Source organism: Lotus japonicus, chromosome 4 (genome assembly GCF_012489685.1).
Source record: "Lotus japonicus ecotype B-129 chromosome 4, LjGifu_v1.2".
Taxonomy (NCBI): Eukaryota; Viridiplantae; Streptophyta; class Magnoliopsida; order Fabales; family Fabaceae; genus Lotus; species Lotus japonicus.
In genome coordinates, this window is record NC_080044.1 from 53,876,212 (window position 1) to 53,946,313 (window position 70,102).

At 37.8% G+C, this 70,102-nt stretch overlaps 9 protein-coding genes across 10 annotated transcripts; 6 read left to right on the forward strand and 3 right to left on the reverse strand.

Moving 5' to 3' along the window:
• Positions 1 to 4,264: 4,264 nt before the first annotated feature.
• Positions 4,265 to 6,685, forward strand: LOC130710373 (fe(2+) transport protein 1-like). The gene is made up of 3 exons (XM_057559606.1): positions 4,265 to 4,904; positions 5,721 to 5,870; positions 6,162 to 6,685. Exons 1-3 carry the CDS (start codon positions 4,320 to 4,322, stop codon positions 6,468 to 6,470), a joined length of 1,044 nt encoding a protein of 347 aa, XP_057415589.1. The 5' UTR covers positions 4,265 to 4,319; the 3' UTR covers positions 6,471 to 6,685.
• Positions 6,686 to 18,770: 12,085 nt separating this feature from the next.
• LOC130710471 (L-type lectin-domain containing receptor kinase S.1) lies at positions 18,771 to 21,142 on the forward strand. Its single transcript, XM_057559752.1, has one exon. It carries the CDS (start codon positions 18,833 to 18,835, stop codon positions 20,831 to 20,833), a length of 2,001 nt encoding a protein of 666 aa, XP_057415735.1. The 5' UTR covers positions 18,771 to 18,832; the 3' UTR covers positions 20,834 to 21,142.
• A 407-nt stretch (positions 21,143 to 21,549) lies between these two features.
• On the reverse strand, positions 21,550 to 24,946 carry LOC130710470 (ferric reduction oxidase 8, mitochondrial). Its single transcript, XM_057559751.1, has 8 exons — positions 24,662 to 24,946; positions 24,419 to 24,512; positions 24,150 to 24,335; positions 23,731 to 23,968; positions 23,172 to 23,499; positions 22,813 to 23,071; positions 22,004 to 22,677; positions 21,550 to 21,920 (listed from the first exon to the last, which is right to left on the reverse strand). Exons 1-8 carry the CDS (start codon positions 24,822 to 24,824, stop codon positions 21,739 to 21,741), a joined length of 2,124 nt encoding a protein of 707 aa, XP_057415734.1. The 5' UTR covers positions 24,825 to 24,946; the 3' UTR covers positions 21,550 to 21,738.
• Positions 24,947 to 29,209: 4,263 nt separating this feature from the next.
• On the reverse strand, positions 29,210 to 30,686 carry LOC130712956 (uncharacterized mitochondrial protein AtMg00810-like). The gene is made up of 2 exons (XM_057562766.1): positions 30,233 to 30,686; positions 29,210 to 29,376 (listed from the first exon to the last, which is right to left on the reverse strand). The coding sequence occupies exons 1-2, from the start codon at positions 30,684 to 30,686 to the stop codon at positions 29,210 to 29,212; spliced, it is 621 nt and encodes a 206-aa protein (XP_057418749.1).
• A 7,789-nt stretch (positions 30,687 to 38,475) lies between these two features.
• On the forward strand, positions 38,476 to 40,894 carry LOC130714134 (U-box domain-containing protein 52-like). The gene is made up of 4 exons (XM_057564027.1): positions 38,476 to 39,079; positions 39,576 to 39,694; positions 39,818 to 39,936; positions 40,096 to 40,894. Exons 1-4 carry the CDS (start codon positions 38,581 to 38,583, stop codon positions 40,307 to 40,309), a joined length of 951 nt encoding a protein of 316 aa, XP_057420010.1. The 5' UTR covers positions 38,476 to 38,580; the 3' UTR covers positions 40,310 to 40,894.
• Positions 40,895 to 42,048: 1,154 nt separating this feature from the next.
• LOC130710819 (DEAD-box ATP-dependent RNA helicase 20) lies at positions 42,049 to 47,109 on the forward strand. Of its 2 annotated transcripts, XM_057560190.1 has the most exons (10): positions 42,050 to 42,295; positions 42,402 to 42,928; positions 43,014 to 43,193; positions 43,301 to 43,462; positions 43,567 to 43,721; positions 45,009 to 45,101; positions 45,257 to 45,342; positions 45,420 to 45,646; positions 46,386 to 46,619; positions 46,696 to 47,109. In XM_057560190.1, the coding sequence occupies exons 1-10, from the start codon at positions 42,240 to 42,242 to the stop codon at positions 46,803 to 46,805; spliced, it is 1,830 nt and encodes a 609-aa protein (XP_057416173.1). In that variant the 5' UTR covers positions 42,050 to 42,239; the 3' UTR covers positions 46,806 to 47,109. The 2 variants fall into 2 exon arrangements, 1 of the variants encoding a protein (XP_057416173.1); XR_009010485.1 differs by lacking the exon at positions 46,696 to 47,109 and having other exon boundaries at positions 42,049 to 42,295; positions 45,420 to 46,239; positions 46,386 to 46,524.
• A 3,082-nt stretch (positions 47,110 to 50,191) lies between these two features.
• On the forward strand, positions 50,192 to 50,828 carry LOC130715419 (60S ribosomal protein L27a-3-like). The gene has a single exon (XM_057565516.1). It carries the CDS (start codon positions 50,239 to 50,241, stop codon positions 50,683 to 50,685), a length of 447 nt encoding a protein of 148 aa, XP_057421499.1. The 5' UTR covers positions 50,192 to 50,238; the 3' UTR covers positions 50,686 to 50,828.
• Positions 50,829 to 54,281: 3,453 nt separating this feature from the next.
• LOC130713628 (uncharacterized) lies at positions 54,282 to 56,465 on the forward strand. Its single transcript, XM_057563408.1, has one exon. The coding sequence runs from the start codon at positions 54,540 to 54,542 to the stop codon at positions 56,331 to 56,333; it is 1,794 nt and encodes a 597-aa protein (XP_057419391.1). The 5' UTR covers positions 54,282 to 54,539; the 3' UTR covers positions 56,334 to 56,465.
• A 10,535-nt stretch (positions 56,466 to 67,000) lies between these two features.
• Positions 67,001 to 68,889, reverse strand: LOC130715473 (transcription factor MYB4-like). The gene is made up of 3 exons (XM_057565578.1): positions 68,411 to 68,889; positions 68,177 to 68,306; positions 67,001 to 68,075 (listed from the first exon to the last, which is right to left on the reverse strand). The coding sequence occupies exons 1-3, from the start codon at positions 68,541 to 68,543 to the stop codon at positions 67,247 to 67,249; spliced, it is 1,092 nt and encodes a 363-aa protein (XP_057421561.1). The 5' UTR covers positions 68,544 to 68,889; the 3' UTR covers positions 67,001 to 67,246.
• Between the last annotated feature and the right edge of the window lie 1,213 nt (positions 68,890 to 70,102).

The window sequence follows — 70,102 nt, forward strand, 5'->3', positions numbered from 1 at the left end:
AATATCGGTGTGAAGAAAGCCTCAGTCCAAGACTGAGCAAAAGTCCTAGTTTCCGCTGGCACACATGCAAAATCGCTACACAAGCACAAAATACAAAGCTTAAAGGCACAAGGGCAAACACGAGGAGAAAAATGGACAAGCGAAATCGTGACAAACTTTCATTAAATAAACACGTAGCAATGTTAATTACAAAAAGGTAAAGGAAAATCAATAAAAAATACTCAAACTGCATTAACGTTTTTTGCTTCCCTTGCGTTTTCAGCAGCCGCAAAATATTCAGCGTTGAAGCCTGAGGGGTCATCAGGGCCGACCAATCCGTGGGGGGTAACCCTCTTGAAGGCTCCCATTCTGCCGAGGTTGATTCCTTCGTAAAGATACTGGACTTGGACTTTGGCGAGGAAACAACCACGGCCACACTTTTCCACAGCCTCAGCAGCAGCCCCGACCACTAACCTCGCCCGGAGAGTTCTGATCTCGGAGTTCGTACGGGTTTCCGCATCCACAACACATTTGGCTTTTGTTTCTAGTTGAGACCTCACCTCGGTGAGAGACTCGTTCGTCGACCCCAACTCACTACGCAGGAACGCGATTTCCTTGTCCTTAACAATACAGGCGGCCCTACTTACGGCGATTGCCTCGTTCTTCGCCTCCAACTCCTTCTGCAAATCATCCCGCTCGTCATTCAAGTCCTCCATTCTCTTTTCACAGGCGGATAAGTCGGTCTCGCGACTGTTCATCTCGATTACCAAATTGGTCAGCTTTGTTGTTTGGGCCACCACCTGAGTCAGGAACCTGTCACGCTCTCTGTACACCTCAAGTGTGGCGAGACGATAACTCTCAGCATTCTGGCGGAGCTCTTCAACTTCAACGGTTGTAGCTGAATCCTATGATAACTTGGCGAAGAGACACCTCGCGCGCAAAAGGCTCGAGATGGCTTCTTGCGCCACACCATCAAGGTCAGGATTCTCGGTTCCTCTCATGCTGCCAAGGAAAGGGTCAGGCAGCATAAAGTCGACAGGGGAAGGTTGCTGGTCTGAAGCATAACTCTTCTGTCCATCAACAATCGGATGGTTGGCAGATGGGGAAGAATGGCGAGGAGAAAGTGAGACGACGGGAGTTTGATCCTCACCACTATGACTCGTTGTGTGGACGGGGGAGGCTCTGGGTGAGCTTATCTGAGTTTGATGGCATGAATAGTCAGGAGAAAGGATTGTTTGGGGAACATCGGGGGAAGCGCCTTCAAGAGCGTGTTGACCAGCGATGACTTCCTCAGGGAAGGGCGAGGATCCCGCCTCGCCCTTGGGGTTTGGTTCATCCCCGCCCACCAGGTCTTGACGGGGAGCATATGTTTCACCGGCCTTGGCTCTCTTGACCCCAGACCTTCCATTTGTGCCAGGGTCGCCCCCTTTGGATTTTTGGGATTTTCTTGTGGGGGAAGGTTGAGCAGCGTCATCGGTAGGCCTCGGTGCCAGCTCGTCAATCTCCAGCGGAAGGGCGGTGTCTGGTACTGACTCACCAGGCCCAGGAGCAGCGGCATTTGGGGCTGTCCCGGCAATTTCGGAAGGGGCAGCATCGATCGAAGATCCAAGCGTAGGATCAGCCGAGGTGGATCCTCTGTTCCGCTTCTTTGAAGGAGAAACGGCGGTCTCGACATCAGCGTCTGCGGCAGCGTGTTTCCTCTTAATCCCGTTAGTGTTAAAAACGGGAGGGAACTCAAACGCTTTAGCAGCGAGGGCGCGCTTCAGCGCGGCTTCAGTAAAGTTCATTCCTCCTAGGAATGAGTGGAGGGTGTTTTTGCGAGCGGCTTCAAGCAACTGTGAGCACTCGAGGATGGGGAGCCCAGTGAAAAAGCCAAGGATGATTTTATCTTCATCACTCAGCGACGCATCTGACGGCAATAGAACGTCACGAGGGCTCTTGGTCCAATAGAAAGGAAACAGAGCAGTGTCGTCCCGAAGGGTGAAGGCTTCAGGGTAAGTAGGATGCACGATAAAGCGGAAGTACCGGCGCCCGGGTCCCTTCTTGACGTTGCTCTTGTAGGGTAAGAGGCGCTGCCGGCCCGTACGAGACTTCAAAGAGATCCACCCTGGGGTCGGGGTCTTCAAAGATTTTGGCTCTACGGCGTAGAAATAGAAGAAGTGGGCGGTCTTCGCTTCAAGACCGACCGCGTTGCAATGAATCTCGAAACACCGAATGAATGCCCAGGCGTTCAGATGGAGCTGGCTTGGGGCCACGTTAATTTCCCTCATCAATAAGGGGAAATCCTCCGGAGGGAGGAGGGTTAACCAAGGGAGGAGATGCGGGAGCGGCGCTGCGGGATCGGGAGGATCCTTTGGTGCGGCGTTGGGAAGTCATTTCTGCTAAAAGGAAGAATAAGGTTGAAAAAGGGAAAGGGCGCAAGGTTGTCAACTTCAGCAGATTGTAAGGATTGCAGAAGTGGTGAATGAGAGGGTGAGGGAGAATTTAAAAGTTGGGATGAGCAGCGGTTGGGAAATCGTGCCCCATCATGACAAAGGTGGAATGATTACTCAAGGGAGTGTGGCGCAGATTTCGGGAAACAGGGGCAACACATTAAATGAAAGGTTACAACGGCTAAAGCTTATTGGTTCGAATTCAAATTGACAGGCTTTACTACTATTTGAAGAGACGTTTCAAAGATAGCAGTTGAGATTTCGTGGATTCGCTGACCTTTGCACCACTCTGGGGCGCTACGCGTGGCGCAGGCTCAACACATGTCAAAATATCACGATTCAGGGCACGTGCGTAACTGTGACAAGGCAAGCAAACCAAGCGCCATCGCCACAAGCCCACTTGTGGACTCGAGCCGCCAGGGGAACGTAGCAAGAAGTTCAAAATGTTAATTTTCAAGCTTTAATTACCAAGTCATGTTGGCAGTTGTTCTCTGTTGTTAGACCTTAAATTTTAGCATTAATTAGCTTCTCATGGCCGTCGCCTTAGTTTTTCTACTTAAAGACACACTTAGCTCTCATGCTTCGAGCTCGGTGTCTTGTGGTTTTGTGGACTGAGCGAGACCCTAGGGTCCCTCGCCCAGAGCGCCAGCTTAGGGCGACGAGCAGACGAAAGACTTGGGCCTCCTCCCAGAGGCCCAATCGGCCCATTAGGAAGGGATAGAGGCGCCAAGCCCAACTCCACATCTATAAATAGGGGATAATACCAATTGTAAAGGACTCTTGGCTCATTTGTGAAATAACAAGATTGAAATTCAGTTACTTTCTCTCTCTAAAGCGGTTACGCTCTCATTCTCTCTAGGAATCTCGCATCACGTTCCTTACACTCTAGGTACTATATCTCATCTCAATGTTTATGGATAGAACAATCTTTAAATTTAACTTATTTACGATTAGAATAATAAGAGTAATAATAATCAAACCCTGGACTGCTTCGTCATAAGTCTAATCTCATGTTATGAAAAATTTAATATATTAGGTTGTAGACACACGGATTGTTTTAATAATTTATTGAGGTTCATTCCACTCATACCTCTATATATCTTTTTGCTTCCTCGGAAAATCTCACACCTCTATATGTGAGAGATATAAATAGAAGAGAAAAATGAGAGATGATAACTGGCGTGATAGAATAAAAAGAAATAAATAAATAAAATGAACATAATTGAGATGAAACAAAATATATGTGAATATAAAAAAATTGATTGTTAAAGCATATTCTAGATTTTAAAATGGGAAACGTCCAAAGACAGATCCAGGTTAAGTAGGTGGGGGCAATTTCCCCCACAAGATTTTATTGTTCAATTGTAATATTTATTGTGTCATCATGTCAATTTTTTTTACTTTTGGGTTGGTTAAATAACCGATGAGGGTTACTTAACCTCACCCTAATGGACCAATAAAATTATTTATAAATAAATTAATAAATAAAATATGAAAATTATATTACACTTATCTTTAAATGTGATTGATCCACTTAGTATTATAACTTATTTAATTAACCCAAATCTTTGCATAGTCACTTATACAACCCTAGGCCTTTTACTTTTCTTAACCTTTGTTGTTATCCATATTTCTCTTTTCTTTTTTCCATATAGGACTATCAACATTTACCATCCTGTTAATTTATTTTTCTAAACAAAAAGGTCTCTAATAAAACAAAAAACAAACCAAAAGTTCTGATCCGTCACTTAAAACATCTATATAAAGAAGTTGAATGCCTCCACCTAAAGCACGACAAAATAGCGAGATCAACAGTTTGACCATTATAGCCCACTAGAATGACCATCTTCATCATCATCCTCACCCTTTAGTAACTCTTGTTTTTAATGCTATGAGTATTTTGTCAAGATGATGTCTGTCACCTTCATCCTCATCCTCACTCTTTTCACTTCCCAAGCAGTGGCTGATTGTGCAATACAAAAAGTAGACAAATGCCACAACAAGGAAAAAGCTCTGCCTCTCAAAATCATAGCTATCTTCGCTATCTTTGTTGCTAGCATCCTTGGTGTGTGCCTGCCCTTGGCGACGCATTCAATCCCTGCTCTTGGCCCTGAAAGCAATTTCTTCATAATCGTCAAGAGTTTCACAGCTGGAATTATTCTCGGGACCGGGTTCCTTCATGTTCTTCCTGAAGCATATGACCAGCTCTGGTCTGAATGCTTGCCAGAGAAACCATGGCATGAGTATCCATTTCCTGGGCTCGTGGCTATGTTTTCTGCAATAATTACCATGATGGTGGATTCTTTGGCTACTAGCTTTTGTTTCAAAAAGCATAGAAGACCTGAAGATATTCCACATCAGGACCATCATGAAGGTGGAGATCAAGAGATGGGTAGTGTTGTTAATTTTGGGCATCCCCGTCATCGACCCCATCAAGAGATCAATGCATCAAACAAGGAGTCCCAACTTATGCATTTTCGTGTAGTCGCCTCGGTAAGATTGCGTGTTTAACTCGTTTAAAGTTAATCACATGCATGTAAGTGTGTCTTTGTATACGAGTTATCTCTCTTCGTTTCATGTCACATCATATACTACATTTAACATATCTTTTTCACCTGATTCCTCCTCTCTGAAGGTGTAGGTGGAATTAATTGCGAGAAATTTATTTTTGATAAGTTTAATATCTCTAAAGAGCCTTTAACCTTGAAATGTGTGAATGTTTCAGTTGAAGCTCTTGAATGATCTTGGGTATGTTCTATACATAGTAAAAAAAATTTAGTGAATACTAAAATTGTAATAAACAGAAGTGTATAATTTTCCGTAACTTTTACGACTAATTACCAAATTTATTAATATTACTCTGATTTTTCATCATCAATCCAAACATACACATATATCAAAGTCTTAAGATATGTTGGTAATGTCATATCTAATTATTAGAAAAGTTTAAACCTTCGGGCAAAATACACGTATGTATATATATATATATATATATATACACACACAGTATGCTCACTCACCTAAGTCATGGTCCAAGCTTTGTCACTTGATGCCCAATTGGCTCTGGCTCTTGGGTGGAAACTCCACAAAAACAAATTTTATGTAGAAATTCACATTTTTATTAGAATAAACAAAGATCAAGTTCCAAACTACTTGTGTGCAGACGTTTTAATATCATAAATTAACTATTCTAAAAGTTTAAGTTGTTCTAATGAAAAACAAAGTGATCATGAATGGATTTTGACTGCAACGTCAGCATGAACTTGTGCTCCCTTTAATATTCTAAGCAAACACATGTTTCAAATGCAGGTTTTAGAACTTGGAATTGTTGTTCATGCAGTGGTGGTAGGACTTTCCATGGGAGCCTCAGACAATACATGCACAATAAAAAGTCTCGTGGCCGCCATGTGCTTCCATCAACTGTTTGAAGGCATGGGGCTTGGTGGATGCATTCTCCGGGTAACACCTCATCATAATAATGCGGGTTTCAAAACTATTCTAGAATTTCTTGTGAAGTCCGAATCAATTTATACTCAATTAGAAGTTTTTATTCATGAAACAAAAGTTGATCCAAGCATACCAATAGTTCATTTCATTTTATATTGAACATGTTTGGATATACACGTAAATTGGCGCATATTTACTTGAAAATGCACTACAAAAAGCTTCAATAACTTGCATCCAAACTGGTACATTGTGATAAATATACAGCCCTTCAATGCCTCATAAATTAGTTTTTCTCTGAAACAGGCTGAGTACAGTATGATGAAGGTAGCAATCTATGTGTCCTTCTTCTCAGTGATAACCCCACTTGGAATTGCCGTAGGAATGGCAATAACCACAATCTACAATGAGAACAGTCGAGGTGCACTCATTACTGTGGGATTGCTTAATTCAGCATCTGCTGGTATTTTAGTCTACATGTCTTTGGTTGTCCTGCTTGCTACCGATTTTATGAGTCCAAGGTTGCAGGGGTGCATTAGGCTTCAATTAAAATCTTACGTGGCAGTCTATTTGGGTGCAGGTGCCATGTCTCTCGTGGCAAAATGGGCTGCCTAATTTTCCCATACCTACTTTTTTAATGTTAATTAATGAACCTCTTCTAAGTTGGCACTGCCAAGCTTTGATAAGGAGTTTACCATGTGAAATAGGAAGTTTGATAGTGATGTGATTCGCGATCAAGTTAAAATGATTTTCTCTAGATTTGTTACTTTATACATCAATGAATTCGAATTCATGTTAATGTGTTGTTAGCACTCACTCTATTAAGAGAAAGTCTTCATGGACACAAACCCACCCACATTATTCTTAGACACATTCAATCACAAAATTACACCGCACTAAAATATAAAAATATAAGAAAAACTTACAAAATTTATTAGAAAACAAAAAAGCCACCAAAAAGTTTTTTAAAAGTTTTCTCATGATGTCTTGTTTTATTTATAGCACAATCTTAGTTCTATCTTCATTTGTGAATTTGGATAAGCAATCTACTAGAGGTGTATCTAATACAGGGGATTAGCAGAGGCCAATTTTTTTATTAATTATAATTATTCTTATGTAGAATCTTTTTTATTCTTAGTTCGAGATTTTTCATAATCTTATTTGACCCCCAACGAAAAAAATCCAGGATACATTGATTTTCTGTTTTAGTTTTATGGTTGAATTTATATATGTTTTTTTCTTTATCAACCTCTTTCTTTTTCTTTAGTCCATGTTCTTTACCTTCTCATATAAGGAGGTTAGAAGAGAAAACAAAGCAGACCCAGAAAGCGTTGGTTGCAATATTATTGGAACACCTCATCTCTTTTCTCACATATCACATTTTATGTTAGTTAACCACCGCAACTCTTCTCTATCCAATACATTTTTCTTTATCCAAAGTTGTATTTATTATTTTTATTTCTTGTTACTAAAAGAGTATAAATTAAAGCATTTTAGTTAAATAGTATTATCAATAAATGTCACATTACTCTTTGTTAGAAATTTGGGTATGATAATCCTGGATAACTTCAAAGAATCGTGTTCGTACACTTTTCGAACAAAGTATTTCGACCCTATTCTTGTCTGGGTTCACGAAATCCTTGTTAGGATAATTCTTGAAAAACAATCTGTTTCTGGCAATAGAGAACATATCAGGAAAGTAGAGAAAATGTATAGTTTCTGTTTTCTGTATCTAAAACTGAGGCCAAATGACTCATTATATTGGAGTGTGTTTGGGGCTCCGCCCCTTGGAACCCCGCAATCTAATCGCGGTCAATTATGTGTTGGCTCAACAAGCGTGCACTCCGCATAGGGGTGGAAATAGGCCAGGCGGCTCGTCAGGGGCCTATGGCTCGGCCCGGCTTGACTCGTTTACTAAAAAGGCCAGGCTTAGGCTTTTTAAAAGGCTTGTTTAACTAAAAAAGGTCAGGCCCAAACAATTTAAAAAGCCTATATGGCCAGATAGGCCGGCCTACTTATATATTATCCTAGGAATTTAGCCCGGCTCCGTGCAGTGCACGGACGAGCAATTCTTCAATTTATCATATTTATTCAATAATTTTATTTAAGTCCATCATCTAATTAAATCACATACCAATTATTGTAACATTTACTGTACTTAGAAACCATAGCCAACATTGATGCTAACACTTTAAAAATATTCAAGGAAAATGTAAGCTAACAGAAAGTACAACAATTAAAGAAAAAGTCTTTAACATAGCAAAAAAGGATAGATAAAAGTAACAACATCTCCATAGAACTACACAGTAAAAACATACACCTTAAATCTATTTGACTGCACCATCCTCCACATCTGCATCTCGTGCTTTGTAACATAATTTCCAAGCCTCTCAAACTTACTCTTGTAGAACTGATACCACGATGCACGGACGGGCAGTTCTTCTATTTATCATATTTATTCAATTAATTTATTTAACTCCATCTATCTAAATCACATACCAATTATTATAACCTTTACTAATCACAACACTAAATATGACTTAACCGAAACATAGATATCAATGACTAATTATAAATATTAATATGTATAACAAAAGTTGTATTTTCATTTATCTTTGTCAAAATAACTTGAACACAATTACAATGTTAAGGTTTATGTTATAAATATACGAAGTCTTAGACTGAAAATGATGAAAATCTTTTCACAACAGGGTATGGTCAACAATATACATATATTCAGAAAGATATTTCAGTGTCAAATACACATCAAAAAAACACAGAAAGTACTAATTTCCTTATTGTACAAACTAACTCAAGCAATTGACCTATTTACACAAGAAAATTGCTCCACGCTAGTCATGTAAACAAATGATGATCAAGTTAAAAAATTATTTTAATCTACTTCCAAGTATGATTACCTTTGAGAGCAGTTGGGGGTTGGTACATGAAAATCATGATCACTGTTACTTGTGTACTACTAATTAGTACATTATATGTACTGTGCTGATAAGTTAAATAAGTAAATATCTTACTTGGATGCACAAAGAAGAAGAGATTAAAAAATAAAATCTGTCAAATACCTACTTATCACATGATAGAAGATATACAAAGAGATAGAGCTGAACGTCTCTTCTTCATGTTCGGCAATTAGCGGCAACAACGACGCTAACGCGAAGCCTAACTGTTGCACAAAGTAGGACGAACACAAGTTTGTCCATTGTTGAACAGGAAACGAAACAAATCTCAGATCACAAACAATGGAAGGCTGAAAAGGGAAGGAGAGAAAGTGAATCCAAACTAAAAGGGAGAGAATAAGAAAATTAATTTTATGACGAAAAATTCACGTCTCTAGAAAAAAAAAAACAAGACATGCCCTAGCATTTAACAAAAAATTAAATTTCCTCACTCAACAAAAAATATTGGGCCGCCCAGAGTTTTAGAAAATTAATTGACCCACAAAGCTAATTTCTAGTTAACAAAAAAAATAATAAAATAAGATAAGTTTCATAAAAAAACTCTACACAATTAGGACAAATGAAAAAAAGCATGCCTCACTCAATCCACATGAAATAAGTGGACCATCAAAACATTCAAGTAAAACAACTATCTTACTTTTTTTTAAGAAATATCATAGTTATCAAATAATGTTAATACATAATTCATCCACAAGCTTTGAACCTTGTATCATTCACACTTAACCCTTCTCATCCCCTACGTCAAATTAGTCCTATCACTTCGGCTAACATTCGAAGAAAAACCTAACTTTCACTTCATATTGAATTCCAAAGCTAAATAATATCAACTCTAAAAATACTATGACATATAATAAGAAATATATTCCAATCTTAAAAGTGAATCAAAAATATACTTTTAATAAATCTATTTGTAACAGTGTTTCATCCACAAGCTTCGAACCCTGTACCATTCACACTTAACCCTTCTGATCCCCTACGCCAAATTAGTCATATCACTTTGGCTAACATTCGAAGAAAAACCTAACTTTCACTTCATATTGAATTCCAAAGCTAAATAATATCAACTCTAAAATACTATGACATATAATAAGAAATATATTCCAATCTTCAAAGTGATTCAAAAATATACTCTTAATAAATCTATTTGTAACAGTGTTTCATCCACAAGCTTCGAACCCTGTACCATTCACACTTAACCATTTTGATCCGCTACGTCAAATTAGTCCTACCACTTCGGCTAACATTCGAAGAAAAAACTAACTTTCACTTCATTAAATTTCAAAGCTAAATAATATCAACTCTAAAATACCATGACATGTAGAAAATACCATGACCAAAAGTATGTAAAAACATACATATAGAAAAATCAATGAAGCTAACCTTCTCCTTCTCTAGAGTTACATATAGACAAAGTCATAAGCAGACTTTAAGAAGGAAAGTTGTGTTATCAGTTCTGATTTTGATGGCGATATTTAGTTTTAGCTTTTTTCTACTTCACCTTTTGTGTCTTGCTTGCCGCAATGACAGTTAGTTGTCATTCTAGAAGATTATGTTGCTTTTACTTAAAACTCTGTAGATTTATATTTCATCAGTTAGATTTCATTACTTCGGTTCTGGTAATGTACATTTCAAGTTTCTCTCAGTTTTTCTACAATTGATACATTTTATACTTGGAGCTTCCTAATTTATCCATGTGTTTAAGTATACCGCTATGGAAAGAAATCTTATTCGAAAAGGACTTATATTTTGTATGCAAAAATCAACTTGTTGACCATGAGATTTTGGGGTTTCAAAGATAGTAGTCACCCACTTGAATTTGTAACCTTGTTATAGCAGATAGATCAAGTAGGGTTGGAGTATTCATGCCATAGGGCACATGAAAATAATTGGTAGTTATATTTCAAAATAATAGAAGATCGAGGAATAAGGGCTGGTTGTATGTATGAAGGTTATAGACACTCAGTTCAATTAGGTGGAAAATATCTAACTTCTTCTAAAGATATGCCTTGTGTGGTTTAATCTGATTCAGCCATAGTTTATAACTTTCACTATCCAGAAACTAAATGATAAAGTGTGACACATATAGGGGCTTCCCTTCTTAGAAACTAAATGATAAAGTCTTGTTAATAAAAAAAGATGTATGAAAGAGGAGGATCATAAAATCCATGGAATGCAGAAAAAATATAGAAAAGGAATCAATAATTCATATAGAATGTAACCTAACCACTTCTAAAATTGCCAGCTAAAGTACATGTGGTTGGTGAATAGAACTATCTAACCAGAAACAAACATAAGTAAATGATAAGTACATAAAACCGGTAGGAACTGCTCCAAGGGGAACCTTTATTGAAATATCCCAAATCTCCCTCTGATGCAGTACTGGCACCAATTTTTCTCAGCAAAATGGTGACACACTCACAAACCCACAAAAAAGAGTTGGCCCTTTTCAGACAAAGCATAAACAGTTCAACACCTGAAATTTTAACTGTGTAAGCAAGGTAGTTGTAACCAAGAAAAACTTTAAATGTTCCAACGTGGACAACAAAAGGAATAGAAATATAAAAAACAAATCATGTTTACACAAGTAGAAACTTGCATTTTTCTCAGTAGGTTCATTCAATTCAAGCAAAATCTCCTACTTTTTTCAATCATGTCATTCCATGGCAAAGCAAAAAGGCCTTCATCCAACCACTTCTCTTTGTTTCCAGCGTTCTGCACAACCCATGATATTCCTTTACCTCTTGAATGCACTGGTAATATAGCATGACCAAGAGAAAGTGAAAAAAATAAGACTTGCACATTTAAGCAACAAAATGATTCGTCCATTGCTCACTATAACATTCATCAGTTCCCATTCATAGTTAGCTTCACATCATCCATTTTCATTAAAAAAGCACAGCTTCTGCCAATAAACAAATAACTGACACTCCAATTAAGGCTTAACCACACATAAGAGAAAAGTCTTAAAGATAAAATCCAAATCAAAGCTGGAAGAAAACTGAAAAATTGAAAGCTACTGTTTGAACACAGAAAATTAATACAACTATCACTCTTGAAGAGCACATCCTAGTCCCACACACAATAGAGTTCCAAGCTGATATCATGGAAAGAATGAGGTTATCACACATGAATAAAATGAGCATTTGAAAATCAAAACAATGACTTGATTAGCAGTATAAAAATTTGAAAACTTCAGCAAAAAAATTCAATTCACATGCGATGTCTCGTCGTGCCCTTATCTCCTACATGTTTTTCAAAGAGAAAAGTTGAAGAAGTGGATTTACCATTTTTTTAAATTTGTAACCTTACATAATTTGCTTCTTGCGCCAATGCCTAATTAACACATCAAGAAGAGTAAACGTCCCTGTTAGAAAATTTAGAGTAATCTAGTCACTAAAGCTCAAACACTTGAATGTATAAGAATTATATATGAATTTCATCTTAATTTCAACATATTCTTATTGACAGAAAAAAATATCTATTATTTCTCTTGCAAAGTTTAACAAATGCTAACATAATTTAAAAGAAAAAAAAAACATCTTTCCAATTTTATTTGCTTCATTACATAAACGTAAATCCCCATGACCACTACATTGTGTAAATGTTAGTCATTGACTATGAAGCACGGAATCGGATACGGACACGGACATGATACGGACACTGCGACACGGCTAACATTCAAAAAGTAGGATACGAGGACACGGCGTATATATATTATATATATATATATTATTTATTAATATATATATATATATAATATACACACATTCTCAAATCAAGACAAATTAGGGTCTATTTATAAAGAAAACATAAAACAACATCCTATGCTCTATACTAATGAACTTATTACAAAAAACTAAGACTTATTTTACAAAGTAAGCACTATGTGTAAATGTAAAATGTATTTTATAATAGTAATATGAGTGTCCCATAGGTGTCTAGCCAACAAGAGGTGTCGGCTTGAAGTGTCCGAGTCGAAGAAAAAAAAAACGTTTTGCTCGGACACCGCGAAAAAGTGTCTGATACGTGTCGTATGGGTATCGTACGAGTGTCGGTGTCCGACACGGGAACACACCTTCTATGAGAAGTATCCGTGCTTCATAGGTCATTGAAAAAACATTCTTGTCAATCAAACATATAGCAAAACAAATTTCTAAACTAAAAATAATAGTTATGTTTATCTACAGGTATGATGCATACAACCATGCACAATTAAATAATAACTTCCCCAAGAGGTCCTTTGGTGGCATTCAAACAAATGGCTTCAAGAGGTTCTTCTTGCATTTAATATTTGATGGAATCCTTACCATAGAAGTTAAGAACCATACCTACTATGATGAAGGGAGAGAAAGATCAAAGAAGAAGATTGACCAATGTGCACAGGTGAGGGGGAAAATGGAAAAAAAAAATATAATAAGTTAATAAGAACAATAAAAAAATATAAAGCAAAGAAGGACAATAATCCTTTCTCAGTATTTTAGTCCCTCTTTCTCAGACTAAGCATATACAGTGAACTGCACTCAAGAACCAAAAAATAACTCAAGATATCTCTAAAATCATAAAAGGAAACAAACTAAATAATGACTATATAAAAGAAGGAAAATAAATCCACAACAGGGATTAAAGTAAGAGTTTGGACTTTGGAGCATTCATCTTGAGAAGATAGCATAAATGGTTTCTTTTAGCCAACTAATGGACCTGAAGGCAGCAAGCAAAACTACATGAAGAGGGGTATAGTGTATCAACAGTAAAGAAAATTGATCTCCCTTTGCAGTGGGTTGTTAATAGATGTTTCCATGCCTCTGGCCAATAAGGATTCTACCTTAGCTCTGAAAAACTACATGATAAACAAAAAGATAGAGAACAATTTAAAGCCATTTAGTATTATATGTCTTCTACTTAGGTCCTAAACTGACCTCTATAGTTCTATTAACTTAAAAGGATCAAGAAGATCATGCAAATCATCAAGAGCTTTGTTGTTGCTCCACCAAAAGTATAGGAATCAACTTTTCAGATTTCAGCTTTTTCTTTATCAATCACAATTTTGATAATTTGATCAGGACAATAATATATGAAAGAATCAATTACATGGATAATGAAACCAAATGTAAACCAAGACAACATCAAACATACTAACTGCAAAGTATATAGAACATTATAACTCATGAAAAAAGAGACAAATATGTCAACACGTATTAATTTCTCAATCTAAATGTGATGAAATTATACAACACCAACAATTTCACTTCTCTTGGTTGCACACCATTGGATATTATCAAAAGTAAACACATTGACTCTTAAATTTATAAGTCACATTTTTTTTAGATAAGCATAAGTCACATGAATCAAGTGAATAAACTAACCTTGGATAATTTGAATTGATGTTTTGGTCACCAAAACTAACCATCAACTTTACCTGCAGTAAGGAGAGAATAAATCTATGATAAATAAAGCATGGAGATGTTACATTATGTGTTAAGCAGAATGCTAAATTAAAGAGAGAAAATGTAGCCATAATTGAATGACATACAACCTTTGGAGGAGAAGCCTTGTGAAGGGAGAGCACCACAAAGATTGAGAGTTGTGGGAATATTTATAGGCAACTTGATCTGAAGAGAAGATCTTCTGTAAATCCTTCCTAGTTTTAATAATCAAAAGAATTATTGAAATCAAATCACCCAGACTTTACATTGTAAATCCTTGTAGTATTAATATATTACTATAGTAGAGATTAGAGAACTACTAAGTACTATCAAGTTTCAACTATGGTATCAATCAGCAAACTGCTAGTCATTATCCATTATGCATCACCTAGCACTGATAGAGCACTGCTAGGTGATGCATATGCATAATGGCTGATGATTTAAAACAAAAGGGGATGTTATGTGAATGGATGTTAGTGATAAGTTATGCTGTGTTTATTAGTATAGAAATTATAACAGTTACTCATGAGTTAAGCTGTGTTTTTATTAGCTTCTATAGGGGCTTTTAGATATTATTTTTCGATTGTAACATTTTCTATAAATCACTCATTACTTATGCAAATTTTAGGTGGGAAACAATATTTGCATCTTATCATCTAGTGGAAGAGTGGCATCTTGTGATGGAACAATTCATATTTGGAATAGTCAAACAGGGAAGCAAATATCAATTTTTGCTGAATCCCAAGCAGAACCTGACCATCCTACAAACCATTAACCCTCTTTGCCAAAAATTAACAGTGACCAGGCAAATGTCCTTAATTTGAATACACTATCAAGTGAAATATTGTTTAGTGCTTTTGACTCAAGCCTTTATACTTGTATACATCTATTAGACTCTAGTGAAACTCTTGTAGTGGGCACTGGTCATAATATATTTTCCTGTATTGTACAGGTTTATTTACGTTGCTTCATATTTGGAGGGGGAATCTAATGAAATAAGATGCTAGCGATTTTTTCATCTACCAGTTATCTTGACATACTCCTAAGAATCACTCACAGGTCACTCATAAAAAAAATTCTGAAACAGAGAAATTTTTTTTCACATTTTTAGTGGTTATACATACAAATCAAAAGGCAGATAAACCAGCAGCAGAAAAACATGGAACAACAAGAAGGAAAGTGTCTTCCCCGAATACAGAAAGACAGACCGCATTGTGCTCATGAAAACTGCCAACTGCATCAAACGTAGCAGCCAAAGGAAATCAAGCAAACTACAATCACTAATATATGACAAAGGGGGGAATCAAGCAAACTACAATCACATATTGAAAGAACCAAAATCCATGGAAAGAAGAACCAAAATCCATTCAATCAAACAAAGAATCAAACGCAGTTGAGGGAAATCAGGAATTGAGAAACTAACGCAGTTGAGGGATGGGAAGAAACACCAAAGAATGGCAGTATTTATAGAGCAATTGAAAAGCAGTACAATATATGAATAGTGAGATTTATCGGGAAAGTGATGAATTGCGTAAAGGGAATGAACCTGCTGCACTTGTACTGAACTGACATGATCTCTCATCATCTTGGCTTCTGATTCTGGTCCTTCTTCGTCAGCTTATGATCATCCCCAAATGTAAACAGTGAAATTTTGTCCTTCTACTTCCACCATCTTCTCTTCTCCTTCTGAATCTAACCTAAACCCTATCTAGGGTGATGATGATTTTCGGTCATCTTCTCTGAACTTCAATCTCCTCTCTTCTCCACCTAATTCTAACCTAATCCTATCTACAGTGAGGGAACCCTCCCACGATGACGACAATTTCGGACAAAAACACTCTTCTCCTTCAACACACCTTCTTCGACAAGATGAATCAGAGCAGAGAAAACGTGAAAGAAAGAACTGCTGACCTCTCTTTGGGTCAGCCCAATGCTAGCTGTAGAAAAAAGATGAATGGCCAAGATTGATTAACAAATTGGGACAAAAAATTTGAAATGAATGGCCCAGATTAAAAGTTCTCTTATGAATAGTAATTTCTTGTCTCTCTTTTAAGATGTAGTAGATAGATTATTAATAATATAAATATAATATAATTATATATAACTTTTTTTAAACTGATGTATACTTTAGTATAAAAGAAAACCCTAAGTCTATGCCCTAACCTAGACTAGAAACGTTCCGGACATATTTAGCATAGCACATCATCAGCCGCACAGGACGCAAGCTGCAGCCAGTCGCCACTGTTGATCTGCCGCTGCCAAGTCCACCTCTCTTGCAATGATATAGGTTTAGTTTTTGAAATGCAATGATACAAGTTTTTTTATTTGAAAAGAAAGTGCAATGACATATAAAATGTATATTAGCCCGCCAGGCTAATGACCTTCTTTTGATAAAATTATCTGTTAAGTTAGGCTTTTAAGAAGGCATATAGGCCAGGTCAGACCTTAGAAAAGGCCAGACCAAGCCATAAAATTTGGCCTATTGATAGACCACAGGCCAGACTTGGGCCACCAAAAGAGAATGCAGCTCAGGCCTAGGCCACGCAAAGCTTGGCTCGACTCGGCCTATTTCCACCCCTAACTCCGCACTACCCTAACTCGTTTCTGAGTTTAACGCGTAATCGCATCGGCCTACAATAAATCACATTACTACTAAAATCCATTGATGATACTAAAATCACCAACACTCTTTGTGTTATAACTTAAAAAAAAAAACATTTTAAAATGGATGAGGTAGTAATGAGACATTATTGTTTTACTTTTTCACTACTATGGCTAGGTATTTCCATAACTGTGCCACAAGAAGGTAATATACATTTCTTGCAAAGCTTGGGAATCTGCTCTGTGGGAGGGATAAAAAACATGGGCTAGGATTCATTTGGATGGCTGCTATGTAGTTTATTTGGAATACCAGAAACGGATTTAGATCTTCTCCTTCCAGTTGTGTCTCTAGCCTCTCTCCTGCAGCTATTTCAACCATAGAGATAGAAACAGAGAAGACAAGATTCCCACGACTTTTAGTGAATGACGGGAGAAATTGGGGAGGGGAATCAGTTAATTTTTTACTAATTTAGGAGAAAACCAATTAAGTTCAAACCATAAACATCATTCAGTAATACAGCCATGATAAATTTCATTCAAAATGATAAATAATTCAATCTGATTTGAGTATTTGACATACCTGTTTCTCTAATTTCGTTGAATTCGTTCAAAACTTTCTCCCCATGTTTCTGAGACAATTTTCCCCTCAAATGTTAAATAATCAATTTCTCTCATACTCAATCAATTTCAAGGGCTCTGTAAAAGGATGAAGAAGGGTGTGTGGGAAGACTTTGACAGCACATACAGAGGAGATGATGAAGCGCCAGGTGGAAGACAGCGCAGACGACACAAATAGCGGACATGGCGGTGGTATTAATGGTGGGCGAGATAGAAGAGGCAGTGACGTTGGGGCGGTGTCGCGCTGTGTAGTCGTGTAACAAGTGAGAAGAAACTCATTTGCTAATTTTTAATTATTTAATGTTTGATAAATCTGAACCGTTGGATAAATCTAATGGTAAAAAACACTGCAGGTGAGAGGATGGAGAGACAAATGGCTGGAGAGGATTTGACCCTTGTAATCATGCAGCTGCCTTATGTGTAGGCTCGTTGGATCCTACTCTTTTTTTCATTGGTGTTGTGTGTATCTTGGGCTGTTGTAACGTGTTGGCCTGTTGGGTGTCTTTGTTAGGTCTGATTTTTCCCTTCTGTTGCTTCCGTTTGACTAGTCTCTTAGTCTTAGTCCTTGTAGTTTCATGTGAATTATCTTTGTACTGAGTTTCGAGTACTCCCTTTACTCCTTATTTATACATTCTTTATTTATACATTCTTTGGTTTATCAAGAAAAATATCACTATGGTTGGCAAACTCTCTCTACCAAGTATTCAAAGTAACTGCGTATACAAGAACTCGAAATCTGCTTAAGTTATAGATAACAACTCCATGCGTACCAGTTTATCTGCTTAAGCTATGATTTGTTTCAATTCTATAAAGTTTTCATTTCATATATTTTCCTATCAATTAAACTAAGATCATGGCAGGTGACTAGGATAAGATGTAAGCTCTTCTACTCTTATCTCTCTCTAAATATGGAGGTGAAATTCGTATGAACAAAATCAATCAAAAATCAATATCACATTATAAATGTTGAACATGGTTATCTATCCCTAAGTAAATATACAACAAAATCACTTAGTCCGGTCCTATAATATTTCAACACTTATCAATATATCTATTTTACTCACAAGAGTGGTAATAATTCCGCAAACTTCTTCATCCAAACGCTTCAACCTTTATCGATTTTGTTTGCCTAGAAGAAATTCTGATGAGTCTCCTTCTCTATGTTCATTCTAACTTTTTGGCCTCTACCTTTGATTATTGAATGATTCCTTAAATTTTTTTTAGAGAAGTCAATGTTAAAATAAGAGTCGTTTGTTAGTCTAGTAGTTTTGTTTTCTATCTCATGTTTTCAACGGTCAACGAACTCTTGAACCAAACCATTTATGGGCTTACCCCACACTTTTTCAACTACCCATTCCAAATGGACCAACCGTCGCCGATTAACTCATTTTCCGACATGGCCACCTCACGGTTCCGATTCCGGTTCCTCTTTCTCCTCCAGCTCCAACTCCTCCTCTCTCCGACGCTCTCCCTTGATTTCATCTTCAACTCCTTCACCGGCGCCGCCACCAACCTCACCCTCATCAACGACGCCCGCGTCGACGCCACCGTGATCCGCATGACCAACGACTCCAACCAATACTCCTTCGGCCGCGCTTTCTACCCGACCAAAATCCCCATGAAACCGCCGCGAAAACCCATTTCTTCATTCTCCACTTCCTTCATCTTCTCCATCTTGCCACAGATCGCTACCAGTCCTGGCTTCGGCCTCGCCTTCCTCCTCTGCAACACCACCTCCCCTCCCGGCGCACTCGCTAGCCAGTACTTCGGACTTTTTAACAACGCCACCACGCCCACCCAGTTCCCTCTCTTCGCCGTCGAGTTTGACACCGGCCAGAACCCTGAGTTCAACGACATCAACGACAACCACATCGGAATCGACCTCAACAACGTCGAGTCCGTAAACTCAACCTCCGCCGGGTACTTCAATTCCACCGGCGGCTTCGTCTCTGTCCGTATGCGCACTGGCCAGAACGTTCGCGCCTGGATCGAGTTCGACGGCGGAAATCTGGAGGTGAACGTCACGGTGGCGCCGATCGGTGTTTCGCGCCCTTCAAGGCCCACGTTTTCGTACAGAAACCCAGAGATAGCTAACTACTTGTCTTCCGATATGTACGTCGGGTTTTCCGCTTCGAAGACCAATTGGATCGAGGCACAGAGGGTTCTGGCATGGAGCTTCAGTGATTCAGGGGTTGCTAGAGAGCTCAACACGACCAATTTGCCGGTGTTTCTGCCTGCATCATCGTCGTCTTCCTCGCTTTCCGACGGGGCTGTTGGAGGAATTGTGGTGGGTTGTTTTGTGTTTCTGGCGGTTTTGGCAACTGGGGTTTACTTGTGGTGGTGGAAGAGCAGAGGGAAAGGGTATGGAGAAGATGAAGTGGAAGATTGGGAGCTTGAGTACTGGCCCCACAGGTTCACCTATGAGGAACTGAGTGTGGCAACAGGGGAGTTCCGGAAGGACCATCTTCTGGGTTCTGGAGGGTTTGGAAGAGTGTACAAAGGGACACTGTTGAACCAGACGGAGGTGGCGGTGAAGTGCGTCAGCCACGATTCCAAGCAGGGGCTAAGGGAGTTTATGGCGGAGATTGCGAGTATGGGGAGGCTGCAGCACAAGAATTTGGTCCAAATGCGAGGGTGGTGCAGAAAGGGGAATGAACTCATGCTGGTTTATGATTACATGCCTAATGGAAGCCTCAACAAGTGGATCTTCGACCAGCCTGAGAAGCTTCTAAGGTGGGAGTACCGCCGTCGTGTCCTCGTTGATGTGGCGGAGGGGCTGAACTACCTTCACCATGGTTGGGACCAGGTTGTGATTCATAGGGATATCAAATCCAGTAACATATTGTTGGATGCTGACATGAGAGGAAGGCTAGGTGACTTTGGTTTGGCCAAGCTTTACCAGCACGGGGAGGTTCCGAACACGACGCGTGTGGTGGGGACGTTAGGGTATTTGGCGCCGGAGATAGCAAATGTAGCTGCACCAACCTCTGCCAGCGACGTGTACAGTTTTGGGGTGGTGTTGCTGGAGGTGGCGTGTGGGCGGAGGCCGTTGGAGACATCGGTGCCGGAGGAGGAGGTGGTGCTGGTTGATATGGTGAGGGAGTTGTATGCTAGAGGGAGTGTCATTGAGGCTGCGGATTCTAGGATTCAGGGGGAGTATGATGTGGGGGACATGGAGATGGTATTGAAGCTTGGGTTAGCTTGTTGCCACCCTGAGCCACACAGAAGGCCAACCATGAAGGAAGTGGTGGCGCTGCTTCTCGGGGAGGATTTAGCAGAGGCGCCGGGAAAGGTGTTGTCTGAATTGGCTCGCAGCGAGGAACCGGAAGAGGAGGCGGCCCCTTTGCAACCTTCCACTTAGCTTTGACTGCACATAGTTTGATCAGTCCCCCCGATTCATGTACACCATAATAATAATAACACTCATGTACACCTATTTTTTTCTCTCTATCTATTTCTTCTTGTTAAAATTGTATTACTTTTCTCTCTTATCTTCATATCTTTAGGTGTCTACACCAAATGAAAGTGGCACACGAAACATTATTGTAGTTTGATTTTTCTTCCTTTTACACACTCTCCTTTTTCAATGTAGTTTCCATGATTGGATTTGGCTAAATTGTGTTTTGATTTGATCTCATAATGGAAAATGTTCTGTGCATTTGTATTTTTAGTTTCCAATTGTTGGATTATTTTAGTCCTCTGTTAATCTGCATCTCTAGTGTGCATTGTATTTGTACCTGATCATGGCAAAATAGGAAAGGCCTTACAGTTATATTTAGTCAACAAGTCTCTTTCAAATTATTAGATACACTGACTATGTTGGGAACTTTCGCCACTTGGGTCTGGAAACTTGAATGTACTTGCTTTCCACTATGGTAACATCATCCTTCTTCAAATGAGCTAATTTGTCTTCTGCATATATGGCAGCACCTTAAAATAGTATACATGAATGATGATACTTGTATCCACATAAAATAGGTGTGAGCATTTGTCAGAGACATAAATGTCAAGCAACTACATTCTTGGAAAAGCTTAAGTGCTTGTTTGGTTTACCGTGTGCGTTTGCATTGACGCAAATGGAGAAAAATACACATCCCAATGCATTGACGGAAAAGTAAAATTTTTACACGTCGACTCAAAGGTGGATTGACGTTTAGTTCAACGGATATATAAAGTTACACAAACTTGAATGGAAAGCATACAGGTACTAAATCATTGAACAACAGTAGACTTGTATTAGTATTTTCTGGTGTCAAACTTGGACTGCTAAAGTGTGAAGTTGAGAGAGTGGAAAGTGAAGCTGGGTTCTGTTGTCTTCACACATAACTTGAAACACTGAGACTTTTGCTGGCATGCAGATGCCACAGATTCCTTCATGGTCTCAGGTCCACAAACCAAAACTCCAATATTAGATCCACTGGTTTCCCTCCGGAACTTGCTGCATATATCTGTTCAATTGAAAGCCACTAAGCTGTCAACTATTTTATCAATACAATTAGAAACAGAAGGGAAGAAACAATGGGATCACTACCTTTAAAGTCAGGCCTTTTCCCAAAATGGACTTCATGTTCTTCAAGAGCATTGCTAGTTTCAGCTGAACGATGAAGGGGTTCAATTTCCTTCTGGGATATTGGTTGAATCCCTTTTTTCAGCCTTCTACATCTCAAGATAACTGCTACCAAGGTGCTACAAGCCAAAGCTAGGACAAAAGCAGCTATCAGAACTAGATCCACAACCCAAGAGGCAGTCTTGACTTTGGACAATTTGGAGGGCTTTTCAGATGGAATTATAATATGGTTGAACATGATAAGGAAAATAAGGAAAGTGATGGAGCAAAATCCAGCAATGGCAGCCATCCAAGCTGGACTTTCAGGTCCATGTGCTGCATAACTTGAACAAAAACTGTTCAATTCCAGGGTTCTTACTTTAAACAGCTCATGAAATAGCTCCCTAATACCCATCCCTTCTTGTGTTTCTTGTGTTACAAACAATTTTAGATTCAAATGAAAATTTTCAGTTGATTCTTTGAGTAACATGTGTGAGATTGAATGTAACAGAGAAAAGTCTTGTGCCTTCTTTATGACATATACAAGTTGTATTCTCAAGGGAAATCTGTTTCTGCTGGCAGCTGAATCAACTTCTGCCAAAATGCTCAGAAATGGGGTTATTCCACTTCCTCCAGCAACCAGAAGTAAGCTGTCATATCTGCAGATAAATTTTTCCGTTATTCCGGATAATCTTATACTTCTTTTCTCTTTTCTCTCATTGTAAGAACATGATTAGATCATAAAAACTGAAGATAACAGCTCAATTAGAAGTCTTGGTGTAATATTTACTCACTTTAAATAGTCAAATGAAGCTGGACCATAAGGTCCTTCAATTGCAACAGGTATACCCTTCCTCTTGTCAGCACCTTTGTTTAGTTCAGCTTGTATCAGGTCATAAAGAGTGTTAGTCCATGACCCTTGACATTTGATTATCACAGACATCGTGTGGTCATCAGCTTTGGAACTAGATATTATACTGAAAGAATGCCACTGAAGATGAGATATGGTTGCTATCTTCAAAAACATAACACTAGTAGGGTTATACTTCAGCCCTGCAAATTGTTGAAAACAAACCATTTAAATGTCAAATTTATTTCTATATCTTTTCAATTCTGAATTTCAATTTCAGATTGCTGTGAAGAAACTAAATACTTGGATCTTTGGGCAGAATTAGCTCCACAGCTTTGCAGGGAAAAATTCTGGCAGAAACCATGCAAGTTTTTGGATGTGATTGAATGATTCGGAGCAGTTTGTCAAGGCTGAAAAGGAATATTCCTGGGAAGACCGTGTAGAAGTGCTTATCCCCAGCATGGAACAAGAAAAATACTAGAAAGACTGCATACAAATGATGTGTGTAGTAGAAAATTTCAAACTTTCTTCTTCTGATTTGGGGAAGTGAGGTAACCCAGATAACTAGCCCAATAACAAGTGCAATCTCCCCAGCAAGGTATATACGTCCTGTCTTCTGCCACTTCAAAATCTGTTTGAAAAATATAGAGAGGATTGAACTGATTACTTGCTACTACCACAAGCATTGATAGCATGTTTGGATCAGCTTTTCTTTCATCAGAATCAATTCTGAAGTCTAGAAGCTTCTCCCCAAAATTGACTCTGACATTAGAGTCCATTGCAGAAGAGTTTCAAGACTCGGCTGATAACTAAAGTGTTTTCAAACTAAAATAAACTGAAGGAAGATGGTTTTAGACTTCACCTCATGCTGTATATGGTTGCTGACCCCCCAGATAAACAAAGTGCTGGCACCATGTATTGTAGCAAAAAGTATCATTGCAGTTCCAACCCAGGTGTGATACCTGATTGAAGCTTCTAATTGAATGCCAAGTATGCGAAATAGAGCTAACCCCCTCAAAATTGGAAGAAGAAGCAAAGCCAGGCATGCTTCTGATAGAAGGCCAAACCTGGTTGCTACTCTGAGATACATGAGTTGCCATCTGAAATGAAATTATGCATTTGGTGAAATGACAGCTTTTCTACCATCCAACATAGGGCATGTTTGCTACGATTGATCCTAATGGGAGAACCTTATGTGACTTGCTTAAAGGTACCAAAAGTGATTCTGGAAAAAAATAAGTTGGCACAGACATGCTGATAAAGAGTATCAAGAACACTTACATGTTCAAGTTCAGTGACTTGTCTGGCTTCAACTTCTTGAAATCACTAGAGATGCGAGAGTAATATGTCCATGCCAAGAAGAGGACAAAAAAGAAAGCTACCAGTATTTCAACACTGGATAAGATTCCCAATAGACTGTTCACCACTAGTGGATTTGAGAAGACAATTGATGACCTCCTTGCACCTCTGTAGTTAATAATATCAAAGAAGTAAAACTTGAAATGAAACATCCATTAAAGTAACTAAAACTAAAAGCACTTGATATTTACCTGCTTCTTTGATATCCAGCTTTCAAATCCAGGAAAAGAAGTCCAATTATAGCAATAGCAATTATTGGAAATGTGTAAACAGTGAAGTTAAGACCTGCAAAAGACCTTCTACAGTATCACCCATCATTTTACTTGTACTAAGCAATTGACTGAAATTGCAGGAATTTATATGACAGATTCATGCAAGAGGAAAACAGGAGTATTCATGGTAACATCAACTGAAGTTGAAATTCTAGGTGGTACCATAGTATCCAAAAACTGTGTTACTGGCACTTTGTTCTGCATGTTTCCATTTTTTGGTCCATACTTGGGTTGGCTTCAGAAACCAAAGAGTAACCCAACCTGCACATATGAAAATAATCAGCAGTTTTAGAGTAACAAGTAAAGCTAAAGTGGTTCTTGCCATGCCTGAGCTAACTCGTCTCTATACCCCGTTGAAGGGTGTTCTTTTCACTTATTTATATAATAATGATACCAAGGATGCAATGGAATCTCATAACACAAAGATTGGTTGCCATTTCTGAGGTGAGAATGTTAGATTTAGCCCCACCCCCACCGCTTTTTTTTGAGTGCCTGTCACTTACGAAGTCTAGTATTTCGTATGATTTCATAAATGTTGTGCTAGTCAAATGTTTGAGTCTTTCTATTTTATTTAAAAAATTGATATGCTTTTAATTTTTACAATAATCAGATACATTTTTTCAAATATTAAAAATGGTATTTTTTTTTGGTAAATTCTGTGGTGCCCAGAATTTTTTTTGGGTGTGGTACCCATGTGATTTTAAGTTATAATTTTGTTGAAAAAAGGCGAAATAAATTATTATTGCAATTTTAAAAAGGTTAATAATCAACTTAATGAATTAATAACATAGACTTTTTAAGTTTGTTTATGTTATATAATACACAATATGAAAATTACGGTTTTTAGTTCAACTTGCAATTCTGAGAGATCATCTAAATTCCTTTCATGTCTGGATCTTCTTCCTTGTTGCTTCACCCATATTAAACATCTAAATCTTCCTCCATCCTCTTCCCCTCTAAGTTTGAATTGTATGTTTTCTATTGCTCTATATCATTTTAGGGTACCATACCTTGATCTGGATTAAGGTACCACAGCAAGCACCTTTTTTTGTCTGGATGAAAACTCTTTGAAAACTATGACAATTCGTGAATGATAGAGTGCACGAGGATGTAAGCACGATGGGAGCACGAGGCAGTTTCTGGCGGTTTTAAACCATCAGAAATATGTAACGCTTGCGGGTTTTTCTGGCACTACAAACTAGTGGCGGTTTAAAACCCCCAGAAATGTGTAAACCTTGTGTTTTTTTCTGGCACCGTAAACTACTGTCACTAACTGATGCTCGTGCACTCTCGTGCCAAATCCTATCGTGCTATATAGCACTGCTCTTTAATAAATTAGCTTAGCGTCATAACTCTTTCCACTAATCTAATTTATCTATTACTATACCAACATTTTAAAATACCATTGATTATATGTCAAGTGCTTGAAATACATATGGATATAGATGATAGGTCAAGTGTGCTTGAAATACATATGGATATGCATGATATGTCAAGCGTGCTTTGTTATATCATTAAAATACATATTTTCAATACCGTTTATGTATGATTGGTGATCACCTCAATAGTAGTAAATATCCAAACACCCCTGATTTGTGGGTGATTACCAATATTTGAGTGCTCACAAATTAAATTTTTTTATGTAAAAAGGTCGAGCTAAATATACACTTAATACAATTTTTTTTTATAAGCACACATAATACAACTTGAACAATTGTGGCGGTTCAATTCGTACACTAGTGTCTGTTTCAAACCCCCAGAATTTGTTTTCCCTTCAACTCGGACAAAATGTAGAGTAATTTTTTGAAGTGTCCCCAAATATCACTTTGCGGGATTTACAATCATTTTCCAATATGAATGGGACATGTGTCCACAACTTGATTCTCCATTTTCATCATTTTCGGTTTGATAAAATTCATAATTAGAGGTTGACGTTTGTGCTTATGGTGTGTGATTAAGCACTGAGGGGAACAATGGCACTATTAATAGGCCTTTTTACTAGATGAAATCAATTACAATAAACAAATAAAATTTAACATCATGATACATTATATTCATTAATAGACCACCATAGTATGTTACATCATACTTATATCAAATTATGTTACCACACAACAAAGAGGTATAACGTGGAAGCTCCTAGTTCTAGTTGTCATTTTTACCTCCTCTGAATGGTCCTTCATTTCATATGGTGGAATTTTGGTCCATGCCACGAAGTACCCTTCGCCTCCACTCACCCTAGTGATATATAGTCAGTCATATGTAGCAAGAATCATACAGGGAGATGTGACTGTAAAGAGAAGGAAGTTATATTGCGAGTGATTTAGAAGGTTTTCAAGAAGTGATTATGGAGAGCTACTCATAGCATTTTTAAAAACTCGGTTGGATTTTCATGATGATAAGCATAATCAAATTTGAGTGAAGTGACGTTCAAAAAATTTGAGTGAAGTGGTTTGAGAGAAGCTACTTCTATAGCTTATGGGGACCCCGTTTGGAAGAGTTTATTTGAGCTTATTTGATAGCATAAGCGCTGTTTGGGAGAGCTTATGCAAACAGCTTATGGCCTACCATAAGCTGTTTTGAGCTTATTTTCATAAGCTATTCATGATATCTTATGAAAAACAACTTATGCTTATGTATAGCTTATTTTCAATTTATTTCAATAAATATTTTAAAATAGCTTATGAATAAGCACTTATGTCATAAGCGCTTAATTAAGCTGTTTTCCCAAACGGGGCTAATTGGTTGTTGTGGATTAAATACATATCCAAACAAACTATCACTTCAAAAAAATATCATTGTGTTACATACAATCAAACGTCGTCGGATGACACATTTATTACAAATTATTATGATGAGTTCATCTCCATTGGCAACAACAATTACCGAAGTTTTTTTAAAAGTTGTCGGTAATTCACCGATAAACTAGGTCGTTAGAAAATTACAACTCATAGTGGCTATCAGTAAATTAACGGCGGTAAAGTCAGTAACAACAAAAAGTTACTGGCAATTAAAGCCATCGGTAATTATTTTGCAAATTTAAGAGGAAAGTAGAATATAATATGCAGAAAGAAAAATTAAATGGAGAAAAACAAAGAAGAGATTATAACTAATAACAATATAAAGTATTGAATACAAAAATATTGGCTTAATTGCACTTTTGGTCCCCCAACTTTGACCTTTCTGCAAAAATCGTCCCCAAACTTCAAAATTAGCAAAAAAAAAACGTCCCTAACGTTTACACCCAGTTGCAAAATTGGTTTCCGTCCAACTTCCGTCCAAAATCTAACAGATTGCTGACGTGGTATTGTTGCAAAATTGGTTTTCGTCCAACTTCCGTCCAAAATCTAACAGATTGCTAACGTGGTATTATTTAATAATATTTTAATTGAAAAGTATTAACAATTTTTTATTTTTGGGACTAATGACGAAGATAATCCGTCACAATTCAACCTCATCCAACTCCAACTGCAACCTAACACTCACACAACCCACAACATTGGAAACAAAGTAGTCGTGGAAACAACACCAACATCAATTTCAGATATTTCATCTGGAGATCTCATCTTGTTCTTCTTCCTAATTGTTGTTTCCTAAGTTTGGATTTTCTTTCTTCTTCCTTCCCACAATTCAGATTTCAGGTCAAAGTTTATTGCTCATCCTCCAACTTCATCTTCTTCATCAAAAACTCAAACCCCCATCAAGCCCCATCGCTGCTCCGACCTTCACGCGCACCACCTTCAAGGCCAACCCCAGCGAGCACCCGCGCCGAAGTCTCGTCGTCGTGGCCTTGGTCATGGGTCTTCTCGCCCTCGGTCTTCCGTCCTCCTCCGATCGCTCTCTCTCTTGTGTGTGCTAGGGCCATGTGAAGAAAAGATCTGTGATAAAAATCGTTTCTGTTTTTGGGGAAAGCCACCGCCGCCATCCGTTCTCTTCCTCTCCACTACAAAACCCTCCTTCGAACCCAGATCTATGACAACAAGCGAGCACCACCAACACTCATTCAAGCCAGAATCAGATCAGATCGACGACCAGATCGATGGTTACCAACACCAACACTAGATCAACCAGACCAGATCGAGACTGCTCTCTTCTTCACTCTTTGTTTTTTTTGTTACATCGCTCTTTTAAAAAAAATTGGGGTTTGAAAGATCAGTTCAGTCACCAAATTTCTTCATCTTCCTTAACGTTACTGTGAGCATTTTCACCAACCTCTTTCCCTAACATTTTCATCACCTTCATCCTCAAAATTTGGTGGGGTTGGGTGAGGGGGGTTGGCGGTGGTGGTGCTGCTAGGAGAGGGGGTTTGATAAAGATGAACAATAATTGATGAAAATGGAGATGGGGATGATTTTAATTTTAAAGTTACAAATTTTCTGGGTTTGTATTGATGAAGGTGGAGAAAATGAGGAACGAGGAGGAGTGGTGGTTATAGAGTGGGGGACTAAAAATGCAACTGACTAAATGTTATTTAATTAAAAAATTATTATTTTTAGTTAAAATTAATTTAGAAATGCCATGTCATCATTTTCAGTTAAATTTTGGACGGAAGTTGGACGGAAAACCAATTTTGCAACCAGGTGTAAACGTTAGGGACGTTTTTTTGCTAATTTTGAAGTTTGGGGACGATTTTCGCAGGAAGGCAAAAGTTGGGCACAAAAGTGCAATTAAGCCAAAAATATTTGAATGAAATAAAAATTACATAATCAACTAGTGTTCTGTAGTCTCAGAGTCATCCTCATCATCTTTTTGATAGTCTTGCTCATAACAGGACTGAGAAACACAACTAGGAGTAGCAGTTGCAAGACCAACACACCACATGTAGGAACTCCAAGCACGCCATGCAAGATTGCAAGTTGTTGCGACAAGCGTTGGAACTGCAAAGACATTTGGGACATATACTGCTTCATAGTAAGGTTATGGTGGGTGAGCCCCTCGTACCTCTGCTCAGTTGTCGCTGTTGGAGTGCCTCATTGGGATTATCAATGGGGAATCATAATCTCTTTTGCGGTTAATACTAAGAAATCTTGAAATGGAGAAAGGTTGAAGATGATAGAACTGAAATGCTGAATCAATTGATTGAATAAAATTGTATTGAGTATTCTACTTTTATACACAAGGTAAAGCAATTAACCATGGTTCTAACTAACACTAACTAGAGTGGTTAACACTAACTAGAGTGATAAACCGACTCTAACTAACCAACCACCGGTAACCAAGCTAACTAATCCTAGTGGTAAGGTGACTAATTATTCACAGTAACTGAAGGAAAAATGATAAAGGTAAAACTCATTTTTTCCACACTATGTAATAGCCCCCCGCAAACTGGAGAGTGTATGTCATACAATCCCAGTTTGGAGAAGATGTTTCTAAAGGGTGTTGGAGTCAAAGGCTTCGTGAGAATATCTGCAAGCTGATGAGAATATACAATTGGAAGAAGATGCACTAGTCCTTGCTTCAATTTTTCACGAACTATATGACAGTCCAACTCAATGTGTTTTGTCATCTCATGAAAGCTTGGATTATGGGCTATGTGAATAACTGACTGATTGTCACAATACATGGAGACATGTGACTTAAGAGGAGTCTGAAGATCATGTAACAAGTAGCTTAGCCACTGGATTTCACAAACCGCAGATGCCATGGCACGATACTCTGCCTCACAGGATGATCGAGAAGCAGTGTTTTGTTTCTTGGATCGCTATGAAACCAGTGAAGTACCCATAAACATACAATAGCCAGTGATAGACCTGCGTGTGTCAGCACAATCGGCCCAGTCAGAGTCGCTAAAAGCTGTTAAGACAGATGATGAAGAAGCAGAATAGAGGAGACCACATCCAGGATTGTCTTTGATGTATCGAAGAATCCTGTGAGCTGCTGCTTCATGAACATCAGTGGGAGCTGAGAGATATTGGCTCAATTGATGCACGACAAAAGAGATATCGGGCCTAGTAGTTGTGAGGTACAAAAGCCTACCTATGAGGCGACAATAGGAGCTGATATCAGACAGAGGTTTCCCTATGGTAGCACTAAGTTTCTGAGAGCTATCCATGGGAGTAGTTGCTGGCTTACAACCAAGCAAGCCTGAGTCTGAGAGTAATTCAAGAGCATACTTTCTCTGATTTAAGACTATTCTTGCGGTAGATCTAGCAATCTCAAGACCAAGGAAAAACTTTGCTTCTCCCATGTCTTTGATACGAAACTTCTCATGTAAAGAGTGCTTGACAGCCATGATCTTTGTCGTGTAACAGAGCAGTGAAAGTGCATGTGCTACCTGTCTTGATGTACAACGTGTGGTATGCTGAACTTTGCTTAAAACCAAGATCTTGAAGTGCAAGACAAAGAGTCGAGTACCATTGCCTATTGGCCTGCTTTAGTCCATAAAGAGACTTTTGTAAGAGACAAACTTGATTTGGTTTAGAAGAAGGAAGACCTTGAGGTAATGCCATATAAATTTCTTTATCAAGGCTGGCATGTAAGAAAGCATTGTCCACGTCTAGTTGATGAAGAAACCAGTTATGTGAAGCTACCAAAGCAAGCAGTACACGAAGTATAGTCATTTTAGCCACTGGTGAGAAGGTGTCCATGAAGTCTATACCTTCCACTTGTGTATAACCTTTGACAACCAAGTGTGCCTTGTACCTCTCTATAGTGCCATCCTGCTTGTGTTTCACCTTGTAAACCCACTTGCACCCAATTAGAGTTTTGTCAGCTGGCTTATCAACAAGAATCCATGTGTGATTTCTCTCCAAAGCCTCTAGTTCCTGATCCATAGCCTTCCTCCAACACTCATGCTTCACTGCCTCAGAATATCTGGTTGGCTCACTAACTGTAGTAATGTTCATGACAAAAGCTCGATAGGAAGGTGTCAAGTTATGATAAGAGATAACTTTGGACAAGGGATAGGATATACCTATACTAGAATGAACAATTGGCACATCAGTTGCAACAGTAAGGGTGTAGTGATAGTCCTGTAAGTAAGAAGGAGGCTTCCTGACTCTAGTAGAAGTCCTCTGGATATTAGCTTCTTCAGGATTAGATAGTGTTCCTGAAGAAATAGGGTGTGGCCTAGGTGCAAGGTGCTCAGGATAGGAATAGTCAAAAGGCTCTTATGGAAAACAAGAAGGTAAAGGTAGAGAGCTAGACTCAGAACTTGGACCAATGCTACTGGAATGAGAATAAGGGAAAGTATTCTCATGAAACACTACATTGTGTGAGATAGAGATACCTATAGTTTTTAGGTCATATACTATATACCCCTTGGTTCCTGGCTTGAAGCCTAAAAAGATACACCTTTGAGCCCTAGGGTCAAACTTGGTTCTATGACTGACAAGAGTTGATGCAAAACAAAGGGAGCCAAAAACCTTGAGATAAGACAAATCTGGAACCTTGTTACGAAGAAGCTGAAAAGGACATCTATTTTCAAGGACAGGTGTAGGGAGTTTGTTTATCAGGAAAATGGAATAGGTAATAGCATGAGCCCAAAAGGTTTTTGAAAGATGTGCTTGAAACAACAAAGCACGAGCCGCATTCAAGAGCCGCATTCAAGATATGTTGATGCTTCCTCTCAACAATAGAGTTTTGTTGAGGGGTTTCAACACAACTTGTTTGATGGACTATCCCTTTACTGGCATAGAAGTGACTGAGAGCAAATTCTTTTCCATTGTTACTTCTTATGCTCTTAACAGTGGTTCCAAACTGGTTCTCAGCTAAAGAACAAAAATCCTGAATTAAGACCTTAACTTCAGCTTTAGATTTTAATAGGTATACCCAAGTATACCTAGAATAATCATCAACTATTGTTAAGAAATAAGAGAAACCATGCAATGAAGAAACAGACATAGGGCCTCATATATCAACATGTATTAAACTGAAAATAGCAGAACTAGAAGAAGTACTCAATGGAAAACTCAATTTCTTTTGCTTTGCAATTGGACATATATCACAAATGTGTTCTTTGGTACACTGTACATAAGGAAATAGGCCCCTTATTGACTACCCATTGACAAAAGAAGGGTGTCCTAACCTATAGTTCCACAAATTGTGCACTTTGGGATCAAAACTACAAGATACATTGACAGTAGGAATATCAACAGAAGAAACATAAGAAAACACTGAATTACAACTTGAGGAAGGGGTAACTGATGACTTATTGAGGATGTAGAGTCCCTTGACTGCTTTAACTATGCCAATCGTCCTCCAAGCACTGGAATCCTGTATCACACAAACATCATCATGGAAAATTAGCCTGTAATGAAGACTTTTAACTAGTTTATGCACTGAAATCAAATTGAATTGAAAATTGGGCAGAAACAACACATTATGTAAGACAAAGTTAGGGGTGAGATGGATTGATCCTTTGATCACTGCTGACTCAGTTACTCAATTTGGAAGAGAAACTGGAATTGAACGTACGTCATTATAGGAACTAAAGTAGCTCAATGTGTTGCAAATATGATCTGTAGCACCAGTATCCATAACCCAAAAAGTGTCAAGGGGATTACCATTCTTGATGGGAATGGCATTTGTGCTGCTATTTCCAGATTTTCCAGGAAGGATCTTAACACAAGAATTCACATTGGCAGTGTGTTGTGAAGAAGAGCTCTTTGATTTTGAAGTTGGAAGAAAAGCAAGCAAATGTTGATACTGATCAGCTGTAAACCCAAATCTAGTGTCTTGTCCTGAAGATCCTCCCTCGGAGTCTTGATCGTGATCAGCAACATGAACACAATTGGCAGACTTGTTTGCATAAATGGGTTCTTGAACTTAAATCCTGGTGGGAAGCCATGCTTCTTGTAACAATCATCAACTGTGTGACCCATCATCCCACAATATGAACTCTTCTTTGAGGAATACCTATTTCCTCATGAATTGGAATGATAGCCTCCAGAATTAGACTGAGAGTTGTGATACCCAGAATTGGATTGGGATTGAGAACCTCCTAAATGCGATGTTGATGCACCTCCTCTGTTGTCGTGTGAATTTTCCCTTGAGGCCATCATCGCCTTAGACCCAGAGATGTTTTCTGCAGAGAGTTGCCTTTCTTGTTTAGCAATGAGAGCGAACACTCGATTCACATTGAGTAAGGTATCCAGTAGAATCAATTGTGACCTAACCCCTGAAAATGATCATTCAAGCCTCTAAGGAACCTAACCACTTGGTTCTTGTTCCTTTCTTCTTCGATGTTCTTGATCGCTCCACAAGAACAACGAGGGTTGCAGGTGCAAACAGGCAAGGGATTCAATATATCTAATTCATCCCAAAGAGTCTTCATGCTTGTATAAAACTCTGAGACAGAGCTATCAGTCCTTGTTTCAAGCTGAAGATTTCTTCCTGAAGCACTGAAATTCGGAACAAATCCGCTTGTGAAAACCTCTCACGAAGCTCTTTCCAGACGTCGGTTGCCTTGTCACGCCATAGAATCGATTGCGCGATCTTCACGCTCATAGATTTGATGAGCCAGCTCAGAACTAGCATGTTGCAGCGTTGCTATAACGATGATACATGATGATCTTGAGGCGGTTCTGCGATCGATCCATCTACAAAACCCAGCTTGTTCTTCGTCAAGAGACTCATCTTCATGGCCCTCGCCCAATTGTGGTAGTTTCCTCCCAAGAGCGGCGGCGAGACCAGAACGGCGGAAGGGCTCTTGTTCGGATGGATATAGAAGGTGTGGGAAGCGGTGTGTGCATCTTGCACGGTGAAAGGATAAGCGGCGGGTTCAGCCGCCATGGATGCGCAGCAGAGCTCAGAGAGAGCTCTGATACCATAAGAAATCTTGAAATGGAGAAAGGTTGAAGATGATAGAATTGAAATGCTGAATCAATTGATTGAATACAATTGTATAGAGTATTCTACTTTTATACACAAGGTAAAGCAATTAACCATGATTCTAACTAACACTAACTAGAGTGGTTAACACTAACTAGAGTGATAAACCGACTCTAACTAACCAACCACTAGTAACCAAGCTAACTAATCCTAGTGGTAAGGTAACTAATTATTCACAATAACTCAAGGAAAAATGGTAAAGGTAAAACTCATTTTTTCCACACTATGTAATAAATATCTCCCTCTTCTACCGAGGTGTTAGGGGAATCCACTTGCCATTAATCATTAGATTTATCTATTATTTGATATAGATCCTCTTCTCTTACATTGAACTTCCTACACAAAGATAGAACTTTCGCTTTTCGCTATTGATGCAAAGAAATTGCATTCTCACACTCTATTGCTCGAGCTTAGAATTCAATCAAATTTTTTGGTGGCATCCTTAACAAAGACGCGTGGAATGGAGCCCCATGCAAAAATGAGTCAATGATCAATTCAAGGATTTCTTTTGTTCCAAATTTTGCAAACACTTCAACTTCTCTATGCAAGCGCGATAAGGAATTCGCTCTGAGGCTCGCCTCTTCTTTGCCTCACACTTTCATCCATACACCACTTCTTAGATGATCGATCATGCTCTAGCTATTTCTGCTTCTTCTTCTAGAGAGTTCTTGTAGGAAAAGTTGTGTGAATCTTCAATTGACAAGATGTTGGAAGGGAATTAAACCAACTAATAGCACTCTCTTTCAAAGTGGAGAAAAATCCTCTACACATCAGAGCATCTGCATCATCAGTGTCCTAGATTCCCATGGCTTTCATATGATCAACAAAAGTGTTTATATGCTCCTCGCTCTCACTTGGAATGAGTCTAACTACTCAAGCAGTCCTCATGGTAACTCCAAGTCCCGAACCTTTATAATAAAAAGGTGCATAAATAATTTATGTTAGGCTCTTGGAACCTGAGGAATCAATCCTTGTCCTAAAATCTTCAGGCTCCATGCGAGCACATCATGAAATCTTCATCATGAAAGAAATTGAATTCATCTTTGAATTGATTCTTTCCTCACATAGGCACCAAATGTTCTTCTCGAATTAAGACTTGAGGATTCTCCTTGTTCTTTGTGACGGTGTGCATGTGTGGCATGAGAAAGCTTTGTTCGCACGACAGAGATACTTGGATATGGTGGGGGTGTATCCGCAGAAGTCACTCTAATGCTCAAGTAAGTGGGAGAGCTAGGAGAGAATCTCAGAGTCATAAAAGAAATCATCAATATAAAGAATGACTAGTGTGTTAAATATGGGTGTTCAAAAAATCTGGTTCTATGAACCAAACCGTAACTATATCCAAAAATATACATTACAAAATGGACAACCAATTTGGATATCACGATTTCTAAGTTGGATATAAAACTGGTTTTATACAAACCAAAACTTTCTCATTTTAACATATTTAATTTCTAAATAATTTTTAAAATATAATTTTAATTATTAACATAAAACCCCAAAATCGGTCCAAAAATTTACCAGAACCATAAAATCCTCAACAAACTAAAAATCAGCTTGAAACCATAAAAGTAGCCTGAAACACTAAAATCGGCTCAAAACCCTAAAATTGACCTGAAACATTAAAAATAGGCAAGAACTCCTAAAAGCGACCAGAAACCCGAAAATTAGTCCAAAATCCATAAATTAACCCGAAACCCAAAAATCAAATAAACCTGAAACCCGAAAAATCGCCCCGAAAACCTATAATTGACCAAAAACTCTAAAAAAAATAGCTCGACATAGTACACCCTAAAATTTAGGGCTTATTGCTGATTTTAAGGTTTCAAATCAACTTTTGAGTGTTGGGCCGATTTTAAGGTTTTGTGCCGATTTCACGTTGTAGGGCCGATTTTTAGGGTTTTTGGCCGATTTTAATGTTTCGTACCAATTTTAAGATTTATCACTGATTTAAGGTTTCGAGCCGATTTTAGGGTTATCAGGTTGATTTTAGTGTTTGGACCGATTTTAGGATTTTTTTTGTTGATTTTAAGATTTTGGACCAATTTTCAGTTTTTGAGTAGTTTTTTTCCAAATTTTAAGATTTTAGATTGATTTTAGGATTTTAAGCTGCTTTTTAAAGTTTCGGGTCAATTTTTTGTTTTTTTTTTTTTGCTGATTTTAAGATTTTGGACCAATTATAGAGTTTATGGTTGTTTTTTAGGTTTCATGCCGATTTTAGTGTTTCAGGCCGATTTTAAGGATTGTTGTCGATTTATAACCGATTTTATGGTTTAGGGTCGGTTGTTGAACCAAATCCAATTTTATATCTGGTTTTTGAACTAAATCCACTTTTAAAATTAGTTTTTGAATTAAATCTTGTTGTATACTAGTTTTGAAAAATATCTGGTTAAAACCAATTTTTAACTATATCCATATTTTAAAACCGGTTTTTAATCATATCCACATTTTAAAAACTGGTTTGGATAATAAACCAAACCATGTAAGTGGTTTTAAAGTGGATATGGTTTGGTTTGGTTTGGTTAAGAACCAAACCATGAACACCCCTTACTGTTAAGTAAATAAACAATGACACATGTATTCATAGGCTCGGAATTCGTTATCATTACCTCTGTAGGTTATGGGGAAGCCTTTATAAATGACACTCTGAGCGCAAAGTTGGCGGTAAGCTCCCTTGCTTTAATGGCGTAGTCTCGGTTATTGTATGGTGGCTCGATCTTGAGTAGGGGTAGGTTGTTCCGTTACTAAATCATTCGGTCCCCCCTTATGGCACACACTTGGCTATGAGTCCTTTTGGTCGACTGAGATGTTATCGAAACTTTTGACTTTCTGAGCCGACCAGAATAAGTAAAAGTTAATAATAATAACGGAAGATCATTTGACACACTTTATAAAATTTAAGGAGTTAAATATATATTTTAGAAGTTCGATAACTAAATTGCACGTGAGTCAAACTTTACGCGACTCATTTTTTATAAGTATCACTTTTCTCTATTCTATTAACACAGGGAAATTTATAGCCATTCAGTTTTGGCCAACATTCATCCTACATAGGACTTAGCTGTGGTTTTTATCAGCTACTAACGTTGGCGGCAGTTAAAAATCGCCGCTAAATCGTATATTGGACGAATGTCACCCCAAAATTATGTGTCTACTTATAGGGACTCATTAACATCTCTATCTCATTCACGCCTTTAGGGTGTGACAAAAAAAAACTTCATTGTAGTTATTTTATATGATCTGCCAAAAGAGTACGTCTTGGTTGGCATGTTAACACCTAAACATGACAAGGTCCCATTCTAACTGTTGAACACGAAGCTAAAGGTGCTAAGGGATCTCAGTATTGTCGGCAATGAAAGTTATTACCTGCTGGCAAGATAAACAATTGCACATTTTGTTGGGTTTTTTTTTGGAAATGACATGTTTCAGTTAGCTGATTGATTTTCCTGTTGTCTTTTTCCTGCAAATTAAGATTCTAGCTGATCACCAAGGGTAAAGCACTTATGTAAAGTTGGTATTAAACCAAGCACCAACGTGATCATATAACTTTCAGAAATGTGAGGCTTACATTCCTCTTATACTACTAAAGTCCTAGAAACTATGTTTGATTACCTAACTCTAGGGACATCAAAATTCGTCAAAACCTTCCTTTCATAACTAGAGGTCCGTAGCTAAAGATGAAAATTAAAGTGCTGAATAAGTCAATGCTAAAGAGACTACAACATATATGTATAGTGGTACACATATCCAAAAGCAAGGCAAGAAGGACATGGTTACCTGGTTCTCCAATTTTTCCTTAGAAGGATTGAAATCCTCTGTTTCCAAATGGTGTCTCATTTCCAGTCTCAACTAAAAATATTATTTTATGTCAATTAAAAAATACTTAGATATGATATTTATAATCGTACATGACTGATTTTTAATTGACATGATACAATTAAATTAGTGGGACAAAGAATGAGACATCATTTCAGAATAAAAGATCTCGATTCAGGCAAGACAAGGCAAGGCAAGAAGGGGTCGGCATATAGTGTGACATATCCAATGAGCTGTTAATATTGACAAAAGAACTCACCAAGAAAATATAAATGTAACAAATTATGAAAGTTAATCTCATTTCTTCATTTAGTTTGAGGCTTTGATAGCAACGAGCTCTTCATATAATTCCAATTTAGAACCAACCAATTCATTCTCTTTCTACTCCTTCTTTGTACTTAGTAAAGTCAGGGGAGAGACAAAGAGGCACAGATATGGAACATAAGGATCACACCCCAACAGTGGCAAAGGATTACTATTCTAGATCAATATGGTGGTCACAAACTGCGCCTGCTGTTGGGGATCACAAGAGCAGTGACAGAAATAAAGTTAATGGTATTTATTTTGCTGATGGGAAAGATTGGTATAATAACTCCCAAGAAATAGTGACTCCTGAAATTTCTGATACATTTGGAGAACTCAAAGATTTAACTAGTACAAGAAACATAGTTGATGAATTGGAGAATGGCAGTGATGAAATCGGTGAGTATAGCCGCTATACGAGTAGAATGTTGTCGACAGAAATTGTGGAAATAGTTGAGGATGGCAGGAGCATAACAGAAAACAAAGATAGAAAAGTTGATGATCTTTATGTGGCTGTTGGCAAAGATGACTTGGATGTTGTGAAATGGGCTCTTGATCATGCTGTTTCTCCTGGTTCCCGGATTTTTCTTGTCCATGTCTCTCCTCCAATCACATTGATTCCTACGCCAGGTAATTAACCTTTTCGTCTCCTTAGATAGCATGTTTGAATCAACTTTTCTTTCATCAGAACCAATTATGAAACCGAGAAGCAGTTCACATGAGCTTATCTCCAGAATTTATTCTCTCCATAACTCATTCTGGCTTCACATAAGCACTCATTTTTATAGGAAGTCTTCAATTTGAGTTTAGTATATTATACTGAATCACAAAAAGCAGATTTCAGAGAGGACTTCTGCTTTGAATTTTGTTTACTTGACACCTAGATCTTAAGAATAAAATGATAATATAAATGTCTGCATACGTGATTCTGCATTCTGCATGCATGTTTGGAAACCCTTTTATAATTGATTTAGAGGCCAAAATCAAATCTGGAGAAAAGATGAGTAGGTTCTGGTTCTGAAATTGATTCTGATCAAATAGAAGCTGATCCAAGCATGCTAGCCTAATGAACTTTTATGGGGTATCAAGAATACATCTAAATTGCTGATAATGATATATGTGATAGTTGGAATGTTTGAAAGAAGCCAATTGGCCCCAAACCAAGTGAGACTTTACATCAATGAAGTGCACAACAAGAGGAAGGATCTTTTGCAGAAGTACATCCAAATGAGTACTGAAGCCAAGGTAGTAGCTAGTTGATTAGTTTATCTATGACATGAGCATGATATACACCAAAACATCCAAATGAGTACATCCAAATTGATATTATTATTTGTCCCCATGTTCTTCTTTAATTTCCTGTCCCAGGTTGCTGCAGAAACATTGCTTCTGGAGAGCAATGACACAGGAAAAGCCATTCTAGATCTTATCTCTATTCTTAACATCACCAACCTTGTGATCGGAATAAAAAAGCTACCCTATTCACGGTATGCTACCATTGGTTTTGGTTAGATTAATTTCAAATGGGATTGTCCTGCTTGATACTAACATGTAAATGAGCTAGTAATGTCACAAGCACTTGCTTAAGGTTATGGATTATTTATCTTCTTTTTTCTAAATTCTAATGAGCTATCTTATTTATGCAGGCGCAATAATAAATTGAGCAAAGGAGAGGTGGTAAAGAAAAATGCACCCCAGTTCTGTGATGTTACATTGATTTATAATGGCAAAGTTTTGGTGTCTGACCCTTACGAGGATGAATTGGCATCCCATGACCCTGCATCAGAAACCAACTCCTCTCGGTGCAAGTGTTTTTCAGGGAAGCTACGTAGGTACTTGTGTTATGTCGAGGAGGCATAGATTTCAGCCACACGTGAATGAAGTTCCATCATCTGCTAATTAACTAGTATTATATTCTGTACCTTATAATTATATTTGCACACAGCAATTCAAATTTTTATGGCCTCTGAGTTTGAAAAAGATCTACTGAAGAGGAATGAAGTAGGGAGATTGAAAATAAGGAGTGCAAACTGCAAACCCAGTGCTAACTAGTAACAATTTTTTTAAAAAAAAAAGAAGTGAAGTGGGAAAACTGAAGTTAATTACCATCATCATTTCAGCATTTCTGAACTGTATTTCTGTTATCCCATATTTTCCATGGAAATTGCACATGTTAGTTCCTCGAATGATAGCTCAAGTGCTAAGAGCTAGGGGACATGTAGGTTGGGTTAGGACCGTTCTGATGTACAAAAAAATAAATTTCAAGGGACTCATAGTAACCATTGATTCCAATTAGTTAGTCAAATGTTTGAGGAAAAGACTATGTTTCATGAACTGAAAACAAAATAACCCATTTTTGAAGGGAGATAAGGGAAATTTGTATTTTAAATTGCCATATTCGGATGTATTGTTGTTACAAAATAACCCTATCTCCTATTCATGGTGTATCAATCTCACCGGCCATCACAATGATTACAAACTATTATGAATGAAGTCACAAACATCTCAAAAAATCACATCTTTTCCCACTAATTTCTATGACTAGTTAACCTAAAATATCGTCTTTCTTCTTCGATTGTCCCCAATTTTAACTATAATGCATATTTTCTTCTTCATACGCTTTACCACTTAAACTTTTAGTAAGGTGGGTGGTTGCATTATTGAAACTGTTGATATTTTTATAGGCCAAACTTTATTCAAGAGATAGCACAAGGGGTGCTTGAACCCAATGAAATTGTTGATGAAGTTATCAACGACCGTTTTTGTTGAAAAATAGGCGATTTACTCGAGAGTATGACTCGTGACTTTACCGACGGCCCTTTTCTGCCACCTAAACTTTCATGTCAAGTCTTCATGGTGCAAACGACGTACATGCGACCATAACCGTCGTTAACGAATTTTTTTTTACTAGGAAAAAAACGATTCTAACGGTCAAAGTCGTCAATAGTTATGAGAATTATGACGTATTTGTGGCGTCGGTAACAACCAATTTTCTTGTAGTAGTGAATCCGACCTAACCATTTATTTTGCAAACCATACATTTTACGCTTATAATAAAGAAGTTTAGTGCATGTTAGGAAACTCGTTTGAAAACTATAATGAAATCAAAATCATGGTGGACATAAGCAAATCCTCAAATATAAGCTTAGCAAATGCGAAACCCATAAATTTGTCTTCTTCGTGTAGGTTTAGGGTTTTACAACAAGACCTAAGAATAAAGGAAACTCAGTTTGTGCTTGAGGGTTTGCTTTCACCCATTTCTTTGAGTGGGGCGATGAGAATTAAATCTCTTCATTATCTTCATCTTGCAACTCAAAAAGCACTATAAGAAAGTTTAGCAAGTGTCATATTAAAGCGTCATCGCCGACTTCTTAGACTAGTGATGATCACCTCGGAGAAGATTACTTAATTTTAAATTAGATTTTTGAATTCTCATTCCACCTCACTAAATTAATAATAATAATAATATGAAATGGGGAGTAATTGACTTAAATATATCTTCTTACCTTTAATCTAAAAAATTGAAAAAATATATCAAATGAAAAAATAAAAATAAAAATAAAAATAAAAATGCTCTAAAAGTACTTATATAGCATTGGCGCGTGGTTGTGGAATGGGCTTAGAACGGTGGCGGCAGTGAGATAGATCCAGAACCAGAGACGCTATAGCCTACCGTAATAACCCGACTCTCCCTCTGAACTTTTTCATACTCCTTTTCAATTTCTGAATCCCTAAAATTTCACCACCCTCCCCAAATCGCGTTTTTTCTGAAACCCTAGCTTCTCACAACATGAACCCCTTCGACAATCGATACTCCGATTCCTCTTCATATCGCGATCGTCGCAGGTACCTTCGTTTTTTCTGATTACTATCGTTATTATATTTTTCCTTTCTGCTTGCGATTTGTTCAATCAAAATAATCACGTTTTTTCAATGATTTTGTTGATTGTAGTGATGTAATTGGACCTATGCGGCCACCCGTTGCCAGCCGCGTCGGTCCGGTTCCCTACGGTGCTCCATATGCGGCCCCTGTACCCAGCGGTTTCGGACCCGCCGCACACGCTAACCCGAATCCGCCGTTTGTTCCTCCTTCTGGGGGATTCTCTGTTGGCCGAGGCGGTGGATTTGGTGGTAGAGGGGGTGATAGGAAATATGACACGGGTCGTTATAGCGGTGGTGGTGGTGGAAGAGGTCGTGGCGGTGGTAGTTTTAGGGGTGGAGGCAGAGGTGGGAGAGGCGGTGGGTTTGGAGGTAGACATGGTGGTGGGTCTTCTAAGGATGACTTGAACAATATTTCGCTACCGAAACAAGATTTTAGGAATCTGGTCCCTTTTGAGAAGAATTTTTACATTGAGAGCCCTGCGGTAAGGGCTATGTCTGAACAAGAAGTTATGCAATACCGTGCAAGCAGGGATATTACTGTCCAAGGGCAGGATGTGCCGAGACCTATTCGGTCGTTTCATGAAGCTAGTTTCCCTGGTATTTTGCTTGTTTGTGCTCGTGTTTTGTGCTAATAATTGATGACTTCCTTTGTCTGATAATCTATATTCTGTTGGAATGTTAGGTTACTGCCTTGAGGTCTTTGCCAGATTGGGTTTTGTTGAGCCCACTCCAATCCAGGCTCAGGGTTGGCCCATGGCTCTGACGGGTAGGGATTTGATTGGCATTGCTGAGACTGGCTCGGGTAAAACCTTGGCGTATCTGCTTCCTGCATTAGTGCATGTGAATGCTCAACCTCGATTGGGTATGTATTTGATTACCTGTTTAATATGTGAAACTCAAAGTTACTGTTTTATCTATTCCGGTCTGACTATTTCTATGGTGTAATGGATGTTTTTGCTGCTTCTTCAGTTCAAGGGGATGGTCCCATTGTCTTAGTTTTGGCACCAACTAGAGAGTTAGCTGTTCAAATTCAACAAGAAGCTATGAAATTTGGGTCACGAGCAAATATTAGAATTACTTGCATCTATGGCGGTGCACCAAAGGGCCCTCAAATTCGTGACCTTCAAAGAGGTACTTAATTATAAAATAGGCTATACGTTAATGAAGGACCTATTTTATATTGATCAAAATTATGAATAACATGAACATAGTCATTAACATTTGCATCATCGCAGGCGTTGAGATTGTAATTGCTACCCCTGGTCGTCTAATCGATATGTTGGAAGCTCAGCACACAAACCTGCAGAGAGTGACTTACCTTGTCTTGGATGAAGCTGATCGAATGTTGGACATGGGTTTTGAACCTCAGATACGGAAAATTGTTAGCCAGGTACTGTTTGTGAGTTGTGACTAACCTATAGGTAGCAAGTGGTGCAAAAAACTTGGTATCTTTTTCGTTTGTGTCGTGGACCATGGTTCTTTTGTATACTCGGTTGTAGCAACGAGAAGGTAGGAAGTGATAAAATTTTCTGGGAAGAGGGAAAACAATGAAAACTACAGCAAAGTAAAAGCAACATCACTTCAGAATCATAGATAAGAATCTGTAGCATTCCCCTGTTGTGCAGTATTTTCCTGGCATTCCATTTGCACCTTTTTTTTTATTATTTCAATCCACAATCAGACCACCATCCTTTAGGGAATTTCTACAAAGCAAAATGGCCACCTGTTTGCAAATAAGACTCAAAATGGGCTTGTTGGCACAACCCAAATGGAGTATCAGATAAGTACTGCTATTCAAAAAATGAGCATAATCTAACACATAGACACTCGTTACTGTGAACATCGGTGGAAGTTAAGGCCCTAAGGATCCATTATCTCAGAGAGTTCTCTTAACTTCACTGTCGTGTGCAACTAAGAGACTGACACTTTGTCCTGTGTTTAACTAACTGTGTCAGTGTCTATGTGTGTGTGTGTGTTTGTGTGTGTCTAGTTAGAGAACTAATTCTATCTAGAGTGAGAGGAGTAAATCTATACTATTCAATCATATATGATACATGGATGATCTAGATTAAAAATTGCTTATGGTCACATAACCACCTTAAAAAGTCACATGACTTTACGTTTTATTATTGTTAACTATTTATTGTTAGATCTAATGGTCAATATATATACTCCTCAATCTCATAAAAATAACCCTTTCACTTCATACTCTATGTATGCAAGTCATTGTTATGTAATTTTCATGACAAGGTTATGTTTAAAATTTATATATAGTTATTTTAGCTAAGGTGATCATTGTAATAACATTCTTGTTGTTTTCTGATGTACCAAAAAAAAAGTAATAACGTTCTTGTTAAATAACATACACCAGCCTCTATTCTAGGACATAGGTCACTTCACATTTAGAGACCGAAATCATGACTCCAATATAGTAGGAGGTGCATCCTTCTACTGAATATATGAATATGGTTATCCCCCACTCCCAAGAAAATATGTATATCCTTATGCATGTCACACATTTAAATTAGTGGAACACTAGAACTCGTTTGTATTTTGTAATTTGTACTTATTAACATGTTCTTTGTACTCTAATTTATTCTTACAATATACTTGTTACTACTGTTTTAACATAAGCTTTAGAGGGATGTTTAGTTACATTGGTGATTTGTAATATCAGATTCGACCAGATAGGCAGACACTATACTGGAGCGCTACATGGCCAAGGGAGGTTGAAACTCTTGCAAGACAGTTTCTGCGCAACGCATATAAGGTTACTTAGCGCTTCCAATATACTATAATTTTGCATATCTATAAATGTCCATTGTAGATCCTTGCAGGAAAAGTTGTGCTATGAATTGGCTTAATTTAACCTCATTTAGGTTATTATTAATGTGTGTTTTTCCGTGGGATATCATGATCTTTCAGGTAATTATTGGTTCACCAGATCTGAAAGCAAATCATTGTATAAATCAAGTTGTTGAAGTTGTAACCGACATTGAGAAATACAATAGGTTTGTACCCCCACTGGTAGTAGACAGGAACCAATACTTTTGCTTGCCAAATTAACACTTCTGCTTTGCAAATGCAGATTGATCAAACTGCTGAAAGAAGTGATGGATGGTGGCCGAATTCTAATATTTATGGAGACCAAAAAGGGATGTGACCAAGTTACAAGACAATTGAGAATGGAAGGATGGCCAGCACTATCCATCCATGGTGATAAAAACCAGGCTGAAAGGGACTGGGTTTTGGCTGAATTTAAAAGTGGCAGAAGTCCAATTATGACTGCCACTGATGTTGCTGCACGGGGTCTTGGTAGGATCACTGTGTTTTAGAATCATAGGGTTTTTCGTATAGGTGTAAAATTTAAACAATATGTGAGTTGGCCGGCTGCTGTCCAGTTCCCCTTGACATAATTTGTGGTTTGGGTGTATACGGGTGCCATATTGTCAGTTTGATGGAACTGCCTGTAACTTGACCAGGGGATTATTGAGTTGCATTCGGAGATGAAATTCTTCTGCTGCAGTCAGTAGATTACCTGCTGCTGTTAATTTGAGACCATCTTCTAAGAAATGTCAAGTTACATGGATACCCGTGGCAGAGTTCCTTTTGAGATATGCTTGGATGCTGGTATATAATTTGAGATAGTGTACCATGTGTGGTTCTGTAAATTTCATAGGATGGGCTAATGCATGGTGATTTTGCTTGATTGACTAAATGAAGTTACTTCATCATTAATGTGCTAAGTGATACTAGTCATACAACTGTCGTCAAATTGATTGATCCCCATCCACAGTTATGGAGCTGGTTCTCTTTGCAGCCCGGTTGACTCATACGAGCTTAGTTGATAATTGGATGTGGTAGATGCCAGTGATGGTGAAGCTGCTCCTTATCCCTGAAAGGTTAAGGTGGGCACATTTTTGTGATGAATGTGTTTACTTGAGTTTGATCTCTAGAGTCTTACAGGGCAGGGATAAGGAGGATGTTTGCAGTTTTCTCCAATTTGCAAACCTTGCACAGAATTACTTACTTTGTTTGGCTTTGTTTCTTGTAGATGTGAAAGACATAAAATTTGTGATCAATTATGATTTTCCATCAAGCCTGGAAGATTATGTCCACAGAATTGGTCGAACTGGTCGTGCAGGGGCTAAAGGAACCGCACTCACCTTTTTCACCCATGCCAATGCCAAGTATGCTAGGGAGCTAATCAAGATTTTACAAGATGCTGGTCAAGTTGTGAGTCCTGCACTGTCTGTTATGGCTCGATCTGCTGGTTCTGGTCCACTTGGTAATTCAATTTCTTTTTGATACTGAACTCTTGAGTTTCTCTCTTGGGGTTTTCTGTAACTAGTTCTTATTTTTAGGATCCGGAGGAAGCTTTCGCTCAAGAGGACGAGGAGGCTATGGCAATAGGGGTTCAATATCAGGATCCAATGCCATTCCTGTTGGTATGAAAAGGCCTTGGCCGTATTAGTAACTGGTGCTGTATTAGCCAATTTGTACTACTATTTACTAAAGTCATGATTTTTTTCTTCGGGGGTATGGGGGTTTACTCTATGCCTTTGCTCGCCTTACATTTGAAACAACACGTTAAATTTTAGGTTTTAGGAAGATAAAGTAAAACATTATCTTACAGCGATTGAAGTTAACGTGGCATGTGTTTTGAATGTAAATGACTGGTACATGTATCATGTATGGACTTAGTTTGAATGACCTACAGGATCTACTAATGTACTATTTGTTAGCTGCTGCAATGCTATTCTTTCAAGTTTTGATTCTATTTTATGGGCAGGAATGAGTTAGTGCATGTTTGGAAACATTTCTACAAGAATTTTAAATTTGTTATTAAACTTGCATTTATTAGCTCAGCTAGGTTAACTGAAGCAGGTGAGGACCATGGGATTTGAGCCATGAAAATATTCGGTTAAGGTCAATATACAATGCCTTGTAGTATTGAAATCATTTGTCCTCATTTGGTGTCCCCTCCCTCTCCCACCAATTAAATTGTGCCATGTGATGACAGTTATGAACTTATTGGAGCTGAACCCATGAACAATCCACTGTTCATAATTAGTGTGTGTTGATCCATACTGTGATTATTGAGAAAGTCTCGGGCTCAATGCAAGCGCTTGATACAAAAAGTGCTCTAGTTTGATTAGGTAGTGAAATTATCCGATCTACCATCTTTTTGGACTCTGAAAGACATTTACACAAACACACCAAAATAGACGGAGGTGATCATGATGAAACGCATAACCAATAACATTCACGAGCAAATTAAGAGAATAGATTGTGCTGTTCATGTCTACAACTTCAGAAAAAAAGATCGGATGTTTACATTGTCAACTTCAAAATTTGGAAAAATAATGAAACATAGAATGTGTCATTCAAGTTGGCAACTTCAAAAGCTCAAGGATGAATGTTTGTAATTGTTCATCTCATGATTGTTATCTGCTGCTCCGACTTAGAAGTAAGGCTCACTGGCAGCATCAAAGGGTTGCAAATTACTGGAACCATGTGTGAATTGGAAAAGCTACTCCATCCTCGTTCCATTGATGTCCTCATTTCTAGATACCCTACCGATTTCTTGGAGCAGTGAGAGAGAGCAATGCATGTTAGATCTGCGGCTCCACCCACTTGTTCTGATATGTTCGTTTGCTCTGATTCTTTGTTCATATTCCATCTTATTTTATGGGTCTGTCAAGTTTATGCGTTGGAGAGGAAGATTGGCTCACCAAATTGCAATATTCATGGCGTAAAATTGGTCGGTGTCAAGAACAGAGTGCTTCTTCCTAGGATATAGTTCCTCTACTCTTGACCAGATTGCAATATTCAAAACTGAGTTTCGGAATTTTGTTGCTCACCAAATTGCATACTTTCTTTAAAAATTATATTTAATATCCTCCAAACGTGAATTTGATTAGTATCACATGAACGATATTCATTTTTTCATAATTACGTTTGTTACAAATCAACCAAACATAAATCACGTTTTTTCAAACACAATCTTACTAAAATCACCAACCAAACATAAATCACGTTTATTCAAACACAATCTTACTAAAATCGTGTTTATTTAAACATCAGGTTTCAAACAAAAAACCAAATGGGCACTACCTTCATATTCCCAACAGATTTTCGAGATCATGAGTAATGTGATGAGGCGCTCCCGCCTCCCGAATCAAGTAGACAGGATGAAGTGAAGACTCAGCAGCATTAGTTTGTTGCACGACATAAGCAGAAGGTCTAGGATTTCGGCCAAGCAACATTTAAAGCTTGAAACATACTTTTGTTGTGTGACCACGCTTTTCACAAAATTGACACACAATGTCAGCAAAAACATTGAATTTGGGTCGACGTTGGTGTGGTGATGATGAATTACCATAACTGAAATTCTAGTCACGACCATAGTTGATGCAGTTAGCATGATTAGCAGTAATAAAGCACTGACTTTGCATGACTTTCATCACGTTGGAGAAAGATTTCATAATTAACGAGTTTGTCAAACAACTCACCAAAGAGAAGAGGAGTATCTCTAGTGTGAATAAATGTTGTGAACCCCTTGAAGCTTTGATTTAAACCATTGAGAGCAGCTATAACAAGGTCGAGATCATCAACGACATGGCCAATGAGTGCAAGTTCATCGCCAATTGGCCGAACTATGCAGAGATAGACATGGGCACTCGACATACCTTTGGTAATAGAATTCAGTCTCTTCGAGAGACATAACCCTTGCACGAGACTTGTTGCCAAATGCTTTTTGCAATTTGGACCAAGCATCAATAGAAGAAGTGGCAGAGTGTCAAACAACCACTTAATCCCAAAAGCTTAAGCTGTTGGGTAAGGGCCACTTTAATGGTTTTATATTATATTCTAACACGCCCCCTCACGCAAGAGCCCTTTGGGCTTGAAGCGTGGATAAATGCACAGGCCCACCTACCATGTGCTTAATTAAATTCCACTTTTTAATTAGAAAGTGAGGGGAGCAAGGATCGAACTCTAGACCTCTCGGCCATAGAGGCTCTGATACCATATAGAATTCAAAATATGATCAAATGGCTTAAGCTGTTGGGTAAGGGCCACTTTAATGGTTTTATATTATACTCTAACACAGAGGACATGACAATTTGCGCCTCAAGGCCACAAGATCCCAAAAGGGCCAAGGAAGCATGTGATCTTTGTGACACCAAAGAAGATCAGCGGGATTGGGAGTTGCATCTGCGCCAGTCCCAACCTTTTTATCAGGGCATTTAGTAGTTTTGGTGACATGACCTTTGAGGTTATTGGACTCAAGAAGATGAGTGATTCGCTTATATGCCATATAGTGTAGTTTGTCAAATTCAGTTTGATGGGTAGGTTGGAAGCAAAGTTGAATTCAACAAGATCAGAGGAAGCAGATGTAGGTGTAGTGGGAGCCATGAAAGATCAATGAAAGCGATTAAGATAGTGAAGTCTTTTTGCGAGTATATTTACAAATCCTAAATTATGATTTTAAAGTTATATAGTAGTTATATTTTGATTAACTAAATTGTGAGTAATGGGTACAAGAATGAGCATTTATGCATCTTTTTGAAGATGTTATAATACTGACCTGTTCGAGTTACAATGACGACCCCTCCCAACCAATGACTTTCCTGGAGTTCAATATTGTGATCTCATCCTTATAGGATCTAGATTGCTCACTACTTGACCAACACCTGACTGACATAATAATAATTTATATATAATATACTTTCAATTTTTTTTTATATATAATATAAAAGAAATAAAATATGAAATCATCTGAGTAGGGTCATATAAGTAAAATCAGCAGAAATGGCTTAGTATATATAGTTCTCAAAACCCTAAAACGCTGCTCATTGTCGCCCCCATCAGAGTGTGCCGAAAAACTTCAGGCAGGAGAGAAAATGACGACCAGATTCAAGAAGAACAGGAAGAAGAGAGGCCACGTCAGCGCCGGCCACGGTCGAATCGGCAAGCACCGCAAGCATCCAGGAGGTCGCGGTAACGCCGGAGGCATGCACCACCACCGCATCCTCTTCGACAAGTACCATCCCGGTTACTTCGGCAAGGTTGGTATGCGCTACTTCCACAAGCTCCGCAACCAGTTCTTTTGCCCCACCGTCAACATCGACAAGCTCTGGTCATTGCTTCCACAAGAGGTGAAGGATCAAGCCGCCAATGATAAGTCTAAGGCTCCAGTGATCGATGTCACCAATTATGGGTACTTCAAGGTTTTGGGTAAAGGGGTTTTGCCTGCTAATCAGCCTGTTGTTGTTAAGGCGAAGCTCATTTCGAAGATTGCTGAGAAGAAGATCAAGGAGAATGGTGGTGCTGTTCTTCTTACTGCTTGATTTTGATGATATGGTACTTTTTTTTTTATAGAGGATTAGGGTTCTGAACTATTTTGAAATTTTGATATTATTGTTGTTTCTGCGCTTTTAATCTATGTGAACTGGTTTAGTTGCAATGCTATACAATCTCGTTTTTATGCTGATTGTTCCTGGGTTATCATTTCTGCGTTTTGTTGGTTAGCAAAATTTTATAAATGCTTGTTTTGCTTTAATAATGATATATGAAATACTCAAGTAAGGTCTATAGGGATTGTTTCTTGTAATGATCACGTTAAATACTCTGATGTGTTTGTGGTGTACATTTGAATGGTGTGCAAAATCAATGGACAGGTAATGCTGTGGTGTTGTTAATCTATGGAGGATTAGGTTCAACTTTTTTGGCTGGTTTTCTTAAAATCGACATTAGCCTTAGAGTTCTGGTTTATAGTCTCTCCATGAGATGAATTGAAATGGAATTGCAGATGATGAATGTAACATCTGTTGATGATTTTCGGTGTTTGCTATGATTTGAATTCGGTGGTTATATGAATTTATTTCATGTTTTTGGTATCTTCTCATTCTGGAGATATTAGAGTGTTAGACACATCTCCCATTCATTGGAAATTTGGATTGAGGCTGCTGACCCTGAGCTTCTTTTCTCAGTTGTGGGTGGCGACAAAGGTTAAAAACAGTGTTGTTGGAGCAATGCTTAAGGAATAATTGAATACCAGCAACGTTAACCTGTTTTTAGATATTATATTTCTAGTATTTTTCTCTTTTGCTGCGAAGAATAAATTTCTTGAGTGATTGCTTATCTCTGAAAGTTTAGACTCGTTCCTCTCTACACTTTATTTCTTCAGGACAGGCATCTCTTTGAGGTTCTGTTTCCAAGGTTAAATACTTTAGCTGACTAAAGTGTGATTTCCTCAGTTGATTTGTCTACCTCAAGACCCAAAATGTACTTGGGGACTCATAGATCCTTGATGCAAAAGAATGCATTGAGAATCTGTTTAATGGAAATCAAATTCAGCAATGGAGTTGTCTGCTTAAATGTCGTCCTCCAAGTACAAAAAATAGGATGCTGGGAAGGAAAATCTAGTTTCAATAAAATAGGATGCTGGGAAGGAAAATCTAGTTTCAATGTCATGTTGACGTCCTTATGCAAATCATTAAGACAATCGTCATCTTTGCCATTAGAGAGGTGCATAAGTAATCCAACCCCTTTATTTGCTCATAACCATTTGCAATCAGATGCACCTTATATTGAGCAACATGCGTTTGTTTATTTTTCAGTTTGAAAGTATTTTGTATATTGAGATCAGAATTTTCAATGCACATTCCCTCAATGGATGCACTTGTTGGATTGGGCGAATGTGCGTTCATCCAACACAAATCTATACAAAGCCTAAAGTATCCACATTTCACTTAAATGAATATAGAGTGGAATTGACATTTGGTTGAAGTGGAAACAGAAAGACAATGGTAGTCGTTGAGCTATACAAGTGGTATGGAAAGCTTAGTAGATTTCTGGACAAGTTGTGAACACGACATTTGGTGAACTGTGATTGTTCTTCGTTGTTTTCTGGATCAGTCTTTACGATGGCAGTCTTGGTGTGTATATCTCTGACACCATATGAGCCACTACGCTTCTAGAAAGAGCAATGTACATAAGTACACTAGAACATACTTACCTAACTGAGTAACTGATTTGTAGAGAATAACAAGCTAACAACCTCTTAAAAATATTTTTAATACAATGTTCTAATTTTTTTTTGCTTTAGACCAATGAAAATCCTATTGCGAGTGTTTGCACTAAGTCGTAAACGAATGATCATGAAATATACTTCATTCTCATGAGCAATGATAGAATCTTCAACCTAACAACTAAGGGACGAGATGAACAATTACCACACACACCTCATGGTTACGATTTGAATGTATTTCATTCCCATGGCTAAGAGACAAGATGAATTACCATCACACTATACCTCTTGGTCACAAATTTCTAATCTTGATATAGCACCTACTCATAAAACAATATGAATGTTGAAATTCATGGTTAGACTTTGAAGTGCTTGTTGACAAAGTCAGGCTACAAGGACCCATTGTTTCCATGCCTTGAAGGATTTGGATCCTTTTATGTGTGTTTTTCACATGACATGGTCATGTGGTAGGATCATGACGATTGATTGATGTTAGAATATAATATAAAACCATTGATGTGACCCTTACCCGTTAGCTTAAGCTTTTGTGATAAGTGGTTACTTAACATCGTATCAGAGTCTCTATGACCGAGAGGTCTAAAGTTCGATCCTGGCTTCCCTCACTTTCTAATTAAAAAGTGGAATTTAACTAAGCACATGATAGGTGGGCCTGTGTATTTATCTACGCTCAAGCCCAATGGACTCTTGCGTGATGGGGCGTGTTGGAATATAATATAAAACCATTGATGTAGGCCTTACCCAATAACTTAAGCTTTTTGGTATGTTTGACAATTAATATTGATGAAATCAAACGGTGTAGGGTAGGTGTAGGGTAGTTTCCCAAAAATGCAATCACCATTTCCCTGTTTTTATCACCCACCTCAGTCTCCTAAACAAGATCACACACCCACCCCATGACTTTCATAGCACTCACAACCGCCAGCCTCTACCACTCCCCCCCAAACCGCCACAGCTCCGCTACACCCCTACCCTCAAACTAAAACCTCACCCTTCCATTTCTTCTTCCATCTCAACCTTCCCACTCTCAGCCCTGTCTTCTATTCCAAAAAAAATAACATCGCACTCATTATTTGCCACTTCTTCACCCTCATAAGCCTTTATAACCCCAATTTCGGCTTAGGAGTTCTGCTTTGGTTCGAGGTCACCGGTGTTATACTCTAGTTCGAGGTCTCTCGTAACACGTGACAATTGTTGGCGATTTTCTTAGGCACCATCAATGACTTGATCACGCAACCACTGGACTCGCCGCTGTCATGATTTTGGGGTTGGAGTTTCCGTTTTCACCAAAACCCTCATTTTCGCCGCTGCCTTCTTCGACGACCTAATTCCCTAGCTTATTTGCTTCGCCTTCTTCTCCGTCAAAGGGTTCATCAAAATTGGCCTCAATAACGACATTGTGTATCAATTTGTGCCCTTCTTCAGTAGCTCTTCATTGGAATTGGGTTACAACTTGGTTTCTAACAAGACCCTTTTGATGCCGGCAGTTCTTACCATTTCGTCAAGGACTAGTGGGATTTTTCTTCCCTTAGTGAAGGCTTTGTGTGCAATGTGTGGCAATAACACCGATGAAGGAGAACAAGTTGACAAAATGGTGGTCATGATCGTGAAAAACATAACTAACGGACTAGTGAGAGGTGGCACACTTTGATTGGTACACTCTAGTAAACGAAGTCTTTTTTTTTGATACATCGGAAAATAGTTGATTGGTGTTCATTTTATTGTTATCTGCAATGCAAAGTGCGGATAACAATAAAATGTTTTTTAAAATAATTATTCTATGAAATTAAATAAAATAAATTATTAATACACATCCACCGGAATCCAAGAACAAAACCACGAATGAATGTATGTTTGTCGGGAGCTAGTATTTAGTTCTCATTTTTTTAACTAATTAAATTATGAACAGTTTGTAGTAGACTTTACTATTCTTCGAGTCAATCGTGTGTCGACAGAATCGGTAGCACTAAGGAGAATGAGAAGGAAGGAGTGACCCGCAACCACCCAAATCACATTCACACAGTCCACTACCACCACCACTGCCTTCTTCCTTTGTTTCTTCTTCAATTCAATTTCACGTTCTTATCATCATTCACGAAATTCATTGCTTCTGCAAATTGCAGTTAAAACAGAGTATTCTCTTCTCCGTAAACGATGAAGGGAAACCCTAACCCTAAGCCGGAAGAAGAAGAGAAGCGCCTACAAGAGGAGCTCCTCGGACCGATCCTAGTAGCAGAGCGCGTCATCAAACTAGCGGAGGAAGCAGAGTCATCCAAAACCGTCTGCAGGGAGCTCGCCACCAAGGTCCAAATCCTCTGCGAAAATCTCCGAGCGGTGGTTCGCGCCGTGTCAGCCAACCCCTCTCTCAACGAGAGGCCGATCCGCCGCATGGCCGCCGACGTCTCCAAATGCCTCGACAAGACGCTGTCGCTCGTCCGGAAATGCAGGAAGCAACCCGGCGTGCTCCGGCACGTGTGGTCGATGAGGACCACCGGGGACTTACGAAAAGTCTGGAGTCTTCTAGAGTCTTCCAATGGTGACATGATGTGGCTTCTCAGCATCTTTGAGTCTAAAGGGACTAACCTCTCGCTTCCTCCGATTGCGAGCAATGATCCGATTTTGGCATGGGTGTGGACATACACGTATACTCTCCAATTGGGTAGCGCCAAGGATCGAGCTGAAGCTGCTACTGGGTTAGGTTCTCTTGCTAGAGACAATGACCGGAACAAGTTCATCATCATGGAGGAAGGTGGGGTTTTACCTCTTATCAAGCTTCTTAAGGATTCTGCTTACCCTGATGCTCAGGTCGCGGCTGCGAATGCTCTTGTCAATATAGCTTCGAATCAACTCGGTGTGGTTCGGTTCCTGCTTCCCAGCCTTGCTGTCCCTGCCATTGTTCAGGTTCTGTCCGATTCGCCGTTTAGAGTTCGTGTTTCCGTTGCGAGTTTAGTCTCCACCATGGCTGACCAGGACCCCGTTGCTCGCGAGGAGTTTGCGCGGGCAAATGTGACTAGACCTCTGGTGTCGTTGTTGGCGATGGATACTGTCCTTGCCGACCCCATGGCGGCTCGAACCAGCAGCATTCATTCCCTGGTTGTTAATTTGTCCGAGGGAAATTTGAATGCTGCTGGTGGAAGAGGGGGTCAGCAGAATAGAAGGGATAGGGAGAAGGAAGGTGAGAGCGCGGAGTTGAGAAATGCTGTTAAAACTAGCTGTGCTGAGGCTCTGTGGAAACTCTCTAAAGGGTGTCTCTTGACCTGCAAGAAGATTAGCGAGACTAAAGGTTTGCTTTGTCTGGCTAAGATTGTGGAGTCCGAGAGCGGAGATTTGCGGTTCAATTGTCTCATGGCTGTCATGGAGATTGCTGCCGTGGCGGAGTCCAATGCTGAACTTAGAAGAGTTGCTTTCAAGCCCAACACAACGGCAGCGAAGGCGGTTTTGGATCAGCTCTTGAGGGTGGTTTGTGAGGAGAGCGATTCTGCCTTGCTGGTTCCTGCCATTAAGTCTATTGGCTCCTTGGCCAGAAACTTCCCAGGAAAGGTTCCTCAAGTTATTGGCCCCTTAGTTGCCCAGCTTGGCAACAGAGATATAGATGTTGCGAGTGAAGCTGCGATTGCATTGGCAAAGTTTGTGTGCCCGGAAAATTACAACTGCGTTGAGCATTCGAAGGTAATACTTGAGCTTGATGGAATCCCCAAGCTTATGAGTCTGCTGCAGATAAATGATCGGCAGCAAGTGTATGGCCTGAAGTTACTATGTTACCTTGCCTTAAACGTAGGGGATAGTAAGATTCTTGAGGAGGAACGTACCTTGAGTACTCTAGAGAAGCTTGCTCGTCCTGTTCTATCTCAACATCCTGATTTGAAGGAACTGCTTGCAAAGGCCATACACCACCTCACTCTTTATCAGTCTGGGGCTCAGTTGCACAGACAGCCTTTGGGACTATAGTGCCAGTGATTTTGTTCATCATAATAATGATTCTTGTAAGTGTTTCGAATGGCAAAGTAAATGTGTAATGTAATAGGAAAATGATTGAACAATATAACTTTGGATGTGTATAATATAACTTCACTTTCAGTAGATTTGATAGCACTACCTGTTTTCCTATCTCTGGTGACTTCTTGCTTGCCCTAACTTTTTTTTTTCTCCGGATAAGTAACACAGAATTATTTGATTTCTTCATCATGTTCTGTGTTTGAGTTGCTGTTTACAATATATACATGTATAATAAGGCCATAGTTACTAGGCTATGCTATTTATGTAGATTAAAATATGATGTATGCATTCATTTCAGGGCAAAGTGAATAAATAAATTAAAGCCTTGAAATTGAATTATGTCTATATGCATGACAGCAGTTTACTATGCATTTCTCCCTCTGAATTTATTCTCCTTCCACATGTTTATACTGAACCTGTTTGTTTCAGATTTATTAATGAAAAAGTGTTTTTAATTAAAATGTTTTAAAAATTTGTAATCAGCTAATTAAAAAGAGTTATTTTAATGCTTTTGTCAAAACTTAAAATTAAATGAGTATATTCTGAAAAAAAGAAAAGAGAACTTTAAGATATATAATCCCAAAAGAATTTTTTTAAAAGTCAAACCAAATGCACCTGCAGTATCATAGCTCTATTTAATGACACATGCCTAAAGCTACATTGATTATATTATATTAATATTTTGTGTGAAACTTATTGTATAAAATAAATTTATTTGAAAAAAAGGGCTAAAAGACTTTATCTGCTTACACTGGAAATCAATTATTCTATGTGGATGTCTATGTTCTCTTCAGATTTTCCTATTGGAATATCATTTGTATAATTGTATGGACAAACTTTATCACTTAAATGTTGCACTTGCTCAGGATTAACTTCTAGAGACTAATTTGCTGCAGAGATATGACTAAGCTGAAGCAATGCATTCTCCATATGTTATAACTGCTGGTTTTTAACCAATTTTGAAGCAAAAAAAAAAACGATGACAAATTTCATATTAGTTTTCCTGTTATTAAGTGAGGGGAAGGGAAGATGGGGTATACATATTTTGCATAGCTTGTTCAATACTACTGATGATATAAGTTGGCCGGAGGATCTCTTCGGATGCAAGTTATTCAATATTTTGCAGTGTTCAAGACTAGTGAACTAATGATAGTGGAAATCATAATTTTGATTCAAAATTTATCCATGTAACCATATCTGTAGAGTTCCTTGTTATTCTGTATAAACCTACATATTATGCAATCACTGAAGTTTGGACAAAGCTGCCATGTTAAAATTGTCTCCAAAGTATATGCATCTTTTGCCATGAACAACAAATGTTTCTTGAAACAGTGCGAAATATATCTCGCATGGTTTTGAGGAAGCATAATATCAGCTTGTACAACATTACTGATGATAAATGTTGACCTGCGAATATCTTGTGATGTTCTTGGAGAGGAAATTCATTGTTTGATAAGAACGTGGCGGTCAGAGAGGAATTCAGGACATGGAATTCAATTCAAGCAATATTGATTCAGAAATCATCCTGGTAACTGAACCTAAAGAATTCCTTGGTAGTATGAACTGTATAAATCTACATACAATTGGATGAATTAAAACTTGTATAGATCTGGGATGTCTTAAAAAGTGTCTACAAGCCCAAAGAGTGTAGCTGGCTTTCTAGACATACAAATTGGTGACAAAAATGTCCTTTAAAGCAGTGAAAATGATGTTTTCGATTGTGTCTTTTTATTCTGAATCTTTTTTTTTTGCTTTTGCATTGTACATGCTAAAAAAGATTCAGTAAATTTTTCTTTTTCTTTTTGCTTTTGCATTGTATTATATATATGCTGAAAAGGATTCTGTAAACTCTGTTTTCACTTGTAAGTTGTAGTATTTCGTTCACGGATATACTCTGTTATAAGCATTTTGTAGCCTCTGCTGAATTTCATAAAGCTTGGTGTCTTGGTGATACTAACCCTGTGTAATTAGTCTGATAACTTCATTAGACCTAATCTGTTAATTGTTATTTAATGTCATCATCATAATCAGATTTTATTGTTGGTTGTAACATAGTTATCTGATTGTAGACATCTTATGTGTTTATGACTGAAGGTTAGACCCCCCTGAATTCCCATTTGCTGCAATATGTAAACTATAACTTTGTTGTTGCACTGGCTCTGTCACTAGTCTTCATAAACCAGTATCCATGAGATTCCTTCAGTCTTCCAAATTGCAATACAAGTCATATTTTCCATTAGAAAGTACTAGCACGTGGGTTTGAGTTTCTCAATTACGTATCTAACACTATCAAATTTTGATTACCAATCAGTATATAATTAAATGCACACACACACACATTGATTCAATAAAAGAAAGGTACCCTTGGTTCAATGATCTTCCACAAAGGTTGGTGACCCCAGTTCAATAACCATTTCCCCTAAACCAGAAGATGGAAAATAGAGCTGCTCATTGCCTATGAGAAATCAAAAAAAGTATATTTAGAATGAGTTATCCTTTTTATCTGATGTTACGGATCTGTTGTCACCTCTTTTGCGTGTAGGATTTTGATCAGCTAATTAAGGCTTGCCTTTACTAACTATGATGATAATGTATGGACAAGCAAAATGGCCCAAATGATCAAGTTATCTTTGCATGCTTTGTCAATCACCGATATCATGGGTTTTCAATTTGCACAAATCAATACCGTTGTCATGAAATCATGAAACTTGTGTTTGGACCACATTTGATGAGAAGTGATCTGCAGAAGCAGAGTTGATTCTGACAGGATTATAAATGGATCCAAACATGTCATTGTTTATACGTTCTAGTAGCTGTCATTTTCTTTTTTAATTTCTTTTAAATGACTACAAGTTTCGAACGAGTAACTTTTAGCAGACTACTAAGTGCATGTTTGGAAACCATAATCAATTCTATTTGGTTAAAATCAATTCAAACAAGTTCAATTCTATTTGGTCAAGAATTGGATCTACTTAACGCAACAATGTGAGGTAGAATTGCTTTTACCCAAGAAATGAATCCACCATATGCTTTTATCTCCATCTTGGCTCTTCACCATCTGCCTCCAACATATGCATTAGACTTTGGCTTTTATACACATGTATCAACAATTATAAATGGCGTTCTATGCATCATTTGCAAGTTAGTTTATATTTACTTGGCCTTTTCCGAGTGCCTTGTATTGAGAGTAACTTGAATAACAAGGGAATTCAATACTCACTAAACTTTGTTAAACCAAGTAATTCATGAGCAAGTATGATGAAATTAGAAAGCTACACCTAAGTACTCGTATATTCACTCACTGAATACAAGATTAGAAGTTTCTTCGCTTGAGTGAACAAAGCGTAATCAGTGAAATGAAAACCTCATTTTCCATTTAATGTCAACTAGCATCTTATCTTTGATGAGTAGCTATTATTAGACGTTCAAATTAAGGAATGCTTTATGTACTTTTAAGTTTGTTCACTTTCTCCTTAACCCCAAAATGAAAAAAGAAAACAGAAAAAAGTAGTGTGTTTCCATTGCGGTGTTAACTGTTAAGGTCACAATCACTTTTAAGCCATAAAGCCCAATTCATTCATTCATTCTGTAAAAAAGTACTTCTGTTTTGCAATTTTTACTAAAGGGTGTGGTGAAATGTCAAACACAATCGTTGCTAGATATTTTGCAATCATGCTAGGGAGCATGTCTCTTTTATCATAACTTTATTACAATGTTACATATATTCTTGTTCCTACTAGTGCTTGTAATTATGTTTGTGAGGTCTTTTTACCTCAATTTCACCATTCCCAATGACAATTATGTCTTTGACATTGTATTTCATTCTCATAACCATGGTCCATCTGTTTTATCTAGAAGCTTAAGCTCTATGGATGGTTAAGTTCAACGATTCACTTATGCCATTTGATTTAAGCCAGAACACCATGCATCATTAGGTTCTCTCTACCTAACTTCATTTTCATTTGATTTCTCAAGTTCTTCTTACTTTGATTCCAATCACAAAAGAAATCAATTGCTAGATATCATTTCAATCTCAATGATAAATGTTTCACGAGCTCAAAAAGTATAATTCAAGATTATACACACTTGATCAAGCAATATTTATTTACTCAACTTCAATGTTCAAAGAAATGGATTACAAGTTTTATTATTTAGATGATTAGAGAACGTGTAGATTTGATTACCGACTAAAATAGTGTTTTAGAACTTGAAAACAGATAGAGAAATTTTTTTATTTACGTTTGACTAATACCATAACATGTTCTCATGTGAACTTTTTTGGTAATTTGTTTCCTTTTATGCTTGAGACAGCATCTTGTCGGTGTCCCTTTATCACAAAGTTAGGGATTTGTTTAGTGTAGATGATATTATTTAGCAATAGCATTCCCAAATCATTTGTCGGAATGCACCGTTATTTGACCTAAAAACGGCTACAACACTACATGGTATTTCACTTCACCACCTTTAATATTTCTCATTTTCTCTTCCTTTTGTGTACCATGTTTTGGTAATAGAGAAAGTTTAGTGAATTTCCTAAATACATATACTCACACCTAGAAAAAATAGGAATAAAAGAGACAAATAAGTGATATAATGAGTGCTTCGATAAAAAAGAAGAAAGACAGAAAAAAATTGGGAGAAGAAAGTAGAATATGAATGAATCAAAACTTTTTTTAATTACACTATTTCACTTTTGTGACAAATTCAAATGGTAATTGAACTACTCATCTAGCAGGTAGCTTGGGTTGGCATATTATTGGCAAGCATGCTTACACAAGTATTAGTTAGAATTTAATTTTGGGTGTTGAATGTTTTCTTTGCTCAAAAATCAATAATGAGATTAAGCTAAAAATTCCTTCAGTGTTAGATATAGAATGTGCTTGTTTAGATTTTTTTCTTAAAAATAAATTTTTATTTAAATTTTTTTTTTTAACTTGTTAGGTTTTTTGGTAAAGCTTTTGAAAATAATCATTATTTTAGAAAATATTTTGACTAGTTTACCAAGAAAAGTATTACAATGAAAGTGGAAAGTGTTTTTTATTAGTATGAACAAACACAAATACTTTATGCTTTTTATAAAAATCTCAAAAAAAAAAAATTAAACAACTATTTCTTAAAAAATCATAAAGAAACACACTCATAAACAATTTTAGAATTTCACAATTGGGACTTCACATCACTCTACAAAGATTACCTTTATCATGAATGTATCCAAATATAAACTACTTCACTCTTTACTCACTTTTACCATAAATTAACTCATCCAAACACGCACTAATTGCACTCGATAGCAGGCATGTCAATGAAACTTGAACCCGTGTGTATCCCAAACTGTAACCTTAACTTTGGCAGAGGAAACAACTTTGAACTGGGTTTAGAGAAAAACCGAACACGAACTCGAACTCGAAGTGGGGGGACGAAGACGAGTTTAAGGGTGCTAATACCCGCTCCGAACCAAACCTCAAACCCACCACGATGTACTATTTAAATTATTGAATTATAATAATAGTTAAATAATAAAGTTTAACTCATACGATTTTCTAAAAATTATAATTTAATTCTTAATTTTCTTAATTTTAATATTCTTGACGCATATCGTTATTGGAAGGCGACCCCTCTTCTAGTTGCCTTTATTGGGCCATAGCTAGCAGAAGATCCATGGAGATGCTCGGGGCGACTCCCTCGTCTTGCATATGACAAGTGAGTGGCCTACTTCTTCATCATGCGAGCCACTAGCCGAAGACCTCCTCATCTAGTGAGTGGCGACTCCTTCAGTCAGGCGATCTTCTCATTTTACTGGCATCTTCAGTATGATGGACGACTTCTTCGCTGCGAGCGATCCTTTTCTTATATGGGAGATCTCACACTCTTTATATATATTAGATGTTTTTTGGCGATTGATGTATTTTAGAGAGTCTTGGCGACCTCACACCCCTTTTGGTGGGACTATCTATGTATGGGTCATTTCTAAATGAGGCCAAAGTCATAGATATTTATATTCGAATCCTTTTAGGACTACACACTTCTATAAAAGGAGAAGTCACTGATTGTAATAACCATGTACACTATCATAATGAAAACAATTAGGTTTATGATTCCTTCTATGAGAGCTCTAAACCTAGTCTTTGTTCACTACTTCGTGAAGAGTTTCAAATCATTTGAATTAAAATGTGTTTTCTGCATGACTTACTTAGAAAAATATATATAAAATATTAAGATTAAATAAATTTTTTTTAAAATAATGAAAGTTTTCCTGAATTCTCCAAACCCAACGAAGATAAGGCTGTATAACATAATTTTATCTTCAACTCGACTGTGAGCTCACTTGCTCTTAACCGTGGGAGAGAGCAAAACCCGAACTCGCTCCGCCCAGTTCCCATGCCTATACATTTATCTCAAAGAGAAAAAGAGATATGTATAAAAAGGTTTCGTTTTTTTGGTGCTTATATAAAAGGTTTCAAACAGATCAAATTAGGGTTAAGCATCATATTGGTCCCTATCTTTGTCTCGCCGTCTGATCTAAGTCCCTCGCCGGAAAATTTATTGCATTTGGTCCTCGTCTTTGAAATATTTTTGGGGCGGATCCTCGCCGGAGGGCGGAGCTCCGGCGAGTGATGATTTGGATCGCTGACTGTGTTAGTTATGCTTATGTGGATTTAAAAAAAATTAAAATTTTTAAAAAATTACATGTCAGATCATTAATCATATTAACTAAAATTAAATATATTAACAAATCTAAACCTAAATGAATTAACAAAACTAATTTTCCCCAAAATTAACTTCAATTCCCCCAAATTAATTCAAAAAAAAAAACACTCCAGAATCATCATCATCATCAAAACACCCCAAAACCAAACTAGATATGAACAATCTTTGACAAATCTGATAAAATTTCTTCCATTTTTTTATCTTTTCCATTATCATTTCCCTCTCCTTTTAATCATCATCATCATTTCAGCATGAGGATTCAAACACAAACTCAATCTCCCAATCTCAAAACTCAGAAACAGAAACTCAACCTCTCAATCATCGTGATTTCATACCCAGAAACACAAACTCTGCAACCCAGTACACAACAACACAAAACCCAGAACCAACAAACTCAACCTCCCAATCTCAAAACTCTGCAACCCAGTACACAACAACACAAACCCAGAACACCAACCTCAAACCCCAGCAACATCAACCCCAACCCCAGCAACATCAACCCCAACCCCCTCCTTCCTCCCACGCTCCCCAACCCTCACCCAACCTCACCCTCACCCTCACCTTCACCCTCACCCACATGCAACCTGCAACATCACGGCCTCACCCTCACCCTCAAACCCCCAACCCGCAGCCTCACCTTCACCCTCACCCACGGCCTCACCCAACCTCAACCCTCACCCTCACCCTCACCTTCACCCACTTGCAACCTCACCCTCACCCTCAAACCCCCAACCCGCAGCCTCACCCTCACCCTCAAACCCCCAACCCGCAACCTCACCTTCACCCTCACCCACGGTCTCACCCAACCTCAACCCTCACCCTCACCCTCACCTTCACCCACTTGCAACCTCACCCTCACCCCAAACCCCAAACCATGAAAAAGAGAAAGAGAGAAAGAGGAGATCCTTTGGTGATGAAGAAGATCTGAGGGAACGACCCAGATTGAGGGAAGACGATCTGCACCAGATCTTCCCGTTGAAGACGAACGAGAGAGCGATGAGGGCAGGTTCGAGGGAGAGCTCCTCGTCGACGAGGCTCATGGTGCGTTTGGACGGAGATCGAGAGTTTGGGGGAAAATATTTGAGGGCTCTGCCTTGGAGATCGAGAGTTTAGGGAAAAAAATTTGAGGGCTTTGCCTTGGAGATGGAGAGTTTAGAAGCAGTGATCGGTGGTGGTGGTCGGTTCTTCGAGGATCGGTGGTGGTGGTTGATTGCGTCGGTGATGTTGATGATGATAACAAGAAGAAGCTGAAAATGTGATGCTGATGATGATAATGATAACTGGGAAGTTGGTAAGGGATTAGAACCTAATTTGATAGGGAATTTGGGGAATTTATTTTTAATAATTAATTTAGGGTTAGTTTTTTTAATTAGTTTTCTTTTTGTTAGTTAAATTAAGATTTCTGATGTGTATTTTATTTTATTTTTTTTCATTATTTTTTTATTCCACATCATCTCATTAAGCCTAGTCAGCGTGCCATTTAAGCACTCGCCGGAGCTCCGCCCTCCGGCGAGGATCCGCCCCAAAAATATTTCAAAGACGAGGACCAAATGCAATAAATTTTCCGGCGAGGGACTTAGATCAGACGGTGAGACAAAGACAGGGACCAATATGATGCTTAACCCATCAAATTATAAGACTTTAAAGTGGTTTATTTACTCATAATAACATTGAGCCTGCTTTTTACAGCAATGGTATTGCCTCTGACCCTAATGACTTTGACCACAGACACAGATAACTGCCTCCACAATCAGCAATAATTACCTCTTTGATATATAATAATTACTGAGGCTTGGCGGCAGGAGCTTTCGTAATTTGCGTATTAAGAATGTGTACATCTAATATTAGTTGTGGCTTATCAGATCTTTAATTGATCTTGTCAATGTCTATTGTCATTATTTCAAGGTTTAGATAAATTGTTGCCCAAACTGCCATACATGATACATCACCACCATCTACTTAGCCAAAACACTTCTAGTTAATCAATTTAATGATGGGGTCATGTTATGTCCCTCTCTTGCTTTTAAGATATGGTTATGCCTCAATACACAGCTGTTCCAATTGAAGTAGTGGTGACTTTCACCCTCCTAATTTGGTACATTGGCAAAGTAGAAGCAAACTAGGGTAGGACCATTGGAGTTAACTGCAATCTTTTGTATGCTAGCTAAATCAATATATTGGCTCAAAATTTCATGCACTTCTATCTCAATTCTGAACAGTTAACATCATCTATTATATTTCTCTCCTGATTATCAGCATCAGGACAACACCATGGTTTTCTAAATCTATAGGAGATTGACTTTTTTGGATGGGTTTGCGTGAAATTTGAGAGGAGCTCGTGTCTTATTTGCTTTAATTGTGTGGGTTCTCTTCTCTCATTTGCTTTAATTTGTTAACTTTTGCAAAAATAAAAATATGTAACATGTATATGTAATTAAGTAGCAAAACAGAACTGCTATGAATTTTACCCTAACTTCCTCTGTGTTTAACACCATAACTTACTAAAACTGTGTTTAGATATGCATTGACACTAATATAAACAGACATTAACACTCCTTTTAAAATAAGAAATTAACGGAACTCATTTTATAAATTGAGATAAAAGTTCGTTCATATTGTATTCAATTGTACATGCACACTATAACTAACACAAACCAAAAGAGCTAAAACTTCATAAATATAGACACAAAATATAGTTTATGTTAATGTATTACATTAATAAGAGGAGGAGTAAAGTAGTACTTATGATAAATGAGCAATCCTCACCCGTATGTTGTTTTGGTATTGCAATCCGGTTCCTATGAAAAAGCTAATATCATCCAAGACTTGCTTTCAAGTTTCTTTTTATTAATTAGCATACATGTCACGAAGTCTCAAACTACACATATCACTAAAATAGTCCTAATAGAGCGTAGACCAACCCTCATCTCAAATTAGTATTTGAGGTAGAATTAAACATAGCTTTATTAGAGATTATCTATATATAAGTCATTCGAATTTGAGGTAGACCACCCCTTTACTGATGTTCATTCATGAAAATTTTCCTTTTCCATATTCCAATTATAGGCATAAGAAATGTGTTGAGAAATCTCATATTACTTAGAGATGTGACAAAATATTTCTTATAAAGGGTAGAACAACTCTCGCTTCTAATCTAACTTTTTTTTGGTAGAATTAGCCTAACCCGAATTTTATGAATAAAAAAAACTTAAAAGATTAATAGATATCCAAACATTCATAGAAGTCTTGTGCTGATGACTTATACACTGTGGCTTGGAGCACAGCCTGTAAGGGAGTGACAGCAAATTGAAGTGATTTTTAAGCAGGTTATAAATTTGAATGTCTGTTCTGAACCGTATATGTTACACAGAAATAAAAAAAAGACCTTATCATTTGACATTAATCATCAATATACATAATCTCTCTCCAATAATACAGATTTGTGGCAGCCAATTTCAGCCTTTTGGAGGGATTCACACCAATACATGATTCTGCAGCATCATCTGGATCAATGCCAGCAAAAATAGCATCCCCTCATTATACGATAACGACAGAATAAGATAATATTCTTATTCAAACTCTGCCAGCACTGGTATATCTCTATCAAAGCCCACCATATATATATACATCATGTATATTCAGAAACACACGAGCGTGTGTCCCAGTCTATAATATAATACAATTACAATATAATATAGTATAAGAAGGTTCAAAGAAAATGAAATGGAATTTGTAAGCTTTTGCTGCAGTACTGTATGGGGTTTTTGTCTTTTTGGTCATATTAGAGTCTTTGACCAGCTGCATTAGAAGACAGCCAAAAGAAAAGGGAAAAGGGATAATATACATTGAGACATGATCACTGCATGTAATAATAATTCACTAGTTACAGTGACAGAACAGAACAAAACTAGTTTCAATCATCAACCTTCAAGAATATATTGTTATTCAAACTTTTGCTGATAAAAACAGATTTATCATCAATAGGAAAAGTAAATGCTGGGGAGGGGGGTATAATGGTATCAATATCATCTCAAATCATAATCTAGAAATCTCCTGTACTATCAACATCTTTCTATCTTTCCTACCTTGTTTTTTTTTAACGACAGAAAGAGTTCAAAAAAATCAAAAGAAAAAAAGAAAGAAAGATTTTTTACAGTTCATATATGCTGAAACACATCAAAATTTGCTTCTGTTAGATCCTCTGACAGTGATGTTAATGGACAGCTAGTGAAGTCTATTGAGTTTTGATTCTGCAGCTGCCCTTCTTCCCATGAACTTGTCCTGAAATCCTCAGATTTTATGCCATTGACTTGGAACTGAAACAAAGGGTCCAATTTGTTGTCTCCATTGTCCCAAGAGAATCCTGCATTTTCCATTAAGCTCCTCATTTGAGAGTGAGACCCTCCTGGATAAATAGTGCTCATGTTTGAGCTAATGCTGGAACTTTCTTTCACCTGATCATTCATGAACAAGGAACTGATTTTGGAAGCTGAATTGTTGTTAGAAAACTCGGTCACCACGGACGACATGTTCCCGTGATCTGACTGGGTTAGGCTTGGCATTGAAGAGAATCCATGGCTTGAACTGGGACCAAAACTCTGATAATGAGTGAAGGGTAAGTTATTATAACCACTCTGCACAGAACCACCAATTTGGAAATCATAGTAGGACAAAGAGTCCAATGCTGACTTGCTCATGAAAAGTTCCCTTGAAGCTTCTGTTAGAACACCATCATAGTGATTTGAATCGCTTATTACAAGTGATGAGCCAAAGGTTGAGGTAGCTAAAGTCCCTTGAGACATTGGTATCTGCATAGGTGTTGTGTCTGGACTTTTGCTCTCTTCTTTAACATGAGCATCAGTGAGAGGCTTGTGTGTAGTTGGATCAATCCCTTGCTTCATTAGCTTCTTCTTCAAACATGAATTCCAGAAATTCTTAATCTCATTATCTGTTCTCCCTGGTAACTGTGCTGCTATCTGAGCCCACCTGATATTGAAAACAAAAAATCATCACTTTCACAACTCAAAGAATAGAAACTTTGTTTATTTTCATGATGATCATCATACAAAATATGTTAATGTTGTTACCTGTTTCCAAGGACTTCATGAAGATTGATTATAAGATCCTCCTCTTGCTGTGAGAACATGCCTCTCTTCAAATCAGGCCTCAAGTAGTTTATCCATCTCAACCTGCAACTCTTTCCACATCTTTGCAGTCCTGCAATTCATCAAACATGTTATAGACACTACCCTTTGAAGAATAGAAGAAAGCTTTGTTTGTTTTCATCAAATTAAATTAACATCATGTTACTAGTTATGTACCAGCTTGTTTGGGAACAGAACTCCAGCAACCAACACCAAATCTGGTTATGTGATTGAAGAGCTTCTCATCTTCTTCAGGGGACCATAAACCTTTCCTCAACTTTTGCTTCACACAACAGGAATGGCGACCCATTTGTTAGTTTGTGCTGGGAGAGCGAGGACAGTGGGAATTGGGAATGCCAATGTTACTTGGGTTTGGAGGAACAGCACTATTGTGAGCAAGTTCTGAAGAGGTCACTGTCTCTATATAGCGTGAAAATGTTACCTCAGTGTGTGTGCTAATTATGTCATTTTAACGTTTGATGAGGTAGAAAAATATATGATGTTTCTTATGTTGTGGGGTGGAGGAGAGGGAGTAACTCAAAAACTAATTGTGTTCATTTAAAGAAGAGGGTTGGATCATAAATCATACTTAGGATTGAAGTTAAGATATAGAGAGAGAAAAATAAAGATAAAGAATACAGAGGAAGGTGCAGCAATCAAGTGGGTTTTACGCCAAATCCGGTGCTGCTTTTGCATTGGAATGGATTGGTTTTTAAGACATTCCCATTTCTAGAATTCATTTCAATTAAAATCTATTCACACCGCCACGAACCGCGTAGATCAACTGTTACATGATTATTTCAGTTTAAGCACAAATCTCAAGCAAATGTGTTAGATATTTAGTAGAGTGAATTTTGGCGTCTATAAAATCATACTAGCTCGAAATAAAATGAAAGAGAAAATTAATGTGAATTTATTATGAATCTAAAACCAATTCCTTTTAGCAGTATAATATTTTAGTTCCTGTTTGGGAATTGAGATGCTCTGTTCTTATTTTCTATTTCAATCAATAAAAGTTAATTAAAAATACATGAATATGAAATTTATAATCTTAGATTCATGATTTCTAATCTTTTTGATGTAAAAAAAATATTCATAATTTTTAATTGATATGATACAGCCTAATGGTGAGACAGAAAATGAGACATAATTTGAGGATAAAGATCTCGATCTTTGTTTGTACTGCTCATTATCTTAATATTTTATTATTGTGATAGTTTCCTAAACTACCTTTTTAGTCTGTGTAATATGTTCTAATTAGTAAAAACTGCACATATATATATAACTGTAGCCAAGTTTTATAATTGATTTTACAAGAAATAAACAAATGGCAACAACACTGTAAACGTGTAAGTGTGTGAGTGAGCGCATAGGGTCAAGTGTTTCCTGATTGATTACTTGTTTATTAAGAACTAACTTCTAACTCTGTTTTCTATTTTCTTCCATCATATCTGAAATGCAATCTCATATAGTAAATAGGAAATATTTATATATATACATTCTGCATGTTAAATGTGGACCCTTTTCTTTATTAGATTAATTACTAAATGAATCAATGATGACATCATAACACAACTGGTCTTTGGTTGTTTTACATATTGACAATATGATATCACCCCTATAGTACTATGTCAAAGGAGAAAGATAATTTGGTCTTATTACTTTTTCAAATTAATGAAGATGTACGGACATTGGTGTTTGGAAGAAGTATACAAAAATGCAGAACAACCTGCAGTTTTTCATTAGCATTGATTTACTATTTTGTTTAAACAGTTTTAATTTATGATCAATATAAAATTTGACCTTTCAAATAATTATTAGGATCCGTTTATTTTAAAAAAAATTAAAATTAAGTAGGTAAATTTGAAG

Excerpts from the sequence above, each read along its gene's own strand:
- LOC130710373 (XM_057559606.1), top strand. The coding sequence starts at position 4,320 with ATGATGTCTGTCACCTTCATCCTCATCCTCACTCTTTTCACTTCCCAA. Across the intron at positions 4,905-5,720 it reads ATTTTCGTGTAGTCGCCTCG|GTTTTAGAACTTGGAATTGT; the intron begins GTAAGATTGCGT and ends TTTCAAATGCAG. Across the intron at positions 5,871-6,161 it reads TTGGTGGATGCATTCTCCGG|GCTGAGTACAGTATGATGAA; the intron begins GTAACACCTCAT and ends TCTCTGAAACAG.
- LOC130710471 (XM_057559752.1), top strand. The coding sequence starts at position 18,833 with ATGGACCAACCGTCGCCGATTAACTCATTTTCCGACATGGCCACCTCA.
- LOC130710470 (XM_057559751.1), bottom strand. The coding sequence starts at position 24,824 with ATGGCAAGAACCACTTTAGCTTTACTTGTTACTCTAAAACTGCTGATT. Across the intron at positions 24,336-24,418 it reads GCTGGATATCAAAGAAGCAG|AGGTGCAAGGAGGTCATCAA; the intron begins GTAAATATCAAG and ends TATTAACTACAG. Across the intron at positions 22,678-22,812 it reads GCTTCATTTGACTATTTAAA|ATATGACAGCTTACTTCTGG; the intron begins GTGAGTAAATAT and ends ATTTATCTGCAG.
- LOC130712956 (XM_057562766.1), bottom strand. The coding sequence starts at position 30,686 with ATGGGAGAAGCAAAGTTTTTCCTTGGTCTTGAGATTGCTAGATCTACC. Across the intron at positions 29,377-30,232 it reads CAGGTCTATCACTGGCTATT|TTCCAACGCTTGTCGCAACA; the intron begins GTATGTTTATGG and ends ATGTCTTTGCAG.
- LOC130714134 (XM_057564027.1), top strand. The coding sequence starts at position 38,581 with ATGGAACATAAGGATCACACCCCAACAGTGGCAAAGGATTACTATTCT. Across the intron at positions 39,080-39,575 it reads CACATTGATTCCTACGCCAG|TTGGAATGTTTGAAAGAAGC; the intron begins GTAATTAACCTT and ends TATATGTGATAG. Across the intron at positions 39,937-40,095 it reads AAAAAGCTACCCTATTCACG|GCGCAATAATAAATTGAGCA; the intron begins GTATGCTACCAT and ends TTATTTATGCAG.
- LOC130710819 (XM_057560190.1), top strand. The coding sequence starts at position 42,240 with ATGAACCCCTTCGACAATCGATACTCCGATTCCTCTTCATATCGCGAT. Across the intron at positions 42,929-43,013 it reads TCATGAAGCTAGTTTCCCTG|GTTACTGCCTTGAGGTCTTT; the intron begins GTATTTTGCTTG and ends TTGGAATGTTAG. Across the intron at positions 43,722-45,008 it reads TACGGAAAATTGTTAGCCAG|ATTCGACCAGATAGGCAGAC; the intron begins GTACTGTTTGTG and ends TTGTAATATCAG.
- LOC130715419 (XM_057565516.1), top strand. The coding sequence starts at position 50,239 with ATGACGACCAGATTCAAGAAGAACAGGAAGAAGAGAGGCCACGTCAGC.
- LOC130713628 (XM_057563408.1), top strand. The coding sequence starts at position 54,540 with ATGAAGGGAAACCCTAACCCTAAGCCGGAAGAAGAAGAGAAGCGCCTA.
- LOC130715473 (XM_057565578.1), bottom strand. The coding sequence starts at position 68,543 with ATGGGTCGCCATTCCTGTTGTGTGAAGCAAAAGTTGAGGAAAGGTTTA. Across the intron at positions 68,307-68,410 it reads TTCTGTTCCCAAACAAGCTG|GACTGCAAAGATGTGGAAAG; the intron begins GTACATAACTAG and ends GATGAATTGCAG. Across the intron at positions 68,076-68,176 it reads CATGAAGTCCTTGGAAACAG|GTGGGCTCAGATAGCAGCAC; the intron begins GTAACAACATTA and ends TTTCAATATCAG.